At 38.9% G+C, this 61,900-nt stretch overlaps 1 protein-coding gene across 3 annotated transcripts; it reads right to left on the bottom strand.

Moving 5' to 3' along the window:
- Positions 1-1,319: 1,319 nt before the first annotated feature.
- Positions 1,320-56,035, bottom strand: LOC122556833 (matrin-3-like). Of its 3 annotated transcripts, none has more exons than XM_043704065.1 (16): positions 55,935-56,035; positions 43,262-44,328; positions 38,423-38,484; positions 33,614-33,652; positions 32,583-32,680; positions 29,986-30,023; positions 27,891-28,025; positions 27,448-27,579; positions 24,477-24,620; positions 23,693-23,824; positions 21,159-21,211; positions 18,500-18,899; positions 14,340-14,387; positions 8,735-9,212; positions 6,131-6,252; positions 1,320-3,611 (listed from the first exon to the last, which is right to left on the bottom strand). In XM_043704065.1, the coding sequence occupies exons 2-16, from the start codon at positions 44,153-44,155 to the stop codon at positions 3,540-3,542; spliced, it is 2,847 nt and encodes a 948-aa protein (XP_043560000.1). In that variant the 5' UTR covers positions 44,156-44,328; positions 55,935-56,035; the 3' UTR covers positions 1,320-3,539. The 3 variants fall into 3 exon arrangements, with proteins under 3 accessions (XP_043560000.1, XP_043559998.1, XP_043559999.1); XM_043704063.1 differs by having other exon boundaries at positions 18,500-18,902; positions 55,935-56,034; XM_043704064.1 differs by lacking the exon at positions 55,935-56,035 and adding an exon at positions 51,851-52,347 and having other exon boundaries at positions 18,500-18,902.
- Positions 56,036-61,900: the final 5,865 nt, after the last annotated feature.

Below are 61,900 nucleotides of genomic sequence, written 5' to 3'. Positions count from 1 at the left end.
GAAGGATGAGGGGTGACTTGGTAGAGGTTTATAAGATGATCAGAGGAGTAGATAGAGTAGACAGTCAGAAACTTTTTCCCCGGGTACAACAGTGTGTTACAAGGGGACATAAATTTAAGATGAAGGGTGGAAGGTATAGGGGAGATGTCAGGGGTAGGTTCTTTACCCAGAGAGTGGTGGGGGCATGGAATGTGCTGCCTGTGGGAGTGGCAGAGTCAGAATCATTGGCGAACTTTAAGTGGCAATTGGATAGGTACATGGATGGGTGCTTAAGCTAGGACAAATGTTCGGCACAACATCGTGGGCCGAAGGGCCTGTTCTATGTTTCAATCTACTGCATGTGCACCATTGAGATGTGCTGATTTGAGATTAGATGCTGCAAATTTTCATTCAATTTAATTTTCAAAAACTTAAAATACTATAATTTAAAATAATCACAGAATAAGAGCATTGGCTACCGTTTTCTAACTTGCCTCAAAATGGTGTGGTGGTGACTCACCTCAAACTGCTCTAGTTCATGTGGTATAAACACACCCACAATTCAAAGTAAGAAATAAAGAAATAAAGCTGTGTGAAAATGTTAAATAACCACAGATGATTTGGTTTGATATACTTGAATTTGAAAAGAAAGAAACTTTGTCAATGTTTTGTCAAGAAAAAGTAAGCAGGGCATAATTGATGGCCAAAAATTCTGTGAAGAGTGGTATTTTCTTATGGTTTATATTCAAGTGATGCACATATGGCCAAGCCATTCTTAACAAGCCTTGGCTCAATTTCCCACTTTTGGCACACAAAAGGCAGGGAGCATGGCAACGGAATACCCAATGTCAGCCTATCCCCCAGTATTCCAAATGGAAGTTTTATAAACTGTTCAGTGCTGTCACTAACATATAGAATACACAATCCTTTTGATTACAAACCTCTGCTACAATAAATACACTTTTCAAGTCTTCAAATGTCAAAGGCAACAAAGATGAATTCAGGATCAGATGAAAAACATGCTCATGCCCCAGCCAGAACCTCTAAGTACATTTAAAAATTCTCAACTTTTTTGTAAAAATAGGGAGTGGTTAATTTGAAATTGATCTGATTGAGTGAAATGATAGATCAACCTGTAACAGTAAAAAGTTACTAAATTCAGTGGGAAATACAAAAGAAGCAACCTGCAGCTCAAAATTTGTGAATTAAACTCGTTCACAACAAAGATTAACAAACTCAGTGATTCAGTTCTAAAAAACCTACATGGCAGGGAATAATTTTCCTTTGATAAAGTAAACCATTTGTGCTTAAAATTTTCCTCAAAAGCAAAATTCAAGTGGTCTTAGAAACCTGGAGCTTTATTTGAACATAAACTGTTACAAAACTTATTTCTACTCGAACCAAAACATAACAGCAGTTTTCATACATTGCTGCCGCGTGATTAAAGCTACAGTGTTCCACACAATTCCTTTGTTAAACACACTTGGCTGCATATACTGTATTCTGTTTAGACAAAACACTTTCATTAGCAAACTTAATCGCATGGAAGCTTTTTATTATTACTCCACACCCATGCAGGATATACTTGCCAAGAAAGCACAACTCCCAGCAGGTCACGTGTAAGGTAACTAACCAAAACATTTATCCACATTGCAGTTCATCCACATCTAAAACAGATACCAACGTTAAAAGCTACTACTCAGGAAAAAAACTTTAAAAATTATGATAAAAATAACAGATGATGTGAACAAAGTGTACTCATTCCAGGGACAGAATTATCAACACATCATACCAATGGAATCCTGGTCCGACTGTAATGTTCAGTCACAACGATGGTTTATTAAAAACTATTTACAACAGAATCTGTTTAAATGCAGTAAGCTGGGTCAAAGAGATGCTCACAATCACTTGCGCAAGACAAGGATAACAACAAGTCTAGGACCAACTGGGCCATGACATGGAATTTTTGGGGAAACCTGTGAGCTCAAATGCAAGTGGATCACTTGATATCTAAAAAAATGTTTAGATGGTGAGTACTAAAATTGACAGCCAATAAAATCCAGTTATGCATTATCTGCAAGCAGTTTCTGAAGGTGCGCAAATGCACACTTGAGTGCGTGCGTGCTTGGTAACTGCTGCTAGCTGGTTTGTAAAGGTCGATAGAATAACTATATACAGGAATGCAAAGGTCGGGTTACTCCAGACAAACTGACAGACTATTTCAAAACACAATTTATTTTCTGCAATATTATTCTTACTTATGTAATGCGGATAGAGCTAAATTCTAAACAAATAAAAACATTAAACTATAGCAGTGAATGAAAAATGCAGCTATGTTGCAGAAATTTTAAATGTTGTATTAATATAAAAACCTTACTTCACTTTCATATTTTCTCAACTAACCAGCATTCTTCTTATAAGTCATAACACTACCAGATTTCCCCATAAAAACCAAGAAAAGTTCAATCCAGCCTGGCTAATTATAATTCAGAATGTGTGCACAAAGTAAATGTTCAAGAAACTGCTTCATCAGTTTTGTTAGGTTATCTTATATTTTGCCGGAAACGTTGGAGAAAAAAAAGTTGAATGCGAGTTTTGGCCAACTTGTAATTTGTCAGTGCAACACCATAAAGACACTGCAGGAACAGACTTAAGCAAAATTGTTTAAATGTCTTTAGCAAAATTTATACCACTTTTATTGAATGCGTATTATTTGGTAGTAGTGCTATTGGGTTGCAGAACCGTGGTACACAGTCAATTTTAAAATTTAAGTATTTGCTGAACATAAACATGACTAATCAAATCCCCCCTGCCCCAGTTTTGAAAAAAAATTGTTATTAATTTAGGCGAAACCAATCCAACACGTCAGAGTGTTATCGAACAGATTGCCTACTATTTTTATGGCTCTTCCATGACCCCACACCAATTCTACAACCAAGCTGTCCGCTTTTTATCCTAATGAGGTGCAAGGTCCAATAAGGGCACAACCGAACCGCAATACTGAACAAGTGAACACTGTCGACATTTGTTCTAGCAACTTACGAGTTATGTAGAATAATCAGTCCTTAAAGAGACTATACAGAATCTGTAATAAATATTGAACATTTACCAAATCGTTTTAACATTTTACTTTAACAAAAATAATTAACTTCCACAGATTTGAATAAAATAGCCCCACACTGCAAGGTACTTTTGCAAAAAAAAAAGGCATGTTTGGACCAACGATTCTTTTTGCTCTAAGAACTCGAATACCTGACATTTCTGGCATAAGCACAGATGCTATCAATCCCCATTGCAATGTTCCTAGAAATGCAACAGCTTGCCCAACTTCCCCAAGAAACAATTTTCCATTTAACAATTATAATGACTGCAAACAAAAACGAGATTACTGTTGGCCTTCCATTCACATATGCTTGTACACAGCAATACAAAAACACTCTCAAACACTGTCAGAATGACAAAAGAAAAATGACTCTTAAGATATTAGTAAATTTAAGGATGATTAGCTAGCTGGTTAGACAAAGTTATGAACACTGGAATCTTCGCTGGTCATGTTGTTCTTAAGCCTGAACTTCAGAACTTTCTTCAGTTTTAACTTTACGGTTCTCTTCGGCTTGCTTAGCCAACATTTTCTTTAAAAGAGAAAAGAAAAACAGCAAACTTATTTAATAAAAGGTTGCATGTCTCATTTTTAAGATTTAACTGTGTTTAACCGCCTACAAGTAGTTAAACACAAGCAAATACTCAAGTTCTTTAAAGGCAACTCTAATTCAGGTCAAGGCGCAATACTTGCTTTCGTATGAATTATTCAACTGAACCCATATGATTCTTTAGGTAACATATATTCTCAGATTCGATTAATTTCTAAGGTTCAGATTTCTAATGTACGTAGAACCATAGAGCATTTCTACTTTCTATCATAACTACAATAAGAAAATTAAAATGCTCAAAAAACTAGATTTAGTATATCTGGGCAGTGTTAGAATTATAGATTTTGTTTATATTTCACACTTTCTCACTTTGCAACCGATCCATGTTGGTTGATGAATGTATCGTTATTTAGCCATTTACATTAACTACTAATGTTTTAAGAAATTTAAACTGCCAATTCATAAATCCACATTCTCAAAATGCTTTATCTTATGAAATTGATGGTTGCTGTTATCAATAACAAGAGAGCATAATTTTCATACAAAAGGCAGGACTTTTAGAGGGCATTTGAGGAATTGTCTTTCACCCTGAGCATGACGAGAATCTGGAAAGCTCTGCTTGGGAGGGTAGTTGAGGCGGAAAACCTCACAAACTTCAGAAAGTATTTGGATGGGCATTTGAAATGTCATAAACGTTCATGGCTCTGGGTCAAGTGCTGGGAAGTGGAACTCTCACAGATTGAGTAGTTTTGTTGGTGTAGCCTCAAGAGTGTTTTCTGTACTGCAGAATTCTACGAATTGAATGAATTTTTGCTTTGAACAATAGCAACCTTTTCCAAATACCTCTATTTTTATTCTATTCAATTTCTCTACTACATTCCACTTCACTAATATACAAGACTCCTCTGATCTGAGGACAGATGCGATGCATTCATTTAGAAACTGAATTACACTTTGTCTTTACATGATTTTTAAACTAGACTCCTTCATTTTGCTATTACGTTCATAAATGATAATTGTTTTTCTCTGATGATATACATTAATCTATTCTGATACCATTCTATCTTTGCCCCTCAATTTCATTTTGTCAGTTTCCTCTAATTCTTGTACTGACCTCAGTTCTCCTCCGTTTTGTGAACTACTTAATCATTGCATAGCTCATATTTTTTTCAATTTCATCTTTTGTTCAATCAGGGGCACAAATACCAGACACTACCTTTCCTTTTGTGAAAAGCTGCCTAATTAGCACACAAACCATCTCCTCCAACAGTCGCCCATTGTTCAATGACGGTTTTACCTACTGACAGTTCATTCAAATTCAATTCAAGATAATTTTCAACATACTGAAATTAGCTTTCCTCCAGTTGAGTTTTATTATGCTCCCGATTATGTTCCTAGTCCTTTTCAATAACTATTGGAAATCTGTTTCTGTGCTCAAATGTTGCCTCACTGAAATATGCTTTACTTGCCCCATTTCATTTTCTGGAGATACATTCAGTGAGTCTTCAAGAATAGACATTAAGACATTGTCATTGTCAAAGCACAAAATTTCCAGGTTTAATTAATCAAAAATATACAAAATTAACATAAGCTGGCAAGTAGTCTGAAATCTATAAAACAAATTGGAGTAGACCGTTACTCACTATAAAAGTCCTCTATTATGCAAAGGTATGGGAAAAAGGCAGAAGTATACTAATCCCACATGTTTATAGACCCATTTAGTCTTTCAAATATACATCTAGTATATAATAAGGTCAAAAATATCAAAAACATTACAGAGAAATGGCTTGAAGCCAGCCTCAGGCTTCCTCAAGTCTGATTCAAAGAGGAAGGTAATTTGCCGAAGGAGATAGTGAGGACTGCAGATGCTGGAGATCAGAGCTGAAAAAGTGTTGCTGGAAAAGTGCAGCAGGTCAGGCAGCACCAAAGGAGTAGGAGAATCGACGTTTCGGGCATGAGCCCTTCTTCAGGAATGGTCCAGGTAATTTGCCGAAGTTGAGTTCGGAGACGCACATGAAAATTATGGTCATGAATAGTATAGCCAATGACAGTCCTTTTACCACTGATTTTATAATCAATAAAATGTAGCATTATCCCAGCAAAGGAAGTTTATGTTCACACCAGTTGGTTAGAGGACATAATCCATATCATATTGTGAAAAAAATGCAATATCCAACAGAAAATGAGGAAAACAAAAATGGGGTCAGTTTCAGAATGAAAAAGGTCAGCTATTTTGAGACCCACACAAAGAAAACGTTGTCGTGTGTTGCGTATCCTTACATCTCTCCCAATGTTCAATCTATGAATGTAATCAAGTCAGCCATTGATGGACTAAGGGAATTCAAGATAAATCATCAACCAAGACTAGTTAAATGGTAATGCAGACTTTAAGGACCAAATGGATTATTCCAGCTCCTATAGTTAATGGAAATTAATTCAAAGTAATTTACAAACTAGCACTTTGTATAAATTTCAGGATAAAAGTAATATCACAACTTTACCTTCAGTTTCTGATAATGAGGCAGGCTACTGCAATGTGTTTTCTTTGCCACTTCTTCCTTTGTGTAAAAGAGACAGCAGAGTGTGCAGTAATAGCCAGTCTTTGGAACCACATAATCTAGCCCTTGAACAAAGTGAAGACACAATCAAAATAGTAGGTCAATACCAGCTCAGCAACTACCATTTCAGTGATAAATAATCAAAAGCCTTTAATACCTGCATACAGGCTCTGGGTTAACACCTAATTTCAAATTACACTCTTTCTCAAAACAAATCCAAGACAATTTTGATTATCAGAAACCATCTTGTGTATTTTTCAAATAAAGCCCCTGATTTCCCACACCCATTCCAGGACTGGGGTACAAAGACAGCACAATGCACTGACTTCATATAAAATGTGAAGTTTTTGATCCCTTTTACTGTTGACAACAAAGCATTTTAAACAGCATTTATTGTTCATCCTGCTCGAGTTTATTCTGCCATTCAATATGATCATGGCTGATCTGATTACAGTTTCAACTTCTTCCTGCCCATGATAACTTACAACTCCCTGGTTAGTCAATAAACTACCTACCCGTGTCTCAAAAGTATTAACTGACCATGCCTCTGTCAATCTAGGAAAGAGTGCTCCAAAGGCTCTCAAACTTCAGAACAAATTCCTTCTCATCTCCGTCCGAAATGGAAGACCCTTTATTTTTAAAACCCCCGTTTTAAAACATATCTCCTAGTTCTAGTCTCTCCAAAAAAGACAAAGATCTTGTGAGCATCCTCCCAGTCAGGTTCCTTAGTCATCTTCAAAGTTGCAATGGACCTTCTTTGTGAAATACTGCAGTCCATGAGCTGAATGTATACTCACATCTGAGAGATCATAAGTTCTAGGATTCTGATTATGACCATAAGTGAATAGTAAAAAATACTCAAATCAGAGGGTGTTTGACTTAGATTGTAACTTGGTGATGATATTCCCATGAACACACTATTGTTCTTGTGTTGGTGGAGGTTGCAGTCTGGGAGGTGCTGCCAAATGAAGTGTTTGTAATGCATCTTTTATGTACTGGGGAAACTGCCAGCTGTGGATGGGCTGCTCTTCCCTGCAAAGTATTGGAGGTAGATTTCTAATCCCTACCATTTGAGTACAGACCCATTATGTTATTGACTTGTGTGTTTTAAGTGATGCACAAGAGGAACGGCTAAGCCAGGATATAGAGTCATAGAGATATACAGCATGGGGATGAGCCATTCGCTGCAAGGCACCCAGCCTCTGACCTGCTTCAGCAACAACCATATTGATGGGCTAGTCCAACTGAGTTCTGGTAACAGCGAAGTATTAATTGCTTTCCCAGCAGCATTACTTACACACTATACTCAGACCATTACAACAAAACATATACAATGCAATACTTCAAAACAGCGAGTACTAATGCCTAACACCACTACCATTTGGTAGTACAGAACTTGAATACTGTATTGCTGGAAAAAATGCAATTTTGTCAAACTTTTTCATTCCTGCACTTATGCTGCACAAGAGTGTGCCAAGTTGGCAAATGAACGCTGATTGAGGCATTTGCTATGGAGAATGCACCCAAGAATGGTGCTTGTCAGTTAAATGCCAGGCTTTGCAAGCTGACAATGATTAGTTAGGACATCGCCCTGAGGAAAGAACTAATGAATGCGTACCACCAATTCTGCTGAGTTGGAACAAATGTGGTCTCTGCAAACACAGGCTCCTGTATTCATATATGTAGATTCCAGTACATGCAAATGCACCATACTGCATGTCCTAAATTAGTTGTCAATGTAATTCTTCATGCACAGGATTACACAGCAAATGTGACTGTACAATTGTTTCTACTGTTGCGTTTAAAGTTTTGCAAACATAGGCAGATTAATGTGGCCAGTACCTTGTTAGTTGCAAACAGCTAAGGGGACATGCTGTTGGATATGGTCTGCCAATGTTTGGGAGAACAGGCCTCGTACTGGTATCACACCAGCGCTGAAATTCGTACACATTACTCATTTGCAAGACAGATATGGTTTGACCGTAGCACATATTATTGTAAACCAGTGGCCTAAAACAGCTCACTTCAGCTATTGCTCAAAAATCTGAGACTTGCCTTCCAGAGTAATCAGAAACTCAACCTCAGCATGATACAAAGACTGATAGATTGTATCCAACAGTATATTCCTTTGCAGACAGAAAGAACATGTTACATGCATTACAGATTTCTCAACTCAACAAAACAGGTAACAGCCATTTACTCAATCATTTCACAGTGCAATATCCGAACTAATCAGTGTCAACCCGCCTGGTTGAAAATTTAAATAAAGAACCAATCAGTGCATTTTCCATGACAATTCCTCAACCAATCAGCATTCTCCTCATGCAGTATAGATGTCGGATTTCCCTTGAATTGGCATTCTGGCAAAATGACCTGTTGACTACACGATGAAAGGCTTTTACAAAATTTTTTTTCCAACATTCAAATAGACAGAAAACAATGAATATGAAAATACATAGTATATATATGAAAATTTACATGCTGAAAGCCAGGTTTAATAAAGGTGAAAAGTTCTATAAAAAATAATCGCAAGCAATGTTTGCCTACCTACAGGATTGTTCGGCTGATATGGCCCAAGCCTGTACTCATCTGGAGTAGGGGATCGTGAACGAGCGCGCTTGCTTTCTGGTTCCACACAAGATGATATGGTCTCTTCCTGCACATCATTCCTTTCATCACCATCATGCTTATTTTCAATTGTTTCATCTTCAACTTGCTTCACTTCCGTTTCTTCACCACTCTCTTTTTTGTCACCTTGTTCTGCCTTTTTAGATTTGATGTTCTTTCCCCTCTTCCGACCACGTTTTCTTTTTGCTTTGTTCACATCCTCATCTTTTTGTTCACTGGTGTCCTCTGATTTCTCTGTCTGAATGCTTGTATCAGCATCATCAGTTTCCAATTTATTACTGTTATCTTCACAAGACATCAGATCTTCAAGATCCAGATTTCCAGCCTCTACATCACCAACCTCATCAACAGTCACAAATTCATCAATGTTTTCAGGAAAGCACTCTTCTTTTAATTCCTACAGAAATCCAAATACATTCCAAATTTGAACAGGGGCCTCTTATTTCAATATCAAATTGGGCAAAAATAAATACATTTTTTTGAAATTCTTCCAACACACTCAAAATAGGGATCACAAGATTTTATCTGGTCATTCCTTTTTGTATGACTTCTCTCCTTCAATGTAAAAGTCTCACCTATTTGACTGTACATTTTCTTTCCTCTATTTATTCAGTATCTATCATTCGGGAGGTGGAGGGGGTTTTGTGGGAACGAGAGAGACTCACAATTGTGTGTTACCTCCCAGGTGCCAGTGTTAGTGATGTCTCTGATCATGTTTTTGGGATCCTTGAAGGGGGGCGGGGGCCAAGTTGTGGTCCACATAGGCACCAACGACATTGGTAGGAACAAAGGTGGGGAGCTCAGACAGAAATTCAGGGAGTAAGGTGGAAGCTTTGAGCTAAAACAAACAGAGCTATCATCTCTGGTTTGTTGCCCATGCCATGTGCTAGTGAAGCAAGGAATTGGGAGAGCGCAGAGCTGAACACGTGGCTGCAGGCATAGTGCAGGAGGGAGTATTTTGGATTCTTGGATAATTGGAGCTCTTTCTGGGGAAGGTGGGACCTCTACAAACAGGATAGTCTTCACCTGAACCAGAGGGGCACCAACATCCTGGGGGGGGGGGGGGGAATATTTGCTAATACTCTTTGGGGGAGGGGGTTAAACTAATGCAGCAGGGGGATGGGAACCTGAATTGTAGTTCCAGTGCAAAAGGTAATGAGGTCAGGGATAGGTTTATAAGGCCGTGAGGGGGCACCGGATATTGGTTTTAAACATGCGTACTTCAATACCAGGAACATCCAGGGTAAGGTGGGTGAACTTGCAGCATGGGTTGGTCCCTGGGATTTCAATGTTGTGGCCATTTCAGAGTCATGGCTAGAGGAGGGAGAGGAATGGTTGTTGCAGATTCCGGGAGTTACATGTTTCAGTAAGAACAGAGAAGATGCTAAAGTTGTGGGGGTGGGCAGTGTTAATCAAGCATCATATTACAGCTGCTCAGATAATATATGAGGACTCATCCACTGAGGTATTTTGGGCTGAGGTTAGAAACGGGAAAGGAGGGTTGGGAGTTTTCTATAGGCCTCCAAATTGTTCCAGAGATGTAGAGAGGAGAGGATAGGATAGCAAATATGATCCTCAATAGGAGCGAGAGTGACAGGGTACTTTGTTCTGAGGTACTTTAACTTTGCAAATATTGACTGGGAATACTATGGTGTGAGTAGTTTAGAAGGGTCAGTTTTTGTTCAATGTGTGTGGGAAAGTTTTCTGACAGTATGTAGTCGGGCCAACAAGGGGCGAGGCCATATTGGATTTGGTACTGGTGTTAGATTTGGCGATAGTGACCACAATTTGGTTATGTTTACAATAGCAATGGGCAGGGATAGGTATATACTGCAGGGAAACAGGTTTAACTGGAGGAAAGGTAATTATGTTGCGATTAGGCAAGATTTAGGATGCATAGGATGGGGGAGGAAACTGCAGAGGATGGACACATGAAATGTGGAGCTTATTCAAGGAACAGCTACGCCAGGTCCTTGATAAGTATATACCTATCAGTCCGAGAGGTAGTTGTGAAGAGAGGGAGCCCTGGTTTACTAAAGAAGTTGAAGCTCTTGTCAAGAGAATGCTTATGTGAGGATGAAGCATGAAGGCTGTGTTAGGGGGCTTGAGAGTTATAAGTTAGCCAGAAAAGATCTAAAGAGAGGGCTAAGAAGAGTCAAGGGGGGACATGAGAAGTTGGCGGATAGGATCAAGGAAAACCCTAAGGCCTTCTATAGGTCTATCAGGAATAAAAGAATTATTAGAGAAAGATTAGAGCCATTCAAAGATAGTGGTGGGAAGTTGTGTGTGGAATCCAAGGACATGAGGAAGCGCTTAATGACTACTTTTTGTCAGTATTCACACTGGAAAAGGGCAATGTTAGTGGGAATAAAGAGATACAGGCTACTGGGTTAGATGAAATTGTGATTGCCAAAGAGGAGGTTTTAGCAAATTTGGAAGCTGTGAAAATAGATAAAACCCCAGGCCGGATGGGATTTATCCTCAGATTCTCTGGGAAGCCAGGGAGGAGATTGCAGAGTCTTTTGCTTTGATCTTTTTGTTGTCAATGTCAACAGTAGTGCCAGAAAACTGGAGGATAGCAAATGTCGTTCCTTTGTTCAAGAAGTGGAGTTGGAACAACCCTGCTAATTACAGTGAACCTTACTTCGGTTGTGGGTAAGGTGTTACAAAAGGTTATAAGAGACAGGATATATAATTATCTGGAAAGGAATACTTTGTTTAGGGATAGTCAACACGATTTTGTGAAGGGTAGGTCGTGCCTCACAAATCTTATTGAGCTCTTCGAGAAGGTGACCAAACAGGTGGATGAAGGTAAAGCGGTTGATGTGGTGTATATGGACTTCACTAAAGCATTTGATAAGGTTCCACACAGTAGGCTAATGTACAAAATATGGAATTTCGGCATTGAAGGTGATTTAGCGGTTTGGATCAGAAATTGGCTAGCTGAAAGACAACAGAGGGTGGTGGTTGATGGGAAATGTTCATCATGGAGCGATGCTACCAGCAGTGTGCCGCAAGGATCTGTTTTGGGCCACTGCTGTTTGTCATTTCTCTAAATGATCTGGATGTGGGCGTAGAAGGTTGGGTTAGTAAATTTGCGGTTGACACTAACGTAGGCAGACTTGTGAATGGTGCCGAAGGATGTTGTGGGTTACAGAGGGACATAGATATGATGCAAAGCTGGGTTGAAAAGTGGCAAATGGAGTTTAATGCGGAAAAGTGCGAGGTAGTTCATTTTGTAAGAAGTAACAGGAATACAGAGTACTGGGCTAATGGTAAAATTCTTAGTAGTGTGGATGAACAGAGATCTTGGTGTCCAGGTGCATAAACCCCTGAAAGGTGCCACCCAGGTTGATAGGGTTGTTAAGGCAGCATATAGTGTGTTGGTGTTTATTGGTAGGGGGGATTGAGTTTCGGAGCCACGAGGTCATGCTTCAGCTGAACACAACTGAAGGATGCACCTGAAGTACTGTATACAGTTCTGGTCACCGCATTACAGGAAGGATGTGGAAGCTTTGGAAAGGGTTCAGAGGAGATTTACTAGGATGGTATGGAAGGAAGGTCTTCGAGAAAAGACTGAGGAAACTGAGGCTGCTTTCATTGGAAAGGAGGTTGGGAAGTGACTTAATTGAGACGCATAAGATAATCAGAGGGTTAGATAGGTGGACATTAAGATGGATGGTGAAGACTAACATGAGGGGACATAGTTTTAGGACAGATATCAGGGTAGCTTCTTTACTCAGAGTAGTAGGGGCGTGGAACAGCCTGCCTGCAATAGTAGTAGACTCACTAGCCTTAAGGGCATTTAAATGGGCATTGGACATACATATGGATAATAATGGAACGGTGTAGGCTAGATGGGTATCAGATTAATTTCACAGGTCGATGCAAAATCAAGGGCCGAAGGGCCTGTTCTGCGCTGTAAGGTTCTATGTTTTCATTAGTTATTAAGCATAAAAGCACAACTCAGCAAGGTTAAGGGAAAGGATCTAGCACGAGTTGAGAGGATTCACTGTAATTGAGCAAATGGAGGCTTTGAAAGAGGAGTCAGTTCAGTACACAGTAGACACACTCCACGATGAGGAAAGTAAGGCCAACTAAAGTTTGAGCATCTTGGATGATCAAGATACAGATAAAATAAAACAGAGAAACAAAGCCTATGATAATTGCTAGGCCCATAGTTCAGTAGCAGTTTGAGTTGAGAAAAGCATTGAGGAATCCTTAAAAAAAAAGAAATGAAAGGAAGTGTATTAACACAAAAGTAGTGAATGTAAGGAACTCTGTCCAAATGTAATGCCAGTAAGGAGCCAAAAATTAGGTATCCTTTCAAAAAGGAAACAGACATGGCAGAGCTGTTAACAGAGTTTTGGATCAAAGTAACGACTGATAGAGTGCCAAAAAAGGACACAAAGTCATGCTCAAATGGTTCACAATCCTCAAAGTCAGATAGGATGTCTACTAGGCTCCAGAGGGAAGAATAGGTGTAAATTGCTGAGCCTCTGCCTGCCATCTTCCAATATTACTTAGTTATGGGGTTGGTGCCACAGCATTTAAGAATTGCAAATGTTATATATCTATTAAAAATGGAGATAAACCAGCAACTACACGCATGGCAGCCTTAAGTTAATGGCTGGGGAACAGTCAGTGACAACTATTAGGCAAAATTAATTGACACTTAAAATAAAAACCAATAAATGAACATCAGAATGTGCTAGGTAGAGTAGACTAATTTCATTGAATACTTTAATAAAATAACAGAAGGGGTCAATGAGGGCCACACGGTGGATGACGTCTATAAGCCTTCAAAATGCATCTGACAACATTGCAATAGACCTATTAGCAAAATTAGACAAAGCAGTGGCGAATCCCAATAGACTAGTAATTCGGAAACTTAAGCTAATGGTCTACGGGACATGAATTCAAATACCACCATGCTAGATGGTGAAATACATATCAAATCAAATCTGTAATTAAAAGTAAGCCCAATGACAACTACCTAATAACTTCTGATGGTCATTAAAAAAAAATCTGGGTTCACCACAGTCCTTAGGGAACGAAATCTGCATCATTACCTGCATGCAATGCCAGACCGACTACAATGTGGTTAATTCTTAACTACCCTTTTAAAAGGCCTACCAAACCACTCAGCTGTATCAATCTGATACAAAGTTGAAAGAAAGGAACAATATCAAAAGGACCACTTGACATCAACCTAGGCTACGGAAACAACAGCAAATAAGTAGTCCTCCTGACCTTGCAAAATCCTCCTGACTACCAGCTGAGGGTTTGTGCCAAAAGTGGGACAGCTATCCCAGATTTAATCAAGCAACAGCCTGACACAGTCATACTTTCAGAATCATCCCTCATGGACAATTTCCCAGACATGAGCAGGGGCCACCCTGGGTCCGACTAGCAGGACAGACACACCAAAGTGATATACAATTGAGTAAAAATTCCCAGGAAATCCTTAATATTGACTCCAGACTGCACCCCCCCCAAAAGCAACAACTTATTAAGTTCATACCTGGGATGCTGCTTGTTGATGTCTTTTGCTCCTTCGAATAATTGGTGCCTGTTTAAAAAAGTTTCAATTTAGAAAACACTATCCATATGCATTGCTGTAGATCAGACTTTTGCCAATCAAACAGAATCAAACATTGTTGTGCTTTGATTGTCTGAAACTAAAAAACACCAAAGTCAAAGCTTTTAGTTTTATATTCATCAGGACTGTGGTGCAAGAATCACAAAAAAACTTTGAAAGGGAACACCCAATTTATATGGCAATGAGAAATAACACAAAAAATCAATACACTTTTAATACTGGCACTGCAACATACAAATTAACCAAATAATAAATGAGCTGCTGCAACTAGTTTTTTGTGTATTTTTCACATATCATATGCCAAATTCCTTCACTTTAACAAAGAAAATACAGGAAGCGCCTTATTAAGAGGAATACCATGTCATGTTCCTTCAGTACTATTTATTAACTTAGCACTCAAGGAGAAATAAGAAAGGGATGATCACCATATTGGGATTGTATTACAGACCCCCTAATAGTCAGAGGGAAATTGAGAAACAAGATTTGTAAGGCGATCTCAGTTATCCGTAAGAATAATAGGGTGGTTATAGTAAGTGATTTTAACTTTCCAAACAGAGACTGGGACTGCCATGGTGTTAAGGGTTTAGATGGAGAAGAATTTAAGTGTGTACAAGAAAATTTACTGATTCAGTGTGGATGTAACTACTAGAGAAAGTGCAAAACTTGACCGACTCTTGGGATATAAGGTGACTGAGGGGTCAGTGGGGGAGCAGTTTGGGGCCAGCGACCATGATTCTATTAGCTTTAAAATAGTGATGGAAAAGGATAGACCAGATCTAAAAGTTGAAGTTCTAAATTGGAGAAAGGCTAATTTTGACGGTATTAGGCGCAGATGTTCGCAGGTAAAGGGATGGCTGGAAAGTGGGAAGCCTTCAGAAATGAGATAACGAGAATCCAGAGAAAGTATATTCCTGTTAGGGTGAAAGGAAAGGCTGGTAGGTGTACAGAATGCTGGATGACAAAAGAAACTGAGGGTTTGGTTAAGAAAAAGAAGGAAGCCTATGTCAGGACCCCTCAAAGATCAGCAAGGCAGTCTTTGCGTGGAGTAGGTGTACGGAATGCTGGATGACAAAAGAAACTGAGGGTTTGGTTAAGAAAAAGAAGGAAGCCTATGTCAGGACCCCACAAAGATCAGAAAGGCAGTCTTTGCGTGGAGCCGCAGGAGATGGGGGAGATACTAAACGAGTATTGTGCATCAGTGTTTATAACAGAAAAGGATATGGAAGATATAGAATGTAGGGAAATAGATGGCGAAATCTTGAAAACTGTCCATATTATAGAGGAGGAAGTGCTGGATGTCTTGAAAAGCATAAAAGAGGGTTAAATCCCAGGACCTAATCAGGTGTACCCGAGAACTCTGTGAGAAGCTAGGGAAGTGATTGCTGGGCCTCTTGCTGAGATATTTGCATCACCGATAGTCACAGATGAGGTACCGGAAGATTGGAGATTGGCAAACATGGTGCCACTGTTTAAGAATGGTGGTAAGGACAAGCCAGGGAACTATAGACCAGTGAGCCTGACACTGGTGGTGGGCAAGTTGTTGGAGGGAATCCTGAGGGACAGGATGTACATGTATTTGGAAAGGCAAGGACTGATTAGGGATAGTCAACATGGCTTTGTGCGTGGGAAATCACGTCTCACAAACTTGATTGAGTTTTCTGAAGTAGTAACAAAGAGGATTGACGAGGGCAGAGTGGTGGATGTGATCTATATGGACTTCAGTAAGCGTTTGACAAGGTTCCCCATGGGAGATCGATTAGCAAGGTTAAGATCTCATGGAATACAAGATTTAGCCACTTGGATACAAAACTGGCTCAAAGGTAGAGACAGAGGGTGGTGGTTTTTCAGACTGGAGGCCTGTGACCAGTGGAGTGCCACAAGGATCGGTGCTGGGACCACTATTTTTCGTCATTTATTTAAATGATTTGGATGTGAGCATAAGAGGTATAGTTAATGAGTTTGCTGATGTCACCAAAATTGGAGGTGTAGTGGACAGCGAAGGAGGTTATCTCGGATTACAACTGGACCTTGATCAGAAGAGCCAACGGGCTGAGAAGTGGCAGATAGAGTTTAATTTAGAGAAATGCAAGGTGCTGCATTTTGGGAAAGCAAATTTTAGCAGGACTTGTACACTTAATGGTAAGGTCCTAGGGAGTGTTGCTGAACAAAGAGACCTTGGAGTGCAGGTTCAGAGCTCCTTGAAAGTGGAGTCACAGGGAGATTGGATAGTGAAGGCAGCATTTGGTATGCTTTCCTTTATTGGTCAGAGTATTGAGTATGGGGTTGGGAAGTCATGTTGCTGCTGTACAGGACATTGCTGTTAGGCCGTATTGGAATGTGTGCAATCTGGTCTCCTTTCTATCGGAAGGATGTTGTTAAACTTGAAAGCGTTCAGAAAAGATTTACAAGGGTGTTGCCAGGGTTGGAGGATATGAATAGGAAGGGTTTGGGCCGGGTGCTAGCAGTTGGGACTAGATTGGACTGGAATATCTGATCAGCATGGAGGAATTGGTCCGAAGGGTCTGTTTCCATGCTGCACATCTCTATGACTCTAAGCCATTCATATCTGACCAGATATTCCAATCCAATTTAGTCCCACCATAGGAAGGGTTTGGGCCGGGTGCTAGCAGTTGGGACTAGATTGGACTGGAATATCTGATCAGCATGGAGGAATTGGTCCGAAGGGTCTGTTTCCATGCTGTACATCTCTATGACTCTAAGCCATTCATATCTGACCAGATATTCCAATCCAATCTAGTCCCACCTGCCAACACCCTGCCCATATCCCTCCAAACCCTTCCTATTCATATCCTCCAACCCTGGCAACACCCTTGTAAATCTTTTCTGAACGGTTTCTAGTTTAACAACATCCTTCCGATAGGAAGGAGACCAGACATTAGGTCACTATATCATGGTAATCTAGAGTCTCTTTTCAAAGTGTCTGAGTCTCTTTTCAAAGAATTTAAACTTTCGTAACTTGTGAAGTGTTGTTCAGTTTTAACAATATCCTTCATACTTGAACAGATGGCATTGCCTAGTCTCTAGTCTCCACCTCTAGTCATAACTCTTGCAAAAATCTTCACTGAGTACCAGGAGAATCATGTCTTTGATGGAATGACCAGCAGTGTCCTGACTCTTTTATACTTAGGCTACTTAGGTGGTGTGTTTGCAATATTTAAATCCACAGCTGCATCAGATAAATTCTTTACAGACTTAAACTCTGTCTGTGCTCAAATTTATCATTGAAACAGAGCAATCATAGAAGGGCCTTTTCCTCAATGCATCAGTTGATAAATCTGCCAATGGATTATTTACTTCTTCCCATTGCAAGCTTAGGATATGTCAAAAATGTAATTTTAAAAAACATTTGAACAGGGAAGCTAGCCTCACACTGCTACTTTGCAGTGTACACATTGTATTAGTGGAGGACAGCACCAATGTTGATATCAAGCCAAAAAGATGTTCTGCCTCCCACGCAAATGAGTATGTGTTGTAAGAATTTCAGTGCTGGTACGAAGGTCAAATAACTAAACAACTGGTAGACCATATCAAACAAAACTGTCTACAGAGAGCATACCAACTGTACTCAAGCAGCCATGTTTGTAAAACTCAGAAGTGTCCATCACTAGATGTAATTATGCTACTGGACAACTAAACAACCTAAACAATGATTAGAATTACATTAAGATGTTCAGTTGGGCTCTCAATGCATTTCACACATAGCTTCTTGTTAAGTGTCGGCAAAAGGGAATTTATATATACACTGCATCTTTTTTTATTGAAAAAGGGTTATGGAGAATGCCAACCCATCCTGCAAACCCCATAGCAAAGTCCTGATCAATCAGAATCTACCTGCCTGGTAGGAGGTTAAACAGCTAGTTGAGATTTAACAGTTGACAGATCCAACTATATCCCCATGACAACTATTGTCCAACCAATCATCATCTTCTCAGGCTGTATAAATTAGTATTCCCCTTCAAAGTTTGACCTGGCATTTCCGTCTCGAGGGCAAGATGGAAGAGTTTCATGTCTCTTTTTAGCAATGTTTAAGATCTGTACAATCAAGAAACCATTTTTACCACCTTAGTTGTTTCTGCTGTCTTTTGTACATTTGTCTCCTTCTCTGCTTTGGAATCTGGCTGTACGGAGTCTGCTCCTTCCATTTCTTGGTCTGTTTCCTTCAGCAGATCCTCTTGGTCAGCTTCTTCATTGTCTGACTCTCCACTTCCCTGATCCTCAACCAAACCTTCTTCAATAAGCTCCGATTCACTCTCAATAGCTGTGACAGCTTCCCCTAAAACTTCATTTTTTTCTTCGGATTTTATTTCTGGTTTGTTTTCTCCCTTGGAATTCTCTTTCCCAACTTCTTTCGAAGGAGAACTTTCAGAGGTTCTTTGCTCTCCTTTTTCTCCATCAGATTTTGGAGGGTTCTTTGATTTGCTAGGTAACTTTTTCTTGGAAGGGCTTCGGGAACGTTGCCGTCTTCTTTGAAAGAGAAATAAAATATAAAAACAGGTTTATACAATGAAATTAAACCTAACTTTGGTCAATATATGAAACCTAGCAGCTGACACCAATGACAACGTATATACTGATATTGGAGGAGGATGGAATTAGTTTGGCTGTTCGTTCTCGTTAAGTACTCTACCAGTCATGGTAATTGTGGAGCCAGATCTATTCTAACATTCAAAGCAAAAGTTCAGAGAAAAAAAACTCAACTGACACGTGGCAAAGTTGGGAATGCAACTCTCACCCCAGCTCTCATACTTTTTGTTAACTCTCTTCCTCACTTTTACAGAATCTCAAATATGAACTCAATATCTGTAACTAGCTAAAGATCCACTTTGCATTTCTTTGCTTCTATCCAATTCTGTCCTTACATCAGAAATTGGATGTTCTTGTGAAATAGGCATGACAGTTTGCACAAATTATTTAAGAACTTTTAAACTAACTTTATTTACCTGATTCAAAACCTTCATATTTGTACTTATGTGTCAAGGAAGTTTTCCATTTTTAATATCAGTAGTTAGAAATCGAAACGGAAAGCAAATTTGAAGAAGGCTCATTGAAATAATAATAACTGAACAGTGAAACCACAAAGAAGCAACCTAGATGACAGCCTACAATTCTTGTATAATTCACAAATACCATTTCCAGGTGCTTGACATTGTGAAAATCATTTTAACACTAAAATAAGTCATCAACGATGTGCTGTAAAAGATCAATTATGACAGCACACAATTTTGTTATGATAAACAATAAATTTTAAGTCTCACAAATTACTTCATTTGATTCTCAACGACCAAAAAAACCATTGTGGAACTTGCAAATTTTATTTAAAAACTGCTTATTGAAACATGCTTGAACAGTACATAGCTAGGAAGGCAAACTTCATGCTCAATTCAAAACCAAAGTACTGTAGATACTGCAAGTTTGAAATGAAAACAGTTCTCACAAAAGATTAAACAACCTAAAATGTCAACTAGAATTATTTTCCTTCTGCAGGTGCTCTGAAAAGGACAAATCTAAGGCATAAAGATTTTGAGAGGGAATTTCAGAGTTTGGACCCTGGACAACAGCTGCCATTGGTGAAATGCTGATAATTGGAAATGTGCCAAAGGCCGAACTGAGTCCAGATCTCTGAAGGTTATCTGGCCACAGGATATTATAGATAAGGAGAGACTTGAAAACAAGAACAGAAAGTGCTGGAGAAACTCAGCAGGTCTGTCACATCAGTGAAGAGAGAAACAGACTTAACATTTGGTGTCCAACTTCTTTGGAACTGAAAGGAGTAGAAAGAGTGTTTTAAGTTGTGAAAAAAGGGAGGAGCAGCAAACGGTGCAGATGGAAAAGGTTTCCCAGTGCAAAAGGCAAAGGGATTACTGATAGCAGTTGAGAAGACATGCAAGTGGAATAGGTATTAATGGCATGTCTAAGCAGCAGAAAATAGTCAGTTCTACTGAGTGCAAGCCACGCAAACAAGTTAACATGGTAATACAAATCGAAGAGAGAATTCATGGTCCGAAGTTGTTGAACTCAAATGTTGAGTCGTGAAAGCTGTCAAGTGCTGAAGCATAAAATAAAGTTCTATCCCACCACTGTATGCTGGACTTTATTGAATAATGTAATAGGCCGAGGACAGAAATGTGAGCATAAGAGCAAGATATGGCAGTAACTGGAAGGTTGTGGATTTTCTTGAGACAGAGAAGAGGTGCTCTGCAAAGTAGTCACTCAGTTTTTGTTTGGTCTTGCCAATGCAGAGAAGGCCTTTTTGTGCAGCGAATATGGCAGATTGGATTGAAAGTAGAACAAGTAAATCATTGTTTCACCTGGGTGATTACTGGATGCCAGACATGCTGAGTTTCTCCAGTACTTACGATTTTTGTTTTAGTTTCCAGCATCTGCAGTACATTGCTTTTATTTTAGGCTTTAAACAAAAGGGCTCTTAAAAAGCAAGGCATTGCTTAACTGGGAATCAATATAGGCCAATCATCTGATGGATGAATGGTATGTGAGACAATTTAGGGCATGGCTAGAGTTTTGGATGATCACAAAGTTTTGAAAAGTAAAATATCGGGGTCCAGAAATTGGAAGAATTGAATCAAAATGTTACAAAGGTATGGATGACTATTTCAGATTAACTGAGGGAAGGTAAAGCTAGACAAAGTGAGAGAAGTGAAAACAAGCAGTCCCACATATAACACAGATGTATGATCTGAAGGCAACTATAAAGGCAGTTACCTGTCTGCTTCATCCTGTTCTTTCAACAGTTCCTGAACCTTGATGCTTGGTTTCTAAAACAATAGATTAAACGCACATTGTTTCAAATTTTGGCCAGCCATATAAAACTGCTCAGGTTCAACAATGTTCTTCACATGGATCCCATATTCTTTATATACCAGAGCTAGATAGACGAATATCAAATTATGAGATAATCTAGATCAAAAGGTCAAATAGAAAGACGGGGTATTTCATTTCACATCAAGTAAAAATACAGTAAAGCAGGTAGAATTCCATTAACTTACACCACACGGCTTTGTGAAATAATAAATAAGTATACAATGAACAACATATCATTTTACTCAAAAACAATTGCCAACTCTCTCTGTTTGCACATTCCTTCTGGGACAAGTTAAAGTTTGAGATTTCAGACATTTATCTGAAGGTTGACTAACTTAGTACAACACTCAAGATTCAGCCTGCTCACAGTTAAAAATGAAGAGCTGAACAATTCCAGCTCAGTAAAGAATTAAAGATGTCCAACACAATGGCTATGAGCTTGACCAATGAATAAGCTGAGCTGGCAACATTGTTCGAGAGAGTAATATTTTAATTTTCTCTGATTTGGTCGTACATAAGTGGCATACTACTGAAAAGAGATTGAGGTTGGCAAAGCTTTTTGTATTGTAGGATTAACACAAGTGTACTAAATTTCTTCTCTCATTTCCCTTACAGCAGCACCTCTAAAAGATTGTTGGAAATGGAGTTGGACGGGTAGATATTTTCCTCTAACATCACGGTCCACTGTCAAAAATGTTTGACAACTAAACCAGTTTTACCCCAATATTTTCACTTGCCATCACACTAACAGTTATCAAAATGAATGGGAAGGATGGTGTTTAATTTGATGAAATCCTAATGAGGTGATAACTCATTTCAAGTTGGACAGCATCAATCTCATGTCAGACTCTGTTTTCAGCCACAAGTGTCAAAAATCCACCTCATAAGTGTACATTGCAATGGTAACACAATTTTTGATTATAAAGCAAATTATTACTTGCATTTATGACAGCTTATGCCATAACCTAGAAACTAGATTACGGCCTGGTGCCACCTGAATTCTGGCCTATTCTCTCATATGGCTTCACCCTGACACTGCATACAAGATCAGTCCAAGTTTTGAGAACCAATGCTTTAAAGTGGAAACTTGTTAAGGTGAGATATGGTTGACTTGTTCAAATGTATAGGCTTGGATAGAGTAAATAAGAAAAACAACTTGCAATGACAGGAGAATCAATAATAAAGATCTTTGACCAAAGAACCATAAGGCAATTATTAGACATTTAAGAAGCAAGTGCATAATTTGAAAGACTACTGGTAGCTCATTAAGGGGTAACTATTAAACAGAAACTGAATAAATACTTGCCCATTTGTCAATTTGTGCAATGCTATCTCACAGCAAAGTGGTTGATGCCAAAACATTGAATGTTTTCAAAAAAGAGTTAGATATAGTTCTTAGGGCTAAAGGGGTTAAAACCTATGGGGCAAAAGCAGGGTTCTCAATTAGATGATCAATTATGATTATAGGCTCAAGGGGCAGAATGGCACAGTCCTGTTCCTACTCTCCATGTTTCGAAAACTAATTGTAAAAAATGCAGAGCTAAGAGCATGAGATGGGGAGCCAGACTACTTAAATAAGTATTTCAAAGAGCTGGGACAGGTACAATCAATCAGTTGAATAACTCCTATCTCTGCTGAACGATTCCGTGAGATATAGCACATGGAGATCGACCACTGAATTATATTAAGACGCAGTTCTCACTACAAAAGTGGCAACACTAGACAGATAGTTGTTTTTTTAAAAAAGGCTGTCATTTGAGTTCAACTATTTTAACAATATAGAAATCTCATTTGGTACTGCTCAAGACAGTTCATAACAATACCAAATCAAGGAGAAAACCAATATCTATACTGCATGAGAGGACAGTGCTGATTGGTTGGGAAGTGGACTCTGGTAGAGATGTTGCCATGGAGAATGCACCACAAATGCTAATTGATAGTTAGGTGCCGACTGTTTAAATTAACATTAGGCAGATTGACTCTGAACTAAAATGACTGTCACCTGTTTTGTTAAGCCGAGACAGTGCATGTACATGTTCTTTTGCTTGGCAGTTATCCATCAATCAGCACTAAAAGGCATGCCCTCTGTGACAATACTACCACCATAGTCCGAGCTGAAAATGGGAAGAAGGGCTTATGCCCGAAACGTCAATTCTCCTGTTCCCTGGATGCTGCCTGACCTGCTGCGCTTTTCCAGCAACACATTTTCAGGTCTGATCTCCAGCATCTGCAGTCCTCACTTTCTCCTACTACCATAGTCCACTTGCCAACAAGTCAACACTCTCCTGTGTGTAAAAATGTTGACTTTCTTCTTGAATTAGAATTCCTATTAAATGTTCTGCTGAGTGCAATGCAAAAGGCTTGGCAAAATGTATCCCTTCTCAATAAAATTAAGATAATTTAATGAAAGACAATTTAAGCAAAACATTGCTTACCTTTAATACAAGTGTCTTATATTTCTGAGATGCATCGACAGTTACTTTTCGGCCATGAAATATTAAAGGTGTTTTCTTGTAATGTTTAACCATGTCTACCATACATTTCTTTGACTCCATTTCCAGAAATGCCTGATGGTTACAATATTGATTAATGAGGATAAATGTACACAAGGCTGAACCACAACCAGTTATAGCTTCAACATATAAACTATGTAAATAAAAGAGGTCCTTGTAGACAGTGTCTCAACCTTGCCATGTTTCGTCTTCTGCACAGCACTGTTCCTACCTACCTCATGGATGGTACAAGACTGGGTAACTCCTGAGGAGTAGTGGTTGTAAAAACACAGTCTTCACTGTGAAAGTGAACTCCGTTAATAATCTAAATATTCCATTACCGGTAATCCCTTTCACAATTTGTCAAGGTTTTTCTTAAAACAGGAAATACATCCAATTATATAGATATTAAAAGGTACTGTAGGCAAACTTGAACTAAGTTAAACGTAAATTCCCAAGCTGTACTCACACCAATATGAGGTAAACAGGGGACAAGAACTTAAAGGCTCCTAAAAGAAATGTGGACAAGAGGGTGGGACTCCAAACAGAGGGAATTCAATAGGTGTCCTGGCATTTTCTCCTTTGCTAGCAATTTTTTTTCATGGTGCAAAATGCACTTGAATCTTCGAGTCAACTTATGAGTTGCTCGGTTAAGTTTTCATTTCAGAAGTTCCCAGCATATAATCAAGCCCTTCATCTCCCTTAAACAGAAATATTTTGACAGTACCTGATTGCGGAGTCTCATCACAATATAATTAAGCACTTTTCCAAAGCTAGTACCAATTTTCACAATGTCAGCATCTGAGTAACCAGAAGGAGGGAGGTTCTGGAGGAGTGCTACCCTGCCGCCGCTCCGCTCTTGCTTTTGCTTCTGAAAAGATAATAAAAATGCATTATTAACATGTAATAACTTAATGGATGAATTTTCATTTCAAAACAAACTAAGTAATGCAAAGGACTCTCTAAATTAATAGTCTCTCAAAGATTTTATAAAGGTTTTTAACCGCAAGATATCTCTAAATGCCAAACATTTGGCATTTAATTACATGGACTCAATTTCTCAGTTGAAGCAATCAATAGGTCAGGTCATAAAATTCCAAGTAGGAGTAGCAGACTATTTGGCTGGCCAAGCTCCTGAAGAAGGGCTTATGCCCGAAACTTCGATTCTCCTGCTCCTTGGATGCTGCCTGACCTGCTGCGCTTTTCCAGCAACACATTTTTCAAGCTTGTACCCCGCAACTCCACATTCCAGCATGTCCCCCATACCTCAACCCCATTGTCGAACAGACGTCTGTCCTATCTCAGCCTTGAACGTAGTCAACTACCCCTCACTGCTCACTGAAGAGGAGAATTTCAAAGACTAATGTCCCTCATGGCCACCGTTGCCAATTTGGTTCATCCAATTTACATGATTAAACCATATATGATCATTTCAGTACCATTTTTACAAGTTCCTATTACTTAGAGTCATATTCCGCCTTACAGTTTAGCGCATGTTATAAGCCTTACAAACCACTCCCACCAATGACTTCAGTACTTTGCTGTTTCTCACCTCCACTTGAATTGATCTCATACCTTGATCTCCCAAGCCAAGATTATTTCTCACAACTGCACTGACCTCATTTGTTTTTTAAAAACAAAGCTACCTCATCACCTTTTCCTTTCTTCTTATTCTTATCAGTTGCCCTTAAATATTTGGGTCTCAATCTAGTCATTTTGTAACCATGTCTCTGTTATGTCTTTCACATCATACTCATTTGTGCGTGTGTCAACTCTGTCACCTTGTTACAAATGCTGCATGCATTCAGATCAAGGCCCTTTATTCCACCTTGTCCCTCCAGTAATCTCCACTGCCTCCAGCACGCACAGGATGTCAGTTAGCTGAATCTGCTAACTGTATGAGAAATACTAGCGGTGGCTTGAGAACTCAAGTTGTTGCTGCCACAATATCAATGTGTGTTTTAAAAACAAACAGCAGGACTACTCAAATATTGGTATAACAGGCCATGATAGTCTATCCATAAAGAGAGTTCAAGACTTAGGTCACTATCTTTAATAAAGCATGATCCATTTTTCCCTTCCAATTGCTGATATCAGTAACTTCCCCATTATGCCAATCTTAAGGATTTGGAACTCTTCCTTTGAATCCCGGATACCAGTTGCATGAGACTTTTAGATGCTCAGGTGCCAGATAATGAGGACTTTACCATATTTTCCATGCCTCTGGACACATCCTTATGTTTGTATGCTCTATTCCTTCCCATCAGACTCTTATTGTCACACACTAATGCACTGTCAGTACTCATTCCAAATCTCCATTAACCACTTAATTTAAAGCCCGCTCAACAGCCTCAATTATACCATGGGCCAGGGTAGTGGACCTTAGTAAAGGCTATCTCAATAATACAGCTCCCACTTTCACTAGTGTCAATGCCACATGAATTGAAAGCCACTTCTACCACATCTATCCCCAAGCCATACATTCAACTCTCTACACCTGATATCATTTTGATCATGGGGCTCGGGTCATAATTCAAAATTAGCTTAATGGTTTTGCTCTAACTTTCAGTCTCAATTGCTCATAATCCCTCAACAGGACCTCTTTCTCCATCCTATTGGTATTTATCTGGACCACCATTGGATACTTCACCTCCCACTTTAAATCCCTCACTGGTTCCAAGAAATGCCCTGAACCATGGCACTAAGCATGCAGAGCATTTGGGAATCTCACATTTCCCTGTGGTTAGCAGGACCTCCACCTCAACTATATTGCCATCTATTGCAGGTGCATTTCTTTATCCTAACCCCAAAGGGGCGGCATGGTGGCTCAGTGGTTAGCACTCCTGCCTCACAGCATCAGGGCCCCAGGTTCGATTCCAGCCTCGGTCAACTCTGTCCGTGTGGAGTTTGCACATTCTCCCCATGTCTGCAAAGGTTTCCTCTAGGTGCTGCAGTTTCTTCCCACAAGCCAAAGATGTACAGTTTAGGCGAATTGGCCATGCTGAATTGTCCATAGTGTTCAGGGACCTTTAGGCTAAGTGCATTAGTCAGTGGTAAATATAGGATAGGGGAATGGGTCTAGGTGGGTTACTCTTTGGAAGGTCAGTGTGAACTTGTTGGGCCGAAGGGCCTGTTTCCACACTGTAGGGATTCTAATTCTAATTTGAACTGAATAGTAATTTCGGTCTTATAAGCTTGCTCATCTTGCCTGTAGCTTTTGCTGTCGTTCACCTTATGGGACAAGTGCATGAACTAAGAATCCTTCACCTTGATTGCAATCTCACAATCCTGAAGCATCCAATCTAACTGGTGTGCGCTAACAGATCAAGAATTGGATTTCCTTTGCCTTTGTGGCAAACAGCTGAAAAGAGCTTTTAACTTGCTAGGCAATCCCAGGGAAGAATGAGAGAATGCAACAAAGTCAAACGAAGTAGGGAGGTATCAAATTTCAAATGTAATTTAACAGACAATTGCAAGAATTTATAAAGGTTTCACCTTCAGTGTACTGTGACACAAAAGTTTTTTGTTTCATTAATTAATTTAATCATCGTCATCTGAGCAATGGGAAGAATCAGTATCAGTGCACAAAGGGCATTAAAAATAGAACTGAACATACAACTTTATTGATATAGTGGCAGAAAAATGCAGTGGTCAAACATTTCTGAAATATTAATGAACCAATGATTGAGTCTGATTACCTTCAAATCGATTTCCTTGTATTTGTGAGACATTCCCACTCGAACCCTTTTGCCATAAAGGATGGCTGGCTTCATACTGTAAAAGGCAACTGCTGTTTGTGCTTGCGCATTGGTCGCCATTTCCACAAATCCCTAGATTTTGGTTTTAAAGACAAAATTCAAAGTAATGCTTACAATGAAAATAAATGTACTGTCAGAACAATCCTATACTAGAGAATAAATATGACCAGAAATTAATGAAATCCACAAAAGACAATTTTCATTTCTGAATTTTGCAATTTTATTGATAATAAGCAAATTAATTGGATATGCATCTTTTAAGTTTCAGCTTTCATACACCTTTGAGAAGCAAAGTTATCACCAATCCCCAACTATACGCATCATTAGACTAAACGTGGTTCGCTAACTTCTCTTCACAGAGAAGACAAATTTATTCTACTCACCTCACTCTTGGTATTTAAAAGCAAGTATTTTGTAATAATTCCAAAAGGTTGTGCGAGTTGCAGGATATCTTTCACTTTGCATTTTCCTTTTGGTAATTCTGTCATGTGAAGCACTCGACCAGGTTCATCCATTTGCTTTGCAAAGGAACATCATAATTGTTTACTTGAAGTACAGAGTATTCCATTGGAAAGAAATATTCAAAATTACTCTTCCCTTTTCCTCAATTCTTAAGCTTACTCAAGAACAATATGCTGCTTCAACTTCACTTGGCTATAGTAGCATTTAATTTCAAGATTATTACAAAGAATGATGTATGTTAAAACTGCATTTCACATCAACTTTTATTTTAAATATTGGCACTTGGTAATAACTGCTAATAGCAGTAAATTCAACTGGGAGAAATCTGGCTTTCACCAACAATATTGAGCAAATTCAATATTAGAGACCAGGGTACTTCTGCACTGGTAATGTTACATTTCTCAAAAAACAAACTAGCCACATGCTGGAAGTCCAACCCAATTTCCCCAAGCAGCAATTATTCACTTCCTCCATGCAACTGGAACTCAAAAAGTTTTAGAGACTAAGAATGTGAACTACCTCAATTTGTATATATACCAATAGCCTGCTGAATTTTGACTTTTCAGGTGGATCATGAACAAAATAATAACAGTAGATCTCTTAGTGATAGGCTTATCTAAAATATTATCAAATTTAAAAAAAGATATTTTTTTCTTGGTTTCACTAACTTACAAATCTGCAGCTTAGTTACTTGGCTACATCTATTCCTTTTGCCAATACAAAAGATGAACAAGGCCATTAAAAAAACACCATTGCCATATTCATGAGGTAGAATTGAAAAGGAGCGAAGTCATATTAAATTTGCGAAGAACCCAGTATAGGCTGCATTTGTAAAGTACAATCTGGGTCTCCAAATTATTTAAATAAAAGGACAGACTGGACATGAAAACGTTCAAAAGATTTATTACAATAATATCATAATGAAGAGGGTTTTTTTATTCAAAACAAATGAACATTATGGGGCTCTTTTCTCTGAAAGAAAGTCTGAGGCAGACAGGATAGAGATCATTGATTATGATATTTAAGATTACGAGATGGATGAAGAAGGTAGACACTGTGACTTTCCTACTTCCAAGAGGCCAAACTGGAGGCTATAAATATGGAAGAGTTACTGATAATTCCCATGGAACACTTAGGAGATTTCTTTTCCTCTTTGCAGAGAGCAGAACACACTACCAAAGGAGCAGCTGAGATGCATTGCACATAGAGATGCATTTATGGGTAAGATTGATAAATACAAAGGTGGAAAGCAACAGAAGGTGGTTTTACTTCAGTTAACTGAAATTCAATGGGTGGAGGTTCAATGTAGCATTAACATTGCTGTAATTCCATTTGTTCAACAGCTGCAAAAAGTATATACCCAAAATACCACACCAAAAATCATGCTTTATCATGATTTCCACAACTGCTGAGTATTCAGTTAAGGGTGCAAGTGAGAAGTTTTATTTAAGGCAAAATAGCTTCATTATTTACAGCATACATCACTTAAATAAAGTGTGAACACTGCACGATGTTTCTATTGCTTAGTGTGTGTTTTTTCATGAATTACATGGAGCTCGTGATCAATCAGCACTCTCCTGGTCCCATAGGTGCCGATTAATAAAAAGTTTGCTCTACTACGCAACCATAAGCTACACAGTTATTTCTGTGGGTTTTAGCTAGAATATGGCAGGAAATCTCATGAAAGAGCTTGCTCATCTAAGAGATTTTCTCAAAAAAAAGATAAAACCGTTAATATCTCATCTAGGATCAATGCAACACAATACATTTAAAGTCATTATTTTTGCTTATATTGCCCACTGCATTACTGCCCATTGCATTACTGCCCACTAATGTATTACTTTCATTTTTAAAATTAAGAATGTGTTTCACATCTTTTCCAATTCTGATTTAAATTTCAATGCATTAGCTGATCCAAAACTAAAGGAACAATTTCACCCAACCTAAATCACCTAGGACCAATGGAATTTTTAATATCTCTGATATTATTCGTGCTGTAATAAAGTAAAAACTGACCATGTTTCGTTTGTTCTGCATTTGACCTTTGCGGTTTCCTGAAAAAAAACATACCATGAGCTCTGAATAATACGCAATTACTTCTATTTACAAAGGTAACAATAATTTATATTTAACTTTAATTTTCTAATGGGATAGTTCGCACCTCCAAATTTCAAACAACACTGTATAACACAGTTCAGATATTAAAACCAGGTATTCTAATCTCAATAAGAGGGCACTAGTAACCTCCACCATGCTCTACTAAAGCCAGAAGTCACACGACATCAGGTCATAGTCCAACAGGTTTACTTAAAATCACAAGCTTTTGAAGTACTGCCCCTTTGTCAGGTGAGGTGAGCAGCACTCAAAAGTCTGTCATTTAAATAAATGAGTTGAACTATAACCTGGTGCTGTTGACTTCTGACTTTTTTCAACCACCACCCCATCCAACACAGACTTCTCCACATCATGCTTTAAACAACATCGGTCCTTTCGCCTTTACTTTCTCACAGTTCAAGGCCCAGATGCTCTTTCTAAAATATAAAAAAAAGTGATTTAACAATACATCTTTAAATTTCAAATATTCATTGAAGCTTGAGGTAAAGGACCACATCTTTAAATTGGCACTCTACAGCCTTCTGGACACAACAGTGAATTCAATAACTTTTGACCATAATCGCTGCACTTTTCTTCCATGTTTTATTGGTGGTGGTTTCTTTCTTTACCATATTTTCAAAAATACAGCAATTCACACCCTATTACGACATATTTGATTCTTTGATAGCTCCATTCTTTTTGCTTGCTGTATTATTGGATCTTTTGCTGTTTAATCTCACTACATTATGAATGACAAGTCATCAAACATTGACAGTTTTTCTGATTTTTAAAGCAATTTTACTATTATTCATGACAATCAGGCAGCTTCTTCTTGAGGCTTTCCCCTCTAGCTAGTTCACGTTCTTTAACTTAAGTTGAAAATCTTTTTATTAAGAACGTTGATCTCAATGAGGAGCCTTCAAGCTAATCCACATCTAACAACCTGCTCTGAAAAACTGTGGTCATATTTTAACAGTGACTAATTCTACCACAACAACTTAGACAATCCACAACATTTTAAAAGGTTTATGTGCCTCGTGTCCTCAAAAGAAAAATCCACATCTTCAAAAACTAATCAATTCTTCCTTGGGTCATACCCCATAAAATAGAGTTCATTGAAGTTTGTGTATTAATATTTGAAATACACTGTTTATAGACTAACAGGGCAACATGTTACCTCTGCCAATGACAATTGCAGATATAATAATTCAGCTACTGAATGGACAACAAGCAAAGGTGCATTTATGGTTAACAATCTCATGATAATAGAGGGGGAATGATTGCCTTGAGTAGCCCCCAATGCCAAGTTAAGTCTTCAAAAGTCATCATGATTTCCTGTTTGGCAGGAAATGGGTAATGATCAAATTCTGGTAAAACACAAATTTGAGTCCCAAATTTAGAGTGAAATCAATTCATTTTTGATTTTATAACACACTCAAAAAAAGAACCACAACAAATCAAAGAGGCTTCTTCAGCTTTTTCTTTTACAAGGGTAAAACTTTACGCACTAACACTACCTACTACCAGGAAATCAATAACACTCACTTATACTAGCCAGGTTCAGCAGGATCATTCCAATAACATTTACCTAAGACTCCCATATGTTTCTAAATGCATTTTTATAAAGATAACCACCTTAGGGCACAAAGACCCAGTTCAAGTCCCACCTGTTCCATAACTTAACATGTTGAATAAAAATCTCTCAAAAGGTGATTCAACCTTCAGTATTTAGTAGAATAAAGAAAGGCTGATAAAATTATATGACTTTCAAACATAGAACATAGAAAAGTACGGCACAAAACAGGCCCTTTGGCCCACGATGTTGTGCCGAGGTTTAATCCTAATGTAAAAAATAACTTAACCTACGCACCCCTCAACTTTCCGCTCTCCATGTGCCTGCCCAGCAGTCACTTAAATGTCCCTAATGACTCTGCTTCCACCACTACCATTGGCAACGCATTCCATGCATTCACAATGAACATTGTGGAAAATGCAAATATATCTATTATTTACTATACATAATAAAAAGCTACAAATCCAAATAATACCAAAACATTGGCACAAAATCAACTTTATCAGTAACTTTTGCTAATCTTGTGGCTGTTCAAAGTGGAAATTCAGTAATGATGTGACCCAACTTGAAGCCCAATTTCTACTGATACTGATCTGGGTAATGGAATCTTCACTATATATTCACATTTAATGTGTGATTAAAAAAAATGTTTCACTGTAAACCTAAGAATTTCAAAATTAATGATGTATGTAGCTTTTTTAAAGAATTAATTTTGTGAAGAAAAGAAAATGCCCAGGGAGGTATTCAAACCTAATCTGTGATAGTCGTCACCACCAGATCAACCTTTATGCACATAATGGCAGACTATTCACTGTTACTGGGGACTTGATATCTGTACGTTTGCACGTAAAACAGTTATAGAACTGTAAGCAAGGGAATGAGCATACACAAGAAAAAAATTCTTATTTATCTGCGTAATCAGCACACAAAATCATTTTATCCCAACCTCCGTGAGGGTCCATTGCATCCAGTTGTCTGATAGCTGCAAGGAGTGCAGAAGCAGCATCCGGTGCAATATTGGTCTGTTGTGCAGATGGATTGCTCCTAAATGCAAACCACATGAAGATCAGCATTAATATGCAAGTAGGTTCAATTTAACAATCAATTGATGCAACTAACTCTTGAGTAACTAATGGCAAAGTTATAGGAAATTAAACTTAAAAGGATGAATGCAGAATAATGCGCAAAGCAACAAGATCAGAACTCAGTTATATGTCAGAAGATCTTAAATTTGCACTTAGATTGTTTTGTGTATAATTAAACTTACTGTTAATCTGATTTTTAAAACTAGTATACAAGCTTCATACCGAGGAACAACCTAATAATAGAACTTTAAAAACAAGGAGAGAGAAAGTTACTATCTGGAGGGAAGAGACCATTAATAGCAGATAGCCATGAAGAGATCCAAAAGAGAATTAAGAAGAAACATCTTCACCACAGTGTGGAGAGAAACTATAATATCAATACGAAGGATGAAGCAAATAGTGTTCAGGGATTTCAGGAGAGGCTAGCCAAGCTTGCAGAGAAATACAGTAGAGTACTACATGGCAAGATTAAATGAGCGTAGACAGGAGGGGCCTACGTTCACCACTAATCTTTCCTGCTGCTGTCCGGATCTCTGAGATCCACACGTGACAGCAACTTCCAGAACTGGAAGCATGCTATTCCACATATGAAGACCCACCATGAACCTGCACAGCTGAAACAGAATATTTGAGGAAGTTCAGGTGGAGCATAAATACTGGCATGGACTGGTTAAGCCAAATGGGCTGTTTCTGTGCTGTATGTTCCATGTAGGTAACCAGCACGATGTTGAGAAGAACTTCTAAATGTTGCTGTATTTTGGTACTTTTGAGTGAAACATGCTTTTGTGATAAAGAAAAAACAATAGACACTCTTGCATTCCAATAATACTTCATGGAATGAGCTCTTCACACACCACCCAGATTGGCAATCATAGAAAGCAGTCTGAACTACCTTGTGGATGGTACATCTTCTGGAACCCATTGCGGGTAACTGGAAATAAAAATAAGAATTTGTTAGGCATACAATACCAATCATTTATTTCCCTCTACAACCCCATCGCTCCAACTACCGTGACACTGAATAAAATGCAGTGAAAGCAATATAACACGGAGATTGGAATCCAAGAAGCAAGACTGCATTATGGCTGCATAATCAAAATCACTTGCTGATAATCTCATATAGCAGAGGTTTTCTTCCAATTATTCATTACAGTACTCATGGAACAGAGGAAGTTACAGTCAATGCAAGCCAGAAAAAGAAATGTGAAGTGCTTTCTGCAAGCGACTATTAGCTGCCTCTATATCCTGAGAATGAGTGAGACTTTTTGAAGCAAAGGCATTATAAAATTTTGCATATAAAACAAATTAGTGCCTTTGGTACACCAAAGGGAATAGGGATTTACATACCAGTCAGTCTTACATTGGTGGTGGGCAAATTAGTGGAGAGGAATCTGAGAGACAGGATGTTTGATTATTTGAAAAAGCATAGTTTGATCCGACATAGCATGGTTTTGAGAGGGGCAGGTCATGCCTCACAAACCTTAGTGAATTCTTTGAGGATGTGACAAAATGCATCGATGAAGGTACAGCAACAGTCGTGGTGTATGTGGATTTTAGCAAGGTGTTTGATAAGGCTACCCATCGTAGACTCATTCAGAAAGTAAGGAGACATGGGTTACAGGGAAACTTGGCTGTCTGGATACAGAACTGGCTGGCCCATAGAAGGCAGAGGTTGGCAGTAGATGGGATCGGTGACCAGTAGTGTTCCACAGGGATCTGTTCTGGGACCTCTGCTCTTTGTAATTTTTATAAATGACTTGGGGATGATGAAGTGGAAGTGTGGCTTATTAAGTTTGCCGATGACATGAGGGTGGTGGAGTCGTGGATAGTGCAGAGGGCTGTTGTAGGTTGCAATAGGACATTATTAGGTTGCAGAGCTGAGCTGATAAGTGGCAGATGGAGTTCAACCTGGGAAAGTGTGAAGTGATTCATTTTGTAAGATCAAATTTTAATGCAGAATACAGGGTTAAAGGCAGGATTCTTGGCAATGTGGAGGAACAGAGGGATCCTGGGTTCACATCAATAGATCCTTCAAAGCTGCCACCCAAACTCATAGGGTTGTTAAAGTGGAATATGGTGCAATGGTTCTCATTAGCAGGAAATGTGTTGCTGGAAAAGCGCAGCAGGTCAGGCAGCATCCAGGGAACAGGAGAATCGACGTTTCGGGCATAAGCCCTTCTGCAGGCTTATGCCCGAAACGTCGATTCTCCTGTTCCCTGGATGCTGCCTGACCTGCTGCGCTTTTCCAGCAACACATTTCCAGCTCTGATCTCCAGCATCTGCAGACCTCACTTTCTTCTCATTAGCAGGAGGATTGCATTTAAGAGCCACAAGGTTATGTTGCAGCTCTATAAAGTCCTGGTTAGACCACACTTGGAATATTGTGTTCAGTTCTGGTCGCCTCATTATAGCAAAGATACAAAAGCTTTATAGAGGTCGCAGAGGAGATCTACCAGGATGCTGCCTGGACCGGAGGTCATGTCTTATGAAAAAAGGTTGAGAGAGCTAGGGTTTTTCTCAGTGGAGCAAAGGGTTTTTCTCAGTGGAGCAAAGGAAGAAAGGTGATTTGATAGTGGCGTACAAGATGATGAGAAGCATAGATAGAGTGGATAGCCAGAGACTTTTTCCCATTTGGAAATGTCTATCACACGTGGGCATAATTTTAAGGTGATTGGAAGAAGGTTTAGGGGAGATGTCAGAGATACGTTCTTTAAACAGTAAATGGTGTGTGCGTGGAATTCACTGTCAGCAGTGATAGTAGAGTCAGAGACATTAGGGACATTGATGTGACTCTTGCATAGGCACAAGGAATATAGTATAATGAAGGGTATGTATATTAGTTTGATCTTAGAGAAGGATAAAAAGGCACAACAATGAGGGCTGAAGGTCCTGTACCGTGTTGTACTGTTCTATGTTCTACCATGGAGAAAATATAGATGGTCAGGAAGAAAGAAAGGAGCTGATTTCCTTCATACACAAAATGCTGATGGGTTTTGCACATTTTTTGTAAAAATTTGGCAGACAGCGAGAGAAGCCATTTTGGAGTTCTTAAGTGTCACTGGACCCAAAAGGTTAACTCTGATTTCTCTCCACAGATGCTACCAGACCTGCTGAGCTTTTTCAGCAATTTCTGTTTCTGAAACCTTTTATGAGGCCTGATGGTTTCAACGATGGATACTCATCACACAGCAAAATAAAAAAAAGTTATACAGTGCTTATACAAGTAACGTCACTTGTATTACAACTATAATTGCCCAGTCAGAACTGCAGCCAGATAGATTAGTGAAAAGAGTAATGTATGCTGTACTCCAATTTTAAAACTGCTTCTGCTCTATCGCCCAAATCACCAAATTAAAAAAGATTTTCATTCGCTGATCCATGAGAACTTTTTGGTAGCCAGTGGACTCCCATGCCATAAGCAAGTTTCTTACATACTGATCTGCATTATAGCACTGTATATAAGGTATCATTTTGAAACTGAATGTGACTTAACCACCAGTTGTTCTATTTGGAGCAAATTCTAGTAACGTTACCATCATCCCACGTTAACAGCCTCATCGATATCACCGTGACATTCAACGTAAAACCATCACTGGAGCCTCCACTACCAACATCTTGAGGGATTACAATGATTCGGACTAGTCAAATAAGTTACCTAAGCGTATGTATATATGAGACTACAAAGGTAAGCTGGAAATCTTGCAGTGAATTAACTCACTTCCAGACTCCCCAAAGCCTGTCCATCACCTACAAGGCCCAAGTCAGGAGTTGCCTGGATGAGTGCAACTCCAACAACATTCAACAAAACTTTCCACTATCCAGGACAAACGGCCTGTTTAACTGGCTAAAACACAGACTTACTCCACCGCTGACATTCAATAGCAGATGTGTGTACCATCTGCAGAACACATGCAGAAATTCACCAAGGTTCCCTTCAGACAGCACCTTCCAAACCCATGATTACCAACACCTAGAAGAATAAGTGTGGCAGATACATAGGAAGACCAGCACCTGCAAGTTCCCCTCCAATTCAAATACCATTCTGACTCGGAAATCTATCACAATTCCTTCAGTTTCACTGGGTCAAAATCGCTCCTTAATGGGACTATGGCAGTTCAAGGAGGCAGCTCACCATTTTCTCAATGGCAACAAGGGGTAGACAATAAATGCTTGGGCAACTAGTGACACCCACACCCTGCGAGTAAAAATTTTTTATAAAATTACCCTTATTGATGAGACAATGGCAAAGTAGTAGTTTTTCATATTTTGGCTTTGATAAGACATCATGGTAGGCCATGGCCAGAAATAGATGCTCCCAATCTATAATGATTTGGACGTTGGAGCCAATTATAATATTGCCAAATGTGCAGAAGTGCATAGAATTGACAGGCATGCAAAATGCGATGATGCAGCATAGGGGCTTCAAGAGAATCAGACAGATAGAGTGGACAAGACCACGGCAGACAGAATACTGTGTGTATAAACATGAGGTTAGTCACTACGGAACAGGAACAACTGAGTAGGATATTTCTTAATCTTGAGATACTGAAAATTGTAGATGCCCAAAGGCACTTAAGTGCTCTTGTTCAGAAGTCACAGAGCTAGCATTCAAATGCACTAAGCCATGTGGAAGTCAAATGTCACATTAGCCTTTATTGCAGAAGGACTTGAGCAAAAGGAGCAAAAATATTTTGCTTCATTTAAGTAGAACACTGGTGAGACTGCACTTGAGAGTCTTGTTTGGAGCACTGGTGCCTTTGCTTAAGGAAGGATCTACTTGCTGGAGAGGGGGTAGAACTGAAGGTATCCAGACTTTTCAAGGATAGTGGGACTGTCCAATAAGGAGAGATTAAGTATACAGGGGCTTAACTCTGAACTTAGAATTCTTAAAGAGATAGACAAAGTGCATACAGAATGATGTATGCCTTTGCTGGCAGATCTTTGACCAGGGTTACCCTTTCAGAATAAATAGCAAATCATTTAGAAGTTGGATCAAAAGTGACCTCTTCACTCAGATGCTGGTGAATTCTCTACCCCAAAGCGTAGAGTTTTCTGGTTACTGATAACATCAAGGGATATGCGGAATAGTATAGAAGTATGGCATTAAAGCAGAAAGTCAGCCTTGATGTAGAATGGCAGAAACGACATGAGGGGCAGAATGCTCTAGTCTTGCTACGCTCCTTAAGGGGGAAGATTTCAGGTGGTAAACGAAATAGACTTGGTTTCTTGGCAAAATTATTTTACACTACTGAATCGAATGCATACAAGTCAGGACTTAACAGTTTCCAAGAAACACCGATAAAAATCCAGTCAGGACAGTCAACAAGAAGAACATAGCTAATAAGGTGGGCAGGCTCACTCCCTTTCAAAATAATACAGCGATTATTCTTTCTCTTGACACCTGTGTATTATGTAAAAAATGATACAACATTTCAAGTCCTCTTCAGTTATCCACTACCAACAACTCAAATTCACGACTAGTCTATCCAATCAGTGCACCATGTAACTGCACTTACACTATGGTCATGTATTCTGTTATTAAAACAAACTGAGATTAGACTTGCTAAACAAAATCAAAATATCAAATAATTTTACATGATCACGAATGCATGTGCAATCCAAGTACCCTACATAAATAATAGGATTCATTTTTAAAAAACAGTTGAAGTTAATATTTTTATACTAAAGAAGAACTGCATACATTTCCAAAAGCAGTAAGCAACGCCGTTTATGTGCTGGTTCGTTCTTATGTTGGTTCCAATCCTGAATAGGAAAACAAATCACAATAGTTTTAGCATTAAAGTAAAATTTAAACTGCTACAATATACAGTAACTATGTATTAAGAATTATTAATCTTCTTCCAGAACCAATACAAGCAAAAACACTAATTCGACAGTGACATTAACAAATATATAGAAATATATAACAAAAATGCTGCAGGAAATCTTTGTTAACAAGTGCCATTTTAAATCACAGGTTTAAGGCATATCCTGTTATTTAATAATATATGCTGAGTATGCATGTAATTTGAATGCTTAGTTACCTATAGGCTGTGCTTCCTCATTCAGAGCATAAAGTTCAACTCCATCAGAGAAAAGGTCACAATTCCACTAACCCCTTGAATTATTTGTTGCCCCATATGGTAGCTTTTGTTTGTTTTTAATGAGACACCCTTTGCACTTCCGCAGTTCCTAGTCTGATGCTTGAAACATTATTAACCTGCTTGATCTTTTCTACATTCTAGCCTAGTCAGTTTTACTGCAGCCCCATCTGTAATTAGTCTAGCTGACTGAAAACCTACCACTTCCCTGATCGATTTGGCTCAGTACCACACCATGTGACATAATTAATTCTAGAACTTATTGGAAGATTATTCCTATAATCACAGTTTTAATCTTGCTGGATACTGATACCAGAAGTGAATAATCTTGTACAGAACAACCATCCAATTTAAACAAGCAGAAGACCTGAGTTGTTGAATGAAATGAAACGTTGAACGAAATGTTCAATGAAATAGTATCAACATACAAGCTGGACAAGGCGATTTTCTTGTTTCAGATAGAGGGGAAAAGTATAGTGCTGCACTTGCAAACAAATACAAGCGGGCAGCAAGGGAAAAAGGAGCAAGTATTTAAAGGGGGGGCAACAAAACTCTTAACACGTCTGAGCAAATTATTCAGCTTTTGGTGACTACCTACTCATTTGTACGTGGAGACTTGAGAATAATTTACCATTTTGCACAATCATGTAACTTTCCCCTACTGCACTTTTCAACATGAACAAACACATCATTGTGTGGTTTGTGAAAGTTGCTCCACAATATACTCCTTTTGACATCACTGAAGGTGCTATTCAGAAGTCAACTTGTAGGGTTGGGAAAATTAATGTAACTTACGAGGGAAAGGCAACTAAAAGCTTTCGGTTTCCATTTTTTGAAAATTAAACAAATCGATGTACGTTACAACAAATAGTCTTTCTTTTTGTTCTCTTTGTATTTGAGTGCTTTCTAATCTGCTCGAGATGTTTTCTAATCCTGCTTCCATGCTCAATTCCAGACCAACTAAACTGCCATTTTTCAAGCAAATTCATATTTTAACATCCTAGTGATTTTTAATGTAAATCTTATTTGGCCCTCCAATAAAACCTTGTTGTATTTGAATCCCTGTACTAAACACAAATTGCATACACAGTATACATTATGTGAATAACAAGGTTTTTCTGTAATCAGTCTAATAGTAACAAAAGAAATAATCACTATCCTAAGCATTGCCTTTAAGTAGATTTGCCTTTTTATTCATGAAACAATACTTAATATTAAAACAAATAATATAAAATTGTGCAATTTTATAAAATTCTCATGCAAAATTACTCCAAATATAGTCAACTTCATTCTTCAAATTAAGTTTTCTCTCCATATAATATTATCGATGCAGTATCACACATGACTAATTTATTTTGCCAATCACAGCATCTCATTAAGGGACTTCCACGTTTTACAGACCACCCCAATGCAAACTCTTCCACTGTTTTCCCGTATGATGAATGAAGCACATATACAAAAATGCTTAGAACCATTTTTCTTTGGGGAAGGGACTGGAATAGTACAATCTTAATTCATGTTAAGAAAGAAAAGAACTCCTGTGCAGACTGCAAAAAATATACTACTTCCTAGTTTCCTATTTTTTATAAATTTCATGATGGCTCATAGGAACAGAGAGTCTCAAAATGAAGGGGGAAGAGAGGAGTGCACTCACCTGCTTAACCATACTAGGGATTCAAAACCGTTCTGAAGAGCAATTAAGAATGGGAAGTAATTACTGGCCTAGTCTGTAATTCCCACACCCCCTCAAAGAATAAAAACAAAGCTCTACCATATCAGGGATTCTTAGTAGACCAAGAAGGATAACTGTGCTCAATATTCTTGAACGGTATTTACTTAATATTAAGATCAACTTAGTTGAAAGTAAGATTTGTGGCAACATGCAATGGTTGACCATTGAATTTCAGTGTGTTCTCAAGTATTATGACGCACATTCACAACCCTGCACTGAAAGATTTGAGATTCCTAAGGAATTGAGATATCTTTCTTAGTTCGAACTATCAAGTCATGTGTCTGTCATTTTCAAATGGTAATACTTCAGTAAGTGACAAGCGACTTGGTTTGTGAATATCACACTGATAAGCAGGAATGTGATGAGGGTAGAGAAGTAGGAGACAACACATAACTGAAAATAAGTTAAGAGTGAAAAGTTAAGAGGCCTGAGCAGTACGCGAAGTAGGACCTGAATGTGGGTTTGCCCGCTGAGCTGGAAGCAAGCAAACCAACATCCAGAACCTCAACCTGAGCTACAAATCTTCTCAAAACTCACTAATGAAATAGGACCATTTCTAGCTTGGTACAGAAGTGGAAAGAATCCTCATTTATTCAGCCAGGACAGAAATAACATGATTTTGAACAACAACATTGTGATGCTGCTTAAATTGCCCAAAAAAGGTTTTCACCTGAACATGCAAGCACTTCTTTTAAAAACTATCAGTTTGGAAAATGGTGAGACTACTTTTAGACACTAGATTCAAAGTTTTACAGCCAATTCTATAAATCATCATATGTTGATGGTCTTTCTACAGGAAAACATGAAAAAGGTTCCATTCAATACAGTTGTCTGATAGATTTTATCAATCTTAGTTCTGTCTACTTTGAATCAAGAAATTCTTCGCTTTCTGCTAAAGTAATGGTTTGGTTCCAGAGCCTCTTGAGTACAATACTGGTGTTATCTATATTTCAATTAGGCAACATGTCAAAGCAACTTCAAGCTCTTTCTTGATTTTCACAATCTGGTTATTCATTGAGAGTTTGACTGAAAAGATGAATCACTGTGGTTAATTCTTTAGTCCCATCTTTACACACAGAATGAATTACTGCACTGTCACCGTTTAAAAATTTGCTTCCGCTCCTAGTGAGAAAGGGCAAGAAAGCAAATCTATGTAATATCAACTAAATGTTGCCAGATATTGGTATAAATTATCAAATCTAAAACCTAGTTTTTGAAATGAAGACAAGTGCTTTGAATTTATGCCAGGCACCAATTTAGACCAATAACAACCATTACTGTAAACCACGGCCATCTGAAAACCAATAATTCAAAGACATTTGACTCTGCACTGAGAAGTTACAAAAAATTACGCACCAATGTTTTTCACTCAGACAATAACCTCACCAAGGACCAACCAACAGATACCAAATTGAAAAGCAACAATACTGGGCATTGGTACACAACTGTCACAGGTAAGGGAAGTCACTTAATGAGATGTGTCATGTTTTCAGAGGGGAAAATCCCAAATTACCACAAGAGTAATTGAGCCATACCTTGGTGTATATTGAGGCCATAATGAATTTTGGCTTGAATAAACATGATTATATGCATTTACCTGGATCAAGCAATTATTTCTAATGTTACTGAGACGGCAGTTTCCAAAAATATTTCTACAGCACACTTCCATAAACAAATTTACAATATGGAATTATTTTCTTACATAAACCTATATAACTAATAATGTACAAAATAAATAGCAAACCTTCCTGATTACTAGAATTCCAACCCTTTCAAAGGAATTTAAACCAATTAAAATTTTCAGCCAACACTTTGCAACAAACAAAATCAAATGTGTGCACAGTACTGTACCACTTACGTCGATAAACGTTTCCATCTACATTAATCTTCACTGAAGTTTTTATCCTAAAATCACTTAAAAGCATCTGAGCCAAAGTGGACTCCAACCACCTGGTTAAGAAAGAATCCCAAACAGATGTTGGAAACAATCTTCTTAATGTAGCTAAACTGGATGTTGGACCACAGATGGTGTCAACTTAACTTTCGTTTACACAAATATGTCTTCACTGGTAATATTTCAGAACGCTCCAACTTTAGTTAATAAGGGGAACGAGAGGACATTGTCACAAGGTAAACAGGAAAACATAAGCCAAAGTGTTGAATGGTGAAAGGAAACCAGTCTTGCATTCAGGTGTGCATTACACACCATCCTCTCTTGAGCATTGTCGTTTGGAGAAAGGCATTTTGCATGCACCAAGTTGCATCAAAATATTAACATAGATAAACAATCGAGATCTAAGGCCCGGTAACTTCATAACATATGGTCTAACTGCCAAGGCGGGCACATAATTTCTGATGGTGAAAGTCATTTCCCCTCTTCTTTTAATTGACAGGTAATGCCAGTGGGTTACAAGTACTGCACACCCCTTTGATTTCACCAAGTCCAAACTATAATAAGTTTCCACCAGCACTCTGTGCATGAATTTGAGATACATACTATAAATGATAACTTGCTTTTAAATGGATGTTAGTTGTCATTAAACTGACAATAACAAAAGATTCTGTGCAGTATTTCATGTTGCTAAGACGTTCCAATGAGTATCTGGAACAAATTAAGACTCAAATGATGCTTCCAAAAGTCCAACAAGAGCTGCCGTTTGTCAGAATTATACTTTAAAAAGCAATTTTTAAATTAGAGGTCACTCACCTTCACAGAATGAACAGTTACATCACACAGCGAACACAAATGAGGGAACATTGTTGGCAAGAAACCATGGTAATCGTTTATGTTGCTCAGTGAAGGAGATCCTCGCTTTCTCTCAAAAAGAGGCCTTTCTTGCCCACGTGAAGGAGAGGGCCCCATTTTTCCATAATCGGAATCATATATTGACTCAGACATACGCATATCATCTCTACGGAAGTCATCACCTCTTAATCGTTCAGTATCATAGTCCTTCCTGTCATAATATCTAGAACTCGACTCTCGAGAGGAACCATGGTCATAATTGACCACTGGATCAGCGTCAGGATCACGACCTTCAAAATTACTTCGAAAGCGCCTCTCTTCCTCCCATTCATTGCGGGAGGTTCTGAAAGAACGATCATCCCGAGGAGAACTGTCACCTCTGCTGTAATTCAAAGATGTTCCTTCATCATTCCTTTTTCTTTTAAGTTGCATAAGAATGTCTGGCAAGGATTCAGGAGTAAGTTTGTCTTCAGGATAGCGGCTCAGTTCATCCAAGTCCCTGGATGAAAGGCCAAAGGTAGCCAAAATATTACTCGCCCTGTCTGCATCAATCTGTTTTTGAACGGCAACTGATGTTTGATTGCGACTGCCTACATCAAACAAGGAAGGCAAAGCACTGCTGAATCGAGAGGGCCCTCCACCTGAAGACATACTTTGATGTCCTTGTCCCACACCTTGCATGTTCACTGCCTGACCCTGTCCAAAATTCATATAGCCACCCATTCGTGCACCCTGGTTCATTCTCCCAAGATTCACATGGACATTTGCAGACTGTGCTGCAGGAAAGAATCCAATATTATGACCATCTTTCTTCATGCCACGACCGTGATCCTGCTGGGCTCTACCCAATGACATTCTGGCACAAGAGAGAGTCTAGTTCAAAACTGGCAAGAGCAGGATAAAGTAATTCTTCAGTGGTTAGTAGATAGCCTTTGTTGGCTCTGTAGAAAGCGGTTTCACTATCTAATTTCGTCTAATAGATGGCTGATGCGAGTAATGGCACAGATTCCTCAGAGAACTTTGCCAGGCTGAAAAGTTAAAACAAAAATGTTAGGTCAGGGATCTCAAGGCCTCAGAAAGGACCATGCATCTCGATCCATCTTCAAAGTCTGAAGTTCAAAACTGGTCTGCAGAAAGACAGTTTAAACAAGATCGAATGCAACATTTCATAGTTGCATGCAAAATCCAATGCAGTGGGATAATTTCTTTGTACTCTATACAACCTCTTAACAAGAAATGGTAAGAATCTCAAAAGGCATGTCGGTGGGAAAACATGGCCAGTGCCAACATCAAAAATGGTAAACTGGCCAACAAACTGTCAAGTAAACAAGATTTTCCAACCCACTCTTATAGGATATCTAAGGCATTTTGAAGATCACAAATAAATTTATAGTAACATTTTAGAATAATACCTTTGTAAATTTTAAGATATTGCAACCATTGCTAGAAAGGGAAGTAACACATGAATGGATGTGTTGTAAGCCACTGAAAAAGAAGAGGTTGTGCGCATATTACAGCACTCATTTCAGACTTGATAAAATGTTTTTTTTAAAAAGGACCTATCAATGATTTAACAACTCATTCTGCAAGAACATGTCTCTTGAACATATTGTTCAGTAAGTAGTCTGCAATCTAAATTAACTAGTAACAAATAAAAAGTGTGCACAGAATTCAAGGTATATGCAATAAAGGAACAAAGTCAACAAGGACCATTAAAACAGCAACTGGCTTACAAGGAATAGTTGCAATGCTGAAATGTAACTACTGTGCATCCAACCCAAATCAGAACTGTTTGTTGGATAATTACATTTACAACACTGCTGATGTTCAGCACATGTTGTCTTCATGACCAATTGCTTACAAGGAAGTGTTTTTCCATGAATTTCTTGCACCAGTTGAAAGTTATACATAGAAAGGTAGTTACAAACATTTTCATCCTAGAAGTTGTCTGAAATGAAAACTTTACCTCTGCATGGGTTTAAAATCAAACCAAAATTTCAAGACTGAACAACACATCCTACCTTGCTGATTCATGCTTTTAAGCACCAAGTGCACAAGCACTCAAAAGATGGTAGATAAAGCAATGAGAAATTACCATTGTATATTTTTGGACTATTGCCAAAACATCAAAAGACATGAATCCAAACACCATTAAAAACAAAGTAACAGCATAGCTTTAGTGGTATTATTCTTCAGAGCAAGGCACCTTGATATAATGTGGAAAATATCTGAATTGAAGTGGAAACCTTTCAATATAGTGGCATACTCTGCGGAATGAAAAATGTTTTCTTAAAAAAAGAAAAATTCAGAGTTTGAAGTTGCATAAAAATAAACTGTCTGCACAGCAAACACTACACTTCAAATCTGTTTAATGGTTTTTTCTACAACTTGGTACAATAATGGCATCAATTCCATTCTGTCTTTCAAGCATCCACAGCAAGGTTGGCCCAGCATATGCAATTTAAAGAGCTTTTGTGACCGTTGCAGCAAGACTTACCTGCTACAGAAGATACTGCTTTGCTAGATAATGAAGAAAAATTGGAGATTTGATAATTTTCTAACCAAGATCAATGTGTGACTGAAATCAGCTTGGGATTACTTATCAAGCAGTCACAAAATCAACAGAGAATCAGACTTATTTTTAGAAAGTTATAACTGAAGTCAAATTAGTATGATAACCCATTACAAATGACGGTGGAAATTGAACCAAGTATGTTTAGGGAATTCTACACGACTGGATGCTCAAAAAGTCTGTATTTTTAATACAAAATATTAGGTTGACAGACATCTTTTTCAAACCAAAATCATATTCAGATGGATTAGAAGCAAGCTACAAATTGTGAAATTCCCATGACAAGTATTTTGTTTGATGAAAATATGTGAATCCTCCGTTACAAAATTAAACATTCTTTTGGTATAGAAACACCAAAATTAATAGTTAATTAGGTTGGTAAATAAATTATTATTTAAAATGCAAGAAAATTACTTGTGCACCCCAATGGTACTTGAATTGGTTCCATAACAGTTTACCTGATAAGGACTATACCATTTTATTAAGAGGAATGTGATCAATGAAAACATTTCAGTTATTGCGGGCAACAATGGTTCAATTCAGAGGAGCTATTTCCTTTTTCGTCATTAAAAACATTTTTGGGAGGGAAAGGTAGCATTTTAAAACAATTCTTTGTCAATACATAAAAATATGCTATTGTGCAATTAATTGCATTTGGGGAATTTCAGCAACGTTTCTCAATTGCTCAAGCCATTCTGGAGCCTTACCATCACATACTTTTGGAAAGCCAATGTACAAAGAAATTCAACTGAGGATGAATCTATCAAGTGTCTCTGACTATGGGAGCTTGGATTGGTAACGAGGAAAAACTACTGGTATTCAATACCAAGAGGAATACATACTTCCTAAACATATTGTCCATTTTAGCAGGGTTGTCATCTCTAAGATAGGAAGGTTCTCCAACAAGTTCCCATTATTGCTAAAATAGGTTTGATTTATTAAAAATACAGATCATTTAACACAAAATGGCCTGCTCTCAATTACCAAGTGGTTGATTAATTGACGATTTAAAAATCTTGCTTTGTTCAGCACCATGCATAAAGTTGGGACTGACAGCATAGGAGTATTTAAAACTGTTGTCTGATACAGCAATGGAGATTTAACCTCCAGCAGCACCAAAAAAAAGCAGTAATGATTCTTCATCCAGAGTCCATGAGCAATCTCAGCCAGACAAATAATATGGACTCAAATAGATAAATAGAAAGAAAATTAACATTTTGGCAGGTCCCATCATGAGACACTTTCATATTGCTACATGTTTTGCAGCCACTTTTTCATCAGAGTTGAGAATGGCACCATTGAATGAAACAGAAAATATGCAGTAACCGGAATTTGTGACGCTAATTTTTTCTTTCTCAATTATTTCTTGCACTTCCGTCAACCAGCTTACAGTAGCTATAAGCTTAAAATCCTTATTCTTTTTCCCCTTTCTCCTTCATCAACATTTGCTATTCTCTTTTTAGTTTTAAAATTGAAATAGGAAGCCTAAAAAAGTCTAGGGAAAACGATAACTACCAAATAAGACAGCAGCTTAAACTTGTATCTTTTCAGAACATTCCATTACAGCAGATGAAATACTTCAAATTGGGATCTAAACTGTATCTTTATTCAGAGATCCTTTGGTCACCTCATTCTAAACCTACAAGTTATTTTGTTTTCTTTTTTAAAGAATCCAACTTGCTTTTTACCCACTGAGAAACCAGCATTTATCATAACAGAAAAGCTGCTTGGTGAAATCACAAACTCAGTTCCATACCACTTTCCAGTCAACAGACACCTACAATGTTTTAAAATTGTAATGTCAAATACATATCTATATTTCTTTTTAAGTGAACAAGTTAGAAAATCAAAAGTCTCTGAACACAAAGCAAATAAAAAAGTAACCTAAATTATAAAAGGATGCAGTGTGTAAAACCCAGATACCTGGGTTTAATTCCAGCCTTAGGCGACTGTCTGTGTGGAGTTTACACATCCTCACCAACTCCCCCACTCAGAGTCTGTGTGGGTTTCTATGGGATGTTCTAGTTGCCTTCCACAGTCCAAAAGTGCACAGGTTAGGTGGTTTGGCCATTGGAAGTGTAGGGTTACAGGGATAGGCAAGGGGGTGCATCTGAGTGGAATATGCTTCAGAGGGTCGGTGTGGACTCGGGCTGAACGGCTTGTTTCCACACTGCATGGATTCTATGAAGCTGGAGTACAGAATTTCTCTTCAATTTCATATGTAATAAGAATATTTGACATGGTATCACATGCTCAGGTATATAGTCAACTATGAATAAATAGGTCTATGTGACAAATATAAAGCAACATGCCTGCCAATTTCCTTTCCAGCCAAAGAAAAGCAGATTGTTTCTGCTGTGCAGTATGACTGATGGTGGAAGGCACAAAGGTTACACTTAGGCAGAGAAACCCAATTTCCACAAGGTTATTTAATCAAAATTGTACTGTTTTGAATACCCATTTTAGAGCTAACCGTTTTATCAGGTTGCAGAAAAACTGTGCAATTTTATGTCATAATGCTGACAGAATGAATGAGAGGAAGCAACATTATCAAAATGATGCAATTTTAAATGGGGCTCTGGGGCCTGAAGTTTAACATACGAATATGCAAAGGAACAAATAAACTAAGCTGTTAAAAATTGTACGGGATTCATTCTTTTCTAATGAGAGTCGTGTACAAAAATCAAGTCATGCTAAACAAAAATAAGTTCTTCATTTTGCCTCAGCTGACCTTTTTCCTCAATTCACACGTGTGGAAACTCAATAAAGGGGAACAATATAAATTTTGAATGATACTGGATTAAAACATTTGAATTACAAGATTGCATAAACTCATTTTGTGTTGCTTTGAATAAGGGTGATCAAAATGTAGTCTAATTATGGTATTTAAATGATTCAATGCAGAACTATTTTCATTAGTAGGGGAATCTTGAACAATAAGCCATCACCCTCAAAATTACAGCGAGGCCGTTCAGGGGTGATAACAAACACCACCTCAAGACAAATTAAAAGCCAAGTGCTGCAGATTCTAGTGATTTCAACAGAAACAGAACTGGAAAATTTCAATAGGGTTGGCAGCATGTGTGGACAGAAACAAAGCCCAATAAAGTCATATTGGACTAGAAACATGAACAGATTTTGTCTCCATAGATGCTGTCAGACCTGGTGAGTTTCTCCAAAATTTTGTTTTTATATCACTTCATACAGGTAGAGATCTTTCTCAATACAATTAAAAATGCAGAAATTTGTAAGATCCTGAGAGGTAGATAAGGATAATCGCCAGATACAATGCATTATCCTCTGCCACTTCCGCCACCTACAATCAGACTCCACCACCAGAGATACATTTCCCTTCCCACCTCATTAGCATCCCACAGAGACCACTTCCTCTGCGATTCCCTTGATAGGTCCACACACCCCCACCTCTACCCCTGCCCGCCCCCCCCAAACCAACCCACCCTCCACCTTCCTTTAATGCCTTAAGAAGCATAAAACCTGCACCTTCAACTCCATCCAAGGCCCGAAATTATTCTTTACACATCCGGCAAGAGATTGCCCTGCACATCCAAATACCTCATCTACCCTGTCCCTTGCTCTTGATGTAGTCTCTTCTATACTGGGGAGATAGGACGCCAATTGGTGGAACGTTTCAAGGAACATCTCTGGGACACACACACCAATCCCACTGCCTCGTGGCCGACCACTTCAACTCTCATTCCCACTCCACCAAGGACATGCAAGTCCAGGACCTCCTCCACCTTCAAAACCAAGCCACCCAGTGTCTGGAGGAAGAATGCCTCATTTTCCACTCGGGTCCTTCCATCCACACAGCATCCACGCCGATTTCACTAGGTTCCTCATCTCCTCTCCCTCCACCTCACCCATGATCCAACTCTCCACCGCTCTCGAATTGTCCCACCTGTCCATCTTCCTTCCCAGTTACCTTACCCCCACCCCTATTTATCTCAGCCCCTTTCCCCACCACACATTCCTGAAGAAAAGCTTATGCCAGATTCTCCTGCACCTCAGATGCCGACTGACCTGCTATGCTTTTCCAGCACCACAGTCTCGACTCTGATCCCCAGCATCTGCAGTCCTCACTTACTCTTACTGAATAGCCATAAAAAGTTTGAGTGACTAAAAAGCCTATTTGTTTTGCTGGAAGGTAGTTCAGGCCCACAAGTGACTTAGTATATTGGTAGGATGAATGAGGGAGATCATTTAAATGAAAAAAACTAGAAAAATTTGAGAGGTTTGACAAAGGTGTTCAAAATTTGATGGGGAAAAAAATTGTTCAATGATGCAAAAGCCAGACAGCACTGATTTAAGGCAATTAGCAAAAAGACCAGAGGGGAGATGAGAGTGCTCTATTCAGCAAGTTATGAACAGGAATGCACTACCTTAAATGGTGGGGAAAGCAAACTTCAAAAAAAGGATTAAACAAATAAAGAGAAATATTCACAAGGCTACAGAGAAAGACCAGGGAAATGAGACAAACTGGTTAACATTTTCAGCCAAAGGCTCACTGGAGTTAGTGGCCTCTTCTGATGTCAGTTGATTCTACGAAATAAGATGTCTCTCTTTCAAAACTCTAGACTTTGAGATTTCACACCTTTCACATACCTGGTTTTAAATTGGTTTACCTCTATCGCCTTCATTAGCTTAATATGAAATAGTCCCAATTATACATGAACAATACCCAGTTTGGATAACTAATGCTGTTATGGAAAACACCTAAATACAGGGCAAGAATACTGAAGTCACTTGTATATTTCAAAGCCTTTTATCAAAATTACCAAAATGAAATTATCAACATTGATGAACATTATTTTAAAATTGAAATTTTACTGTAAAGTTTGTATTGGTCAATGTGATTACTCAGTCATCAGAATTTAAATCAAAATTACTTTTTGTTAATTCAGTCTGAGACACCCCACAGGTCTATAATACACATTAAACTCTGCATTCTAACTCAAGAGCAGCAAAATATATAATGAAACAGTAAATTCATGAGTATGTTAATAAAAGTCTAAACCCATCAGTTCAATGTAGCAAAACAGTTAAGCATGAATGAGAATGGCAGAATGTGTAGAACTGAACAAATTTCTAAGTCACAAAGTCTGAATCTTTCCCCCTCAACTTGGCTTATTTCTCCTATCTCTGGACAGTGCCAACTTGCTTGGATGCATTCCCAAACTACGCTTCAGCACCTTATCCAACAAGCACATTATTCTTAGCAGAACATTCAGTTTGTCAACAGGTAATCTGATAGCATCAAAAAACAAGTCTTTTCCACACCCAGATTCTTAAATGGGTAACCCTTGATTTTTAAACAGTGACACCTAATTCTAGATGTAAACATCCTCCCAACATCTATCCTGTCAAGGCTCTATGGATATCAAATGTTTAAATAAAACCATTTTCATTCTTTAAAACTTTGAGTATCAACTCAATCTGTTCAATCTTTCCTCACTATCAACTCCTTTATCCCAAGAAGTTCAGCAAACCTTTTCTGAACTGCTTCCAATGCAGATATATCCTTCAGACAAGAAAATCAAATTAATACTACAGGTGATGACACCCATACATTCGTACCAAACTCTCCCTATATACTCCCCACCCCTGTCTACTTACTTACCTACCTAATTATCTACTGTACCTCATTCCAACTTATTCTCCTTCATGAACATGGACACCAAGATACCTTTGAACGACAGTATACTAAACACTTTCTCCATTCAAATAATTTTGTTTTTATAGTCTTCCTAACAAAGGTGACAATCTCACTTTCCTTCACTAGAATTCCATGTCATTTTGTTTTGTCCATTCACTTAAACCATCTATATTCCTTTTCAGTTTCTTTGTTCCCTACTCACTTGCTTTTCTACATATCTTTACATCTTCAGTAAATCTGGCTACTATACAGTCTGATCAATCATTTAATTCATAATTATTTGTAGATTGTAAAGAGTTCAGACCTTTTGCACCTCCATGCAAAACCCCACTAGTTACTGTTTGCCAACTTGAAAATGATACATTCCCAACTTGGTTTCCTGTCAGTTAACTGGTTCACGAACAATGTTAACAACGTCCCATCACCATTGGGTCTTCAAGGTTTGTGTAAAGGTTAGCAGCTCGGGTGTCAGTTGTCACGGTTGTGGGTATGTTTGATGAGCTGAGATGTTAATTTGCTGATGTTTCGTCCCCTGTCTAAGTGACATCTTCAGTGCTTTGCAGCTTCCTGTAAAGCGCTGCTGTACTGTCTCCTCTGGTATCTATTTGCTTCTGTTTCTGTTGCTTCTGGTTGTTGGTTCCGTTTGTTTGTTGTAGTGGCTGTTATATTGGATCTAGGTAAATCTGCTTGTTGATGGAGTCCATAGCTGACCGCCAGCCTTCTAGAAATTCTCTAGCTGTCCGATGATCGTTGTGTGGTCCCAGTCGAATTTGTGGTCTTTGTCATCTATGTGTATAGCTACTAGGGACAGAAATCGAGAATACACACCGGATTACCAACACCATACTCACAGGCATCAGATTAGAGACAGGAGGAAACCAACAACCAAGTCCTATTTCTGAATGTGATGATACAAAGAACAGTGAATGCACCACAAGTGTACAAGTAAGTCATATACAACAACCAGGTCCTGAATTACAACAGCAACCATTCAAATACATACAAGAGAAGCAGCATGAGGACCCTGTTTAAAAGGGCTTCAACACACAAAGGGAAGAAGAACACTTCTACAGAGTATTCGCCAATAAGGGATATCCCTGCAATTTCATCCACAGATGTCTAAGACAAACAATGTAACGAGCACATGCCATGACATAACTCACTATCCATGCTACCTTGCAGAAAAAACGTTTCTGAACTGACAGCCAGACTTCTCCAACCACTGGGATTCATGACAGCCCATAAACCGACAGCCACGCTCAGGCAACAATTATCCAGGACAAAACACCCTACATACCCATCATGTGGAAGGCTAATGTAATTTACAGGATTCCATGCAAAACTGCACAAAACACTACATAGGCAAACAGGCAGACAACTAGTAATCCGCATCCACGAACACCAACTAGCCACTAAATGCCACTCATCGCCCCTAGTAGCCATACACACAGATGTCAAGAACCACAAACTCGACTGGGACAACACAACGATCACAGGACAAGCTAAACACAGGACAGCCAGAGAATTTCTAGAGCTATAGTACTCAGCCACAGACTCCATCAAACACATTGACCTAGACCCAATATACCGGCCACTACAATGAACCACCGGAACTGGCAACCAGGAGCAGCAGAAACAGAACCAAATAAATTCCAGAAGAGACAGGTCAGCAACGCTTTACAGGAGGCTACAAAGCACTGAAGATGTCACCTAGACAGGGAACGGAACGTATGCAAATCGGTTTCCCCGCTCAGCGAACATACTCACAACCATGACACCATTAGGTCTTATCTGAAATTATAAACTTTTACGTGAATCATCAAGTGCCTTCTGGCTATCCAAATACATTACATCTGCTGGTTCCCCTTTATTCAGCTGCTTGTTATATCTTCAAATAACCAACACTCCTCCACAAAACATCCTACTTCTTTAATAATCAATTCTTGCATTTAACCATTAGCAAACATTACACTTACTGGCTTAAGAGTTTCCTGCTATCTCCCTCCATGGATAGTTGTGTTACATGCGGTTTACTAATCCAGTAGGATCTTGCCAGAACCAATGAAATTTTGAAAAATTACAACTAATGCAACCCACTAGTTCTTTAAAAACTTAGGATGCAGAGAAACTTATCAGCCATTGGTCCCAGTTGTTTTACTAGTACTTTTTCTCCAGAGATCAAGTTCCCTCCCATCCCACTTTTGCCCTCTTCTTGGGATGCCTTTTGTATCTTTCACTGTGAAGACAGATACAAAACACTTGTTTGCTTTTTATATTTTCTGTAGAAACACTAACTGTCTTATTCCTATTACTTAGTCAAAAAAATGAAGAGAAAATGAGGTCTGCAGATGCTGGAGATCAGAGATGGAAATGTGTTGCTGGAGACGCGCAGCAGGTCAGGCAGCATCTAGGGAACAGGAGAATCGACGTTTCGGACATTAGCCCTTCTTCAGGGCTTAGTCAAAAAAATCCCAATCTTCTGACCAACACCAGCCTTTACAGCACTACAGATACGATCACTTAGTTTCAAACTATCCTTAGCTTTCTTTATTGTTACCTTGTATCATTTTCCTGTCTCAATTTAGGTATCTTTGTTGAGAATAAAGAAACACTTCCTTAAACGTCTGCCATGCATTTTCTACGCATTTTTTCACACCAACTCAGCTAAATGTATCTTTATATCCTTTTAATTGTTTTTATTAGAATGATAGCTTCAGACCCAAATTTGTCACCCTTAAACTGAGTTTGAATCTTTCTGTTATGATCATTTTTACCTAAAAGGATCCTGTACTATGAGGCCATTATTTAATCCTGCCTTGTTACACATTACCCAGATCTAGAACATCCTGTTTGGTTCCAGAACAAATTGTTCTCTGATACTGTCCTGAATAGACTCTGAACTCATTCTCCGTTTGGTATACTTTAGGTCCCTTTTGTCTCAAAAAAAATTAGCATTTTGTTGACTTTCACCTCTTTCCTACTTCGTATCCAATTTCCTATCCACCTCTCAACTCAATTTGCCCATCTCATTCTTTATCCCATTTCACAAATCCAAATTAGTGACCTGGAGAAAAGATTGATTAGACAGAAGTTAAAACAGTAGGTGAGTACTCAAATTGGAAGGAACTGACTTGTGGTGTTCTACAATGATTTGGTGCTGGGATCTCAACTACTGATGAAATTTATTAATGACTTGGCAACACAAAATTGCATATATCCAAAGATGAAGTGTTTCACATTTGTAGACCATTAAAATGTCAGATCAGGTCTGAAAAATAATCAGAAAGGCTAATAGAACAATAGACGCGATAACAACATTTTTCTGAAGTCATTTGAGGGGATGGGAATGGCTTGCTCCCATCTGTTTTAGCCAGAAGACCCAGGTTCAATACTGCTTAGAAGCTTATATACGAAAACGTACTGCCTCTGATGTAGACTAGTTAGTGTGCATTCATGTTAACCCTCAGCTGCCCTAAATGGGAAAGATCAGTTGCAACAAGAGTATCTAGCAATAAAAAGGCACCCATTAAATCCAGGGTTTAAATAAGATTTGAAAATAAAATCAAGCTGTTCTGCACACCCATCACACATAGCTTGGGGGAAAAAATGTAGATTTTGTGGAATGCTACCATGAGCTTTAAAAAAGATTTCCAACTTAATTAACTAGATATTTTATTCTGCTGGCCCAGAGTCGATTATGAAAGAGGGCAAGTGGAATGAGTTAAAATAGATTGGCCAATACCTCAACCAATGTGCTCAGGGATGAAAGAACTCTTTCCTATTACGGTCAGCCTTCTTTCTCTCTCCAAGATATTTTCTCCTGCCACATTGATTTCCGTCCCTTGCCCAGATTTCCCTTCTTCTTAAACACACGGTGCCATCAAGCTTCCCCACCCCCACTGGCTCTCACTCAGGCTTTAACCATGTAACTCCTGAGGCCTTCCCAAGTCCCAGTCTCTCCACTCCACCATTAATTTCTTCACTATCCATTTCACTGGCTCTTGTTTCCCGGTTGGTGGGGGGGTTACTGATATCCCTGATCTTCTCCAAGTCCCCTGTATTTCACTAACGGCCTAGGGTTATATTTCAGCAACATTTATTGAGCGGGTTTTGATTTGTTTTCTTTCTTTTGCGGTGTTTATTTTCCAGCCCCTTTCTCTCCATCGACACAAACAAAATGGCGCCGACTCAGCCAGCGACAAAATGACAAAGCTCCGCGGCTCCAGAGGGAGCCGGACACGGCGGCTGCCCGCTCCACGCCAGAGGGCCCGGCTCCGAAACGTCTCCGCCCTTTCCTCCCTCCACCCCGCGCCCGCTGGAGACAGCCGGCAGCCCCTCGGCTTTCTGCTCCATTTCGTTTCGCCGTTCTCCTCCTCCCGCTTTCTTACCTCGAGCAACCCGTCCTCCCGAGAAAACGGTATGCGCACGCGCAGCCCATACCGCCGACCGCCTCCATACTGCGCGCGCGCGGCCGGCTGCCTCCACTCTGCGCACGCGTGGCAACCCCACCCCCACACACGGCGTATGACATGGAGACTGGGGTGGACAACCTTTACAATAAATCACACATTGCCAGGTGATAGTCCAGCAGGTTTATTTGCAAGCACTAGCTCTTGGAAATGCTTTAGCGCCGCTCAAAAAGCTAGTGCTTCCAAATAGACCTGTTGGACTATCAGCAGGTTTTGTGTGATTTTTAAGTTTATACAGCTATCTTTAGTAGCCACACACTCAGTTGACAAGCAACATGAGTTCGACTGGGACAACACTACTATTATAGGACAAACCAAACAGAGAACAGCCAGGGAATATGAGACTGGTACAGTTGAGAACAAAAACACGTCAAACAGTCAGGGTAGGCAGGGACAAAGCAGAGATCAAGGTAGGACTGATAAATTAAACTGCATTTATTTCAATGCAAGTGGCCTAACAGGGAATGGAGATGAACTCAGAGCAAGGTTAGGAACATGGGACTGGGATATCATAACAATTACAGAAACATGGGCAGGACTGGCAACTTAATGTTCCAGGATACAAATGCTCCAGGAGGGATAGAAAGGGAGGCAAGAGAGGAGGGGGAGTGGCGTTTTGGATAAGGGATAGCATTACAACTGTGCTGAGGGAGGATATTCCCAGAAATGCATCCAGGGAAGTTATTTGGGTGGAACTGAGAAATAAGAAAGGGCTGATCACCTTATTGGGATTGTATTATAGACCCCCCTAATAATCAGAGGGAAATGGAGAAACAAACTCATAAGGAGGTCTCGGTTATCTTTAAGAATAATAGGGTGATTATGGTAGGGGATTTTAACTTTGCAAACATAGACTGGGACTGCCATAGTGTTAAGGGTTTAGATGGAGAATAATTTGTTAAGTGTGTACAAGAAAATTTTCTGACTCAATCTGTGGATGTACCTGCTAGAGAAGGTGCAAAACCTGAGACTTCCTCTTGGAAAATAAGGCAGGGCCGTTGATAGAGGTATTTTGGGGCCAGTGACGATAATTCTATTAGTTTTAAAATAGTGATGGAAAAGGGAAGACCAGATCTAAAAGTTGAAGTTCTAAATTGGAGGAAAGTTAATGTTGACGGTATCAGGCAAAAACTTTCAAAAGCTGACTGGGGGCAGATGTTCACAGGTAAAGAGACGGTTTGAAAATGGAAAGCCTTCAGAAATGAGATAACAAGAGTCCAGAGAATGTCTGTCAGGGTGAAAGGAAAGGCTGGTAGGTGTAGACAATGCTGGATGACTAAAGAAATTGAGGGTTTGGTTAAAAAAAAGAAGGAAGCATGTGTCGAGTATAGACAGGATAGTTCAAGTGAATCCTTATAGAGTATAAAGGCAGTAGGAGTATACTTAGGAGGGAAATCAGAAGAGCAAAAAGGGGACATGAGATAGCTTTGGCAAATAGAGTTAAGGAGAATCCAAAGGGCTTTTACAAATACATTAAGGACAAAAGGATAACTAAGGAGAGAATAGGGGCCCCTCAAAGATACTGCCTGACCTGCTGCGCTTTTCCAGCAACACATTTCTACCCCTCAAAGATCAGCAAGGTGACCTTTCTGTGGAATCGCAGGAGATAGGGGAGATACTAAATGAATAGTTTGCATCAGTGTTTATGTGGAAAATGACATGGAAGGTAGAAAATGTAGGGAAATAGATGGTGACAGCTTGAAAAATGTCCATATTACAGAGGAGGAAGTGCTGGATGTCTTGAAATGCATAAAGTGGATAAATCCCAGGACCTGATAAGGTGTGCCCTAGAACTCTGTGGGAAGCTAAGGAAGTGATTGCTGGGCCCCTTGCTGAGATATTTGTATCATCGATAGTCACAGGTGAGGTGCTGGAAGACTGGAGGTTGGCAAACGTGGTGCCACTGTTTAAGAAAGGTGGTAAAGACAAGCCAGGGATCTATAGACTGGTGAGCTTGACTTTGGTGGTGGGCAAGTTGTTGAAGGGAATCCTGAGGGACAGGATGTACATGTATTTGGAAAGACAAGGGCTGATTAGGAATAGTTAACATGACTTTGTGCGTGGGAAATCATGTCTCACAAACTTGATTGAGTTTTCTGAAGAAGTAACAAAGAAGTTTGATGAGAGCAGAGCAGTGGACGTGATCTATTAGGGATTCAGTAAGGCATTCAAAAAGGTTGCCCACGTGAGACTGATTAGCAAGGTTAGATCTCATGGAATAAAGGGAGAACTAGCCGTTTGGATACAGAACTGGCTCAAAGGTAGAAGACCGAAGGTGGTGGTGGAGGGTTGTTTTTCAAACTGGAGGCCTGGGACCAATGGAGTGCCGCAAGGATCGGTGCTGGGTCCTCTACTTTTCGTCATTTACATAAATTATGTGGATGCGAGCATAAGAGATACAGTTAGTAAGTTTGCAGATGACACCAAAATTGGAGGTGTAGTGGACAGCAAAGAAGGTTACCTCAGATTACAACAGGATCTGGACCAGATGGGCCAACGGGTTGAGGAGTGACAGATGGAGTTTAATTTAGATAAATGCGAGGTGCTGCATTTTGGGAAAGCAAATCTTAGCAGGACTTATACACTTAATGGTAAGGTCCTAGGGAGTGTTGCTGAACAAAGAGACCTTGGAGTGCAGGTTCATAGCTCCTTGAAAGTGGAGTCGCAGGTAGATAGGATAGTGAAGAAGGCATTTGGTATGCTTTCCTTTATTGGTCAGAGTATTGAGTACAGGAGTTGGAAGGTCATGTTGTGACTGTACAGGACATTGATTAGGCCTCTTTTGTAATTTTGCCTGCAAATCTGGTCTGCTTCCTATTGGAAAGATGTTGTGAAACTTGAAAGGGTTCAGAAAAGATTTACAAGGATGTTGCCAGGGTTGGAGGATTTGAGCTATAGGGAGAGGTTGAATAGGCTAGGGCTGTTTTCCCTGGAGCGTTGGAGGCTGACAGGTGACATTATAGCAGTTTATAAAATCATGAGGGGCATGGATTGGATAAATAGACAAAGTCTCTTCCCTGGGGTGGGCGAGTCCAGAACTGGAGGGGCATAGGTTTAGGGTGAGAGGGGAAAGATATGAAATAGATCTGAGGGGCAACTTTTTCACGCGGAGGATTTCATGTATGGAATGAGCTGCCAGAGGAAGTGGTGGAAGCTAGTACGATTGCAACATTTAAAAGGCACCTGGATGGGTATATGAATAGGAAGTGTTTGGAGGGATATGGGTCAGGTGCTGGCAGGTGGGACTAGATTGGGTTGGGATATCTGGTCAGCATGGACAGGTTGGACCAATGGGTCTGTTTCCGAGCTGTACGTCTCAATAATTTCTGACTTTGCCCACCCCAGTCCAACACCAGCACCTCCACGTCACGGGTACATTTCTAATCAACCTGTTCAGAGATGTTAAATCGCATTTCTGCAGCATGTGGGACTTGAGCCTAGGCCTCTGGGCTCAGAGATATGGTCGCTACCATTACACCATGAGGACCCTTAGAATTGAGGGGATTCTGTAAAACTATGGGATGATGTGTTTTAAAAAAGATCAGAGAGGATTCTCAGAATTCTGGTCGATTTTGAGAACAGGAAGCTACAGCATCAGAATTTTTATTTTAAAACTCATGCAAGGAAATGTGGATTGTGTTTTAGACAGGCAAGGAAACCTGTTTTGCCCATGAACAAGTGGGAAAACTCCAACTTAGCTGCTGAAGGCAAGAAAACCTCCAGACAATGGGAAACTGACATTTTGAATGGAAAAGAGTAGGAAAATTCCCAGTAAACAGAACAGAGATAATTTAATGGTATTTGGCAGAATTTGAAACTTCAAAAGAGGAGAAATACTACAGCATTAACACAGAAATTAAAGTTTATTAGGAGAAAATATAATATCATAGTTTAAAAGTTTACAGCCAAAAGTAACGCTGCAACATGTTGTTACATTGAATTTAAAAGTTTGAAAAGACTTTAAAACAAAAGAATTAAAACAACGTTAAGGTACTGCGAGATTAAAAATTTTAAAACCATTAGCATTTATCTCCAGAAGAATCATCAAAACTTTGAGGGCAATAATTGAGATGTGATAGATTTCAAATTGTTTTACAACAATAAGAATTTTTTTAAAACCACATTACAAAGAAATGGAAGGAGAAATAATATCATCAAAAAGATTTAACATCCAAGATAAGCCAAGCAGGACATAAATTGATACGTTCTTGAGAAAACGGTTCATCAGACAGAAAATTGTGTTATTAAATCTCAAGCTGCACAAATCAACACACTATTATAGAGTCATACAGCATAGAAACAGACCCTACAGATCAACACATCCATGCCAACCAAGTTTTCCCACATTACACTAGTTTTTCTTGCCTGCATTTGGCCCATAATCGTCTAAATTTTCCTTTTCATGACCCTGTTCAAACATCTTTGAAAAGTTGGAACTGATCCTGCATCTACCACTTCCTCTGGTAGTTCATTCCACACATGAACCACTCTCTGTGTGAAAAGGTTGCTTCTCAGGTCCCTTTTACACCTTTCTCCTCTCACCTTAAACTTATGCCCTCTAGTTCTGAACTCCCCTACTCCTTTGCTATTCACCTTATTTATGCCCCTCATGATTTTGTAAACTTCTGAAAGGTCACCCCTCAACCTCCTATGGTCCAGAGGAAAAAGTCCCTGCTTATTCAGCCTTTCTTTATAACTCAAATCCTCCATTCCAGGTAACATCCTTTTATATGTTTTCTGCACCCTCTCCAATTTAATACTATACTTCTTATAGCAGGACAGCTAGAACTGCATTGCCATATTGTATCCATTTAGCCCTGTATTTGATTACATTGTGAATCACAAAAATATAACATTGGCACAGATATTTTGAAAGAAGTTCTAACAATTTTTGATAACTACTTCAATCTGAGAATAAACAACATTCTTGAAAGAGTTTTGATTTAACAGAAGAGTTCAGTATGCTGGTGAGTTCATGGATAACTTTCATAATGACCTTTACTAATTAGTGGAGAACTATGACAGTGGAGGTTTGAAATTAGAATTCAAAAAAGGCAGAATTGTTGATGGAATTATTGCTCGGTCTTGGTCAGATTTATTATAGTTGAAGGAAATTTAATGTTGGGGAAAGTTAACCAAATTGTGCTGTGAGCAAAACCAGAAGGATTCACAGTCGAGTTCTGAGAGGAGAAAGATAAGCTTAGTCTGGGATGCCAACAGAATCAATCCACTTTGTAAGGTACAAGCATTCCATAGATATGTTTGACCAGACAGCACAAATAGTAGGCCAAATAGCGTGAGCATCAGTGTCAGTGCTGTGGAACAAAGAGCCTCACAGGCAAAAGCAGTGCCCGGTTTTGACCAGTTATTGCATATATGTAACCTATTGGTCACTTCCAGAAGACGTTTCAAAATAGGATGTAGTTTCAGAGTAGCAAAAAAACCAAATGAGTTTTACCATACAAAGAGGTTTTGTGTGTTGCAAGCTCCTCTATACAAAAAAACCCAAAGCATTCATCGGGGAAACTCATGATCCAACTGATTCAAATCTGACAGAATTTCTGACTGACAATGGACATCCCATTAATTTTAAGCCTGATGAAAGAATTGGTATAATTTAAAGCCTATTTGGAAAAGTTGACTGAATAATAGATTATTTAATTACCAAACAGTGTCAACACTATGTCAGTTCAAATATCACAGCTCATAAAACGGAAACTCATGATCCAACTGATTCAAATCTGACAGAATTTCTGACTGACAATGGACATCCCATTAATTTTAAGCCTGATCCAGATCTGTGTCAACACTATGTCAGTTCAAATATCACAGCTCATAAAACAGAAGCTCCAGTCTACAGAAGAGAACCCACATGGCACAGGCAG

This window comes from Chiloscyllium plagiosum, chromosome 14, assembly GCF_004010195.1.
Source record: "Chiloscyllium plagiosum isolate BGI_BamShark_2017 chromosome 14, ASM401019v2, whole genome shotgun sequence".
Classification (NCBI taxonomy): domain Eukaryota; kingdom Metazoa; phylum Chordata; class Chondrichthyes; order Orectolobiformes; family Hemiscylliidae; genus Chiloscyllium; species Chiloscyllium plagiosum.
The sequence above is the reverse complement of the archived record's forward strand: the minus strand, read 5'-3'. Positions and strand labels throughout refer to the sequence as shown.

Bases quoted from the DNA above. Each gene is read 5' to 3' on its own strand.
- LOC122556833 (XM_043704063.1), bottom strand. From the start codon at position 44,155: ATGTCATTGGGTAGAGCCCAGCAGGATCACGGTCGTGGCATGAAGAAA. The intron at 23,825-24,476 runs GTACTGTCAAAA...TGTAACCATCAG, and splicing joins TGATGAGACTCCGCAATCAG to GCATTTCTGGAAATGGAGTC. The intron at 21,212-23,692 runs GTAAGCAATGTT...CTATTGTTTTAG, and splicing joins ATAAGACACTTGTATTAAAG to AAACCAAGCATCAAGGTTCA.